Below are 72,089 nucleotides of genomic sequence, written 5' to 3' on the forward strand. Positions count from 1 at the left end.
CAAATAATTCATTATACTGTTTATCATCCAAAACTGGCTCCCACAGGATATATCGCTTGGGTGAGATCAAGCGATATCTACATTGCAGATATCAATACAATGAAATTGCATCACAATTCTTTGCATACGATTATGACGTCCTTGTTACATGATGTCACAATCAAATGACATCACTAATGGCTCTGCTACTACACTTAAGACACTGCTAATTACTGTCTACAAACTGAAAAAGTTGAATGATGTTTGATGATAAATAAAATCTCACCCTCGCGTCTTTTGATATCAAATATATCAACACTCATTGATATTTTTCATATCAAAAGCCACGAGGGTGAGGTTCTCTATTTATTACCGATAGGGTTAGAAGTAACCGAATTCCAAAACATCGTATGTGCCCTAGTGCTCGTATAATAATCTCTATTTACTTTCACTGCCGGCTAAAGCAGTTGTTATATAAGTGTAATACTGCCGGCGAAACGGTGACAAGTTGCACAGTGCAAACTAATTTCTCCAAAGCAAGGTTAAATGGTCAACTTTTCTATTGTTTGAAGCTACAGTAATTGCAAATGTGTTTCAGAATAATCTGACAATTTCCTCGAAACATATCTTCCAATACCATTTATTTCCGGTTCGTGTAAAGTAAATCGCCATTATATGTGACTCAGGCCGGCTATGCGTCTACACAGACAAAACCTCGTTAGTCCGTAACCTGTGCTTTCCGAATGGTTACCGTTAGGGATGTCTACAGATCATGTGTACGTGCCAATCAGTGCCAATGATTCGTTAATGCGAAACTTGTTAACCCAAACGCTTTCACTTGACACGGTAACGGAATAACGGAGTTGCACTGTACTTTGATAATAGTAGACTTGTCTTCGAGGACGTGCAAGTACCGAGACCCGTGAAGATCTGGGGTAGAATAGGTCTTCAGCAATCCATGCTTGCCGCGACAGGCGACTATGCTTGTCGTAAGAGGCGACTAACGGGATCGAGTGGCCAGGCTCGCTGATTTGGCTGATATATGTCATCGTATCCCAATTGCGAAGATCAATACTCATGGTATTAATAACTAGATTATCTGGCCCAGACTCGATTATCGACAGACCGCCGTAATATAGCTGGGATATTGCTGAGTGCGGCGTTAGACAAATAAACAAACAAACAAACAAAAGCAAGTACCGAGAAATTAGCTTTGCAACAAAATATTGATGAATTCGTCTTAACGGAACTAGTTTTACGGAGGTGAACTCAATATCTGCCATGACAAAGAGCTATTTTATAAACATAACACAACGTGACATGTGTCACCATGGATATACAACGTGACATGAGTACATGACCACACACTGCAAGATCTATCACGGTATCATAAAATCCATACACGCTTACAAGTGCCTATTCTTTATACTATAATGCATCTTTATCCCCAGGTCAGACAACCCCACAACTTTGTATTCACATCGGATCAAGATTAAAAGTGTCGATTAACCACTGTAATCGGCTTTGCTATGACTATGATTGCCATATTTGACAGAAACAATTTCTTCTCTCCTTGATTGATAAATAACTTGATGTTGATGTATATGTGAAAATAAATATGCATGACGACGACGAATGTCTTCACTGTTTCGTGGAGCAGATGGTCATGACTTAATGGACGAAATATGATACTTGGGAATACATCATCATATCCTTTTGCTATTTTTAAAGAATATCTTGAGTATATCTACTTGGCACTACACCATACTGTACCACATGCTTTCATTGTACACACTCAAGTAATTTAAAACACATCTGTGACGTCATTCTATTGTTTGAACGCTCCATTATTTTTCAGGAATGGAGAGTTGCTTGTCAACTATACATTATCTTGAAGCAGCCTTTGAATTTTTCAAATATTTTCAACTACAGAATATTTTGTCAAAGTGTAAAAGTAGGAATGAGTTTTAAGTAGGGGAATATCCTCGTAACTCTCCATTCCTTAAAAGTAATGGGTCTCGGCCCCTGCGGGGCCTCTGCTCCATTATTTTTAAGGAATGGAGAGTTACTCGGACATTCCCCTCTACGTAAATAGCTAGAATATTGATAACTGTGGCGTAATTCTGGGCCGAAACTGGGGGCCGAAATTTACATGTGTGTCCGTGCGTGCGTGCGTGCGTGCGTGCGTGCGTGCCTGCCTGCGTGCGTGTGTGTGTGTGTGTGTAAATATTCCACCCAACCCACTACCCCCTGCAATCCCCAACCCCCTGCAAAATTATCTTAGACCAGTTTAAATTAATATTTGAAATGAATAAAACTAGTTCAGTCCTTAATAGATTAAAAGTAACTACATAAAAATACATCGGAACTGGCCTAGAAGGTGGATAATATATATATTTTTTAGATGCATTTATCTTGTAACTTATGCGACGAACAATCCAGTATATGAAACTCCTCCCACCCGGGTCCGGGTAATTGTATTGGGAACCTCATAGGTCAGGGCGAAACGAAAATCATATACAACTCGGCATGTTTCCGACTCATATTGCTCACACGTATTTACCGTGTATCGGGCGTTGCCTCTCGTAGTGTCACGTTCTCCTGACGAGATATGAATGTTCTCACGTCGTATTGGACGACTCGGGACATGCTGTCTCTGGGAGTGTTGGGGAGTGTTCCTATCATTAAATAATGTAAACAGTTCGTTAGTGGGAAAGTATTTAGAATTGTTCATGTCTGGTCACTAAGTAGCCGCCCTCAGCTGACAAAATCACTTGGTTGGAGCTCGATTTCCAGGTCACCCCTCATTAGGACCCGTGTGTGTGTGTGTGTGTGTGTGTGTGTGTGTGTGTGTGTGTGTGTGTGTGTGTGTGTGTGTGTGTGTGTGTGTGTGTGTGTGTGTGTGTTGGGGGCGTGTGTGTATATGTATGGTGTGTATGTGTGTTCGTGCGTGTGTTGGGAGCGTGTGTGTGTATATATATGTATGTGTGTGTGTGTGTGCGTGCGTGTGCGTGCGTGTCTTGTGTGTGTTGGGTGCGTGCGTATATATGCATGGTGTATGTGTGTTTGTGTGCGTGCGTGCGTGTCCTGTGTGTGTGTGCTGTTGGGGATGTATTTATATATGTATGGTGCGTGTGTGTGTGTGTGTGTGAGCACGTGCGTGTGTTGTGTGTTTGTGTGTTTCTGACGAATATCGCCACTCCCCTAAAGCCTCTGTGACCCTGGGGATAACCCACAGAACATTTAGTAAATACTGCAAATTGGTCGTTATAGCAAAGAAATCCTGTTGTGATTTTAACAGCACATCGAGTAATGGTTTAACCACGCATGTCATAGACTTACGGTTGCAACCTTATTGGCGTAAGTGGACACAGCGGTTGTTTGTTTTGTGAAACGGGCGTATGAAACTTCAGACGAAGGTAACCTTAAACCTTATTGGTTAAAGTTAACTATAGCAAAGGTTCTTTTGTGTAATGTGGCCTTGGCTGTCTACAAATAGTTCATGTGCAATCATTCCAAGAATGGTTCATATTAGGGCTGGGACGGGTAACTCGGGTACTCGGGTCAGGTGGGTACTGAGAAGGACCCGGGTACTCACAGGACTACCTGGAGCCGTGGCTAGTCACGCGATTATATTGTTTAATGGCAAAAATTATCTAGAACTCTATGGTTACACTATACGTGACAAATGTTCACATTTCTTTTCGACTATGCACACATTCCTTCTGACTTTATATATTTGCATAAAGAAAACACTCCAGTCAACTTCAGTGTATGCATGACCAGATCATTTTATACGTGTATCTAAATACAATTTGACAGGAGAACGGTCAAACGTTTCTAAATCGGACATTTTGTACCTATCTCTTGAGACCTACAGCGGGTACCCGGGTAGGGTCGGGTAATAGTGGGGTGGGTACCCGGGTAGTAAATTTGAACTTGTCCCAGCCCTAGTTCATATGATGTACAAACAAAAAATAAAGCCGTTTTTCCTACTTCAGTCTGAAGTAGCCGATGTTCAAGAGTCTCCGCTAGTGTTACAAGAGTTATTTCCCTTCTACCATAGACCGCCACTGAAGTTAAGGAAACACTCATAAAATCTCAAGAAGGGCCCACAAAGTGGATACACGTATCATTAACACTCTGACCAAATATATAGTTATATTCCACGTATTGTCAATAGGTTAGGATAAGGGATGCTACAGAAACTCATTTTTACATGGGATATACCTAGCATTAGAATTAATTTGAAAAAAGAGGGAAATGCTGAAAACATCAATCTATTTAAACTGCCGTTCGGGCAAAAGAAAGCATAAACCCATGTTTGAAGGTATCTAAAAATGAAACAAACAAGAAATGAAATTCGATGGTGGTGTATTCGATACAGGTTCATAGTTGTGTTTTGGACCTTAAGTTTGCATTGTTTCGGCGACTGTTTTCAGCAAAGTAACGTGTTGATAACGTTTGTAATTTTGAGGTCACTTTCACTTTTGGTTTTACTTTTTTTTGCCCGGCAAAACCCAAATTCATGTTTATGTCACACAAGCTGCAAACCGATATGGGCCCGTGAAGATCCGGGGTAGAATAGGTCTTCAGCAACCATCCTTGCCGTACTAGGCGAATATGCTTGTCGAAGAGGCGACCTCCGGGATCGGGTGGTCAGGCTCGCTGACTTGGATGATGCATGTCATCGTATCCCAATTGCGTGGATCGATGCTCCTAATGTCAATCATGGGATTGTCTGGTCCAAACTCGATTACTTTCAGACCGCCGTCACATAGTTGGAATATTGCTGAGTGTGGTGTTAAACAACAAACAAACAAACAAACAAACCGAAATGCGGGGAAAGTATTGACAATGGTAGGAAATCTTGAGACTTAACCAAATATTACCTCGAGGCTTCTCCCAATGGCATGGCCCAATTAATGATATACATATGTATGTCAGGTCAGGGCACGGCTTCACTGACGTGCATTTTCGTCGTTTATGTAACAGTTTCCATTTTGCCTGTAGCCTGACAATAATTGAGAAGCATTTCAAGCATCATTAAAGCTAATAATTGTCTTCAGACCAAAACCTCCGTGATTCCATTGGCACAATAAGCTCTCATCTTGTTCGTTTTGTTTGTTTGTTGTTAAACGCAGCACTCAGCAATATTCCAGCTATATGGCGGCGGTCTGTGATTGGGATACGATGGCATACATCAACCAAGTCAGCGAACCTGACCATCCGATCCCGTTAGTCGCCTCTTACGACAAGCATAGTCGCCTTTTACGGCAAGCATGGGTTGCTGAAGACCTATTCTACCCCGGATCTTTCATCTTGATATAAGCGCATACCTTGTTATTATGAATGCATACCAATATGTTATTAGCGCATGCCATTTTGTTGATCCTCAGGAGGCAACATCGTGTGACTTAGCTGATAACTCATATTGAGACAGCACGTCGTTAAGGAAGGATTGGAAAACAAAACACAAAACTGAATATTTTGATTGTATTGATTCATTACATTTGATATGACAGTAAAACAGTAAAAATAACTGTCCATGAGACACTACACATTCATGAGAAACATTCCTGGAAAATTCTTGATGAAACAGAAATTTACACACTTTCAGTAAGGGTTTTATTGATTAGACAGACGAGGACTGACATTTGTATTGTAACATTATAATTAAACTTGAGAACTTTAATGAAAAGTAGTTGAAAATCGTTTGAAATAGACGTGTTTTAAAGCAACTTTTGCTGTGATTCTTGTCAAAGGATTTAAATCTAGACACTTCTTAATAAGCAACATTAGCTTTCTGTCCGGACTATGAACACCAGATACGTCAGGCTCACTGCGGTCTGGTCCTATAAAGTGTGGCGTCTTCCCCGTCAGAGTTTCATATACAGACGCTCCAAACCTCCATACATCAAATGACTTGATAATATCATCTTGAACATCCCCTGCCTCGTTCTGTGGATACATGCTGTTCTTGCCAAGCCTGGTCGCATCGCCAAAGTTTATAATTTTGACCTTTCCACTCTGTTCAATGAGAATATGGGATGGTGTTATGTCCTGATGGGCTACGTTATTTTGATGGAGATATTGAAGAACGTCCAGGACTTGTTTCATGATTTTCTTGATCGAACTTTGTCTCCGAGCCACACACCTCCTGTCCATGAATTCCGCCAAATTGCACCCGCCGACATACTCGAGTATCAAGACCTGGCGCCCATTGTGTTCAAAGAGGTCGTAGGCCTTGATGATGTTTTTGTGTTGGACCTGACTGAGTATGCTGTATTCATTGGTCCATACTTTTGAAGCTTCGCCCGGCTCGGTGTTTCTTGGGTGTGACACTTTCGCTGCAAACACCTTACCATCCTTGAACACACTGTACACAGTGGCTGAACCACCTGAGCTCATGACTCCCCTGAAGAAGTAGCCACGGATTGTAAGGCCGATGAACGGGTCGTGTGGGAGTGAGCGGAGAACCCCATTCCTTGATTGAAGCTCTAACCGCCAGTCTTCAAGGTGACTCTGGTGACAAGGGATAGACGGGACATCTACGGGAGATGGACTGGACACAGACTCCAGATGTCGCCCCATGAACAAATACTGTCGCCACAGCTCTGCTGCCGCGTTGTGGACATCGTCAGCTCGACGAGGATCTAAAGACAGAAATATTGTCATATTACCATTGTGTACAAAGTACATGGATTATTACATAAAGGTATATAGCAACTACGAAGATGCATGGAAACATAAGTATAAAATGTAAAAGGGAAAACAAAGTAGGAAAAAATTAGGAAAAGTATCAAATAAAGCGATTATAGTGTTAAAATATAACAATAGAATTATGCCGGCTGGCTTAAGACGTTCGGAGATCACGGCCAATAGGTAAGATTACAAAACCAACAAACTACACGTAGTCTTTATATTTGTATTTCGTCCAAAAAGCCTGATCTAATTTGTTTGTTAACAGGGTCGAATGTGAGATCGCAAAAAGGGAGTGTGTGTCACACATTTAATCATTAATTTAAGACTGACATGCACGACTAAGTTAGTTAAACCAAGTATAAGCCTTCTTTAAAAGGTCCCCGCCCAGATAATTCACTAAACATTTAAACCACGTCAGCATAAGTACATTGAGACAGGCAAGACAAAATGGGGTTACTTACCGAACTCCATGTTCAGCAAGGTAATGGAAACCGATGTCCAAAGCAACACTTGAACTTATATTTTGGATCAAATCTCTCCAAATACAGCCGTGAAGAGAAAACACGTGTCGTCTCTGTAAAGTGCAAGACTTTATGTGACGTTTCCTTTCTGTGACGTCACACGTTTATGACGTCATGTGTCTGTGATGTCAGAACAGAATAGCTCTACAAACTGGTTGCCGGCTCTCTCTGCGCGTCCTCAACTTGTATACTTTCTTTTGATCGGCATTTTACAATTTATAAATTGTAGATGACAAAAAAGACAGTTATGATTCTGACCGATGCTTGAATTGGGGTGAGTGAGTGGATTTCAATCTTGAACAGTATAAATATCACGACGTGTCAGCTGGATGTGGCAGGGCAGGTCTTGTCTTAGACACATGATTGAGTGGATATTACAACAGGACGACAGTGACACAGACGCCAGAACCAGTAGATATTACAACAGGACGACAGTAACACAGACGCCAGAACGAGTAGATATTACAACAGGACGACAGTAACACAGACGCCAGAACCAGTAGATATTACAACAGGACGACAGTAACACAGACGCCAGAACCAGTAGATATTACAACAGGACGACAGTAACACAGACGCCAGAACCAGTAGATATTACAACAGGACGACAGTAACACTGCCGCCAGAACCAGTAGATATAAAAACAGGACGACAGTAACACAGACGCCAGAATGAGTAGATATTACAACAGGACGACAGTAACACAGACGCCAGAAGGAGTAGATATTACAACAGGATGACAGTAACACAGCCTACGACAAGCATAGTCGCCTTTTACGGCAAGCATGGGTTGCTAAAGACCTATTCTACGCCGGATCTTTCATCTTGATATAAGCGCATACCTTGTTATTATGAATGCATACCAATATGTTATTAGTGCATGCCATTTTGTTGATCCTCAGGAGGCAACATCGTGTGACTTAGCTGATAACTCATATTGAGACAGCACGTCGTTAAGGAAGGATTGGAAAACAAAACACAAAACTGAATATTTTGATTGTATTGATTCATTACATTTGATATGACTGTAAAACAGTAAAAATAACTGTCCATGAGACACTACACATTCATGAGAAACATTCCTGGAAAATTCTTGATGAAACAGAAATTTACACACTTTCAGTAAGGGTTTTATTGATTACACAGACGAAGACTGACATTTGTATTGTAACATTATAGTTTAAAATTGAGAACTTTAATGAAAAGTAGTTGAAAATCGTTTGAAATAGTCGTGTTTTAAAGCAACTTTTGCTGTGATTCTTGTCAAAGGATTTAAATCTAGACACTTCCTAATAAGCGACATTAGCTTTCTGTCCGGACTATGAACACCAGATACGTCAGGCTCACTGCGGTCTGGTCCTATAAAGTGTGGCGTCTTCCCCGTCAGAGTTTCATATACAGACGCCCCAAACCTCCATACATCAAATGACTTGATAATATCATCTTGGACATCCCCTGCCTCGTTCTGTGGATACATGCTGTTCTTGCCAAGCCTGGTCGCATCGCCAAAGTTTATAATTTTGACCTTTCCACTCTGTTCAATGAGAATATGGGATGGTGTTATGTCCTGATGGGCTACGTTATTTTGATGGAGATATTGAAGAACGTCCAGGACTTGTTTCATGATTTTCTTGATCGAACTTTGTCTCCGAGCCACACACCTCCTGTCCATGAATTCCGCCAAATTGCACCCGCCGACATACTCGAGTATCAAGACCTGGCGCCCATTGTGTTCAAAGAGGTCGTAGGCCTTGATGATGTTTTTGTGTTGGACCTGACTGAGTATGCTGTATTCATTGGTCCATACTTTTGAAGCTTCGCCCGGCTCGGTGTTTCTTGGGTGTGACACTTTCGCTGCAAACACCTTACCATCCTTGAACACACTGTACACAGTGGCTGAACCACCTGAGCTCATGACTCCCCTGAAGAAGTAGCCACGGATTGTAAGGCCGATGAACGGGTCGTGTGGGAGTGAGCGGAGAACCCCATTCCTTGATTGAAGCTCTAACCGCCAGTCTTCAAGGTGACTCTGGTGACAAGGGATAGACGGGACATCTACGGGAGATTGACTGGTAACAGACTCCAGATGTCGCCCCATGAACAAATACTGTCGCCACAGCTCTGCTGCCGCGTTGTGGACATCTTCAGCTCGACGAGGATCTAAAGACAGAAATATTGTCATATTACCATTGTGTACAAAGTACATGGATTATTACATAAAGGTATATAGCAACTACGAAGATGCATGGAAACATAAGTCTAAAATGTAATAGGGAAAACAAAGTAGGAAAAATTTAGGAAAAGTATCAAATAAAGCGATTATAGTGTTAAAATATAACAATAGAATTATGCCGGCTGGCTTAAGACATCGGAGATCACGGCCAATAGGTAGATTACAAAACCAACAAACTACACGTAGTCTTTATATGTGTATTTCGTCCAAAAAGCCTGATCTAATTTGTTTGTTAACAGGGTCGAATGTGAGATCGCTAAAAGGGAGTCTGTGTCACACATTTAATCATTAATTTAAGACTGACGTGCACGACTAAGTTAGTTAAACCAAGTATAAGCCTTCTTTAAAAGGTCCCCGCCCAGATAATTCACTAAACATTTAAACCGCGTCAGCATGATAAGTACATTGAGACTGGCAAGACAAAATGGGGTTACTTACCGAACTCCATGTTCAGCAAGGAAATGGAAACCGATGTCCAAAGCAACACTTGAACTTATATTTTGGATCAAATCTCTCCAAATACAGCCGTGAAGAGAAAACACGTGTCGTCTCTGTAAAGCGCAAGACTTTATGTGACGTTTCCTTTCTGTGACGTCACACGTTTATGACGTCATGTGTCTGTGATGTCAGAACAGAATAGCTCTTTAGACTGGTTGCCGGCTCTCTCTGCGCATCCTCAACTTGTATACTTTCTTTTGATCGGCATTTTACAATTTATAAATTGTAGATGACAAAAAAGACAGTTATGATTCTGACCGATGCTTGAATTGGGGTGAGTGAGTGGATTTCAATCTTGAACAGTATAAATATCACGACGTGTCAGCTGGATGTGGCAGGGCAGGTCTTGTGTTAGACACAGGATTGAGTGGATATTACAACAGGACGACAGTGACACAGACGCCAGAACCAGTAGATATTACAACAGGACGACAGTAACACAGACGCCAGAGCCAGTAGATATTACAACAGGACGACAGTAACACAGACGCCAGAACCAGTTGATATTACAACAGGACGACAGTAACACAGACGCCAGAACCAGTAGATATTACAACAGGACGACAGTAACACAGACGCCAGAACCAGTAGATATTACAACAGGACGACAGTAACACTGCCGCCAGAACCAGTAGATATTACAACAGGACGACAGTAACACAGACGCCAGAATGAGTAGATATTACAACAGGACGACAGTAACACAGACGCCAGAGCGAGTAGATATTACAACAGGACGACAGTAACACAGCCTACGACAAGCATAGTCGCCTTTTACGGCAAGCATGGGTTGCTGAAGACCTATTCTACGCCGGATCTTTCATCTTGATATAAGCGCATACCTTCTTGTTATGAATGCATACCAATATGTTATTAGCGCATGCCATTTCGTTGATCCTCAGGAGGCAACATCGTGTGACTTAGCTGATAACTCATATTAAGACAGCACGTCGTTAAGGAAGGATTGGAAAACAAAACACAAAACTGAATATTTTGATTGTATTGATTCATTACATTTGATATGACTGTAAAACAGTAAAAATAACTGTCCATGAGACACTACACATTCATGAGAAACATTCCTGGAAAATTCTTGATGAAACAGAAATTTACACACTTTCAGTAAGGGTTTTATTGATTACACAGACGAAGACTGACATTTGTATTGTAACATTATAGTTTAAAATTGAGAACTTTAATGAAAAGTAGTTGAAAATCGTTTGAAATAGTCGTGTTTTAAAGCAACTTTTGCTGTGATTCTTGTCAAAGGATTTAAATCTAGACACTTCCTAATAAGCGACATTAGCTTTCTGTCCGGACTATGAACACCAGATACGTCAGGCTCACTGCGGTCTGGTCCTATAAAGTGTGGCGTCTTCCCCGTCAGAGTTTCATATACAGACGCCCCAAACCTCCATACATCAAATGACTTGATAATATCATCTTGGACATCCCCTGCCTCGTTCTGTGGATACATGCTGTTCTTGCCAAGCCTGGTCGCATCGCCAAAGTTTATAATTTTGACCTTTCCACTCTGTTCAATGAGAATATGGGATGGTGTTATGTCCTGATGGGCTACGTTATTTTGATGGAGATATTGAAGAACGTCCAGGACTTGTTTCATGATTTTCTTGATCGAACTTTGTCTCCGAGCCACACACCTCCTGTCCATGAATTCCGCCAAATTGCACCCGCCGACATACTCGAGTATCAAGACCTGGCGCCCATTGTGTTCAAAGAGGTCGTAGGCCTTGATGATGTTTTTGTGTTGGACCTGACTGAGTATGCTGTATTCATTGGTCCATACTTTTGAAGCTTCGCCCGGCTCGGTGTTTCTTGGGTGTGACACTTTCGCTGCAAACACCTTACCATCCTTGAACACGCTGTACACAGTGGCTGAACCACCTGAGCTCATGACTCCCCTGAAGAAGTAGCCACGGATTGTAAGGCCGATGAACGGGTCGTGTGGGAGTGAGCGGAGAACCCCATTCCTTGATTGAAGCTCTAACCGCCAGTCTTCAAGGTGACTCTGGTGACAAGGGATAGACGGGACATCTACGGGAGATTGACTGGTAACAGACTCCAGATGTCGCCCCATGAACAAATACTGTCGCCACAGCTCTGCTGCCGCGTTGTGGACATCTTCAGCTCGACGAGGATCTAAAGACAGAAATATTGTCATATTACCATTGTGTACAAAGTACATGGATTATTACATAAAGGTATATAGCAACTACGAAGATGCATGGAAACATAAGTCTAAAATGTAATAGGGAAAACAAAGTAGGAAAAATTTAGGAAAAGTATCAAATAAAGCGATTATAGTGTTAAAATATAACAATAGAATTATGCCGGCTGGCTTAAGACATCGGAGATCACGGCCAATAGGTAGATTACAAAACCAACAAACTACACGTAGTCTTTATATGTGTATTTCGTCCAAAAAGCCTGATCTAATTTGTTTGTTAACAGGGTCGAATGTGAGATCGCTAAACGGGAGTCTGTGTCACACATTTAATCATTAATCTAAGACTCACGTGCACGACTAAGTTAGTTAAACCAAGTATAAGCCTTCTTTAAAAGGTCCCCGCCCAGATAATTCACTAAACATTTAAACCGCGTCAGCATGATAAGTACATTGAGACTGGCAAGACAAAATGGGGTTACTTACCGAACTCCATGTTCAGCAAGGAAATGGAAACCGATGTCCAAAGCAACACTTGAACTTATATTTTGGATCAAATCTCTCCAAATACAGCCGTGAAGAGAAAACACGTGTCGTCTCTGTAAAGCGCAAGACTTTATGTGACGTTTCCTTTCTGTGACGTCACACGTTTATGACGTCATGTGTCTGTGATGTCAGAACAGAATAGCTCTTTAGACTGGTTGCCGGCTCTCTCTGCGCATCCTCAACTTGTATACTTTCTTTTGATCGGCATTTTACAATTTATAAATTGTAGATGACAAAAATGACAGTTATGATTCTGACCGATGCTTGAATTGGGGTGAGTGAGTGGATTTCAATCTTGAACAGTATAAATATCACGACGTGTCAGCTGGATGTGGCAGGGCAGGTCTTGTCTTAGACACATGAATGAGTGGATATTACAACAGGACGACAGTGACACAGACGCCAGAACCAGTAGATATTACAACAGGACGACAGTAACACAGACGCCAGAACGAGTAGATATTACAACAGGACGACAGTAACACAGACGCCAGAACCAGTAGATATTACAACAGGACGACAGTAACAAAGACGCCAGAATGAGTAGATATTAAAATAGGACAACATTTACATCGGAATGAGTAGATATTACAACAGGACGACAGTAACACAGGCGCCAGAACGAGTAGATATTACAACAGGACGACAGTAACACAGACGCCAGAGCCAGTAGATATTACAACAGGACGACAGTAACACAGACGCCAGAACCAGTAGATATTACAACAGGACGACAGTAACACAGACGCCAGAACGAGTAGATATTACAACAGGACGACAGTAACACAGACGCCAGAACGAGTAGATATTACAACAGGACGACAGTAACACAGACGCCAGAATGAGTAGATATTACAACAGGACGACAGTAACACAGACGCCAGAACCAGTAGATATTACAACAGGACGACAGTAACACTGCCGCCAGAACCAGTAGATATTACAACAGGACGACAGTAACACAGACGCCAGAATGAGTAGATATTACAACAGGACGACAGTAACACAGACGCCAGAGCGAGTAGATATTACAACAGGACGACAGTAACACAGCCTACGACAAGCATAGTCGCCTTTTACGGCAAGCATGGGTTGCTGAAGACCTATTCTACCCCGGATCTTTCATCTTGATATAAGCGCATACCTTCTTGTTATGAATGCATACCAATATGTTATTAGCGCATGCCATTTCGTTGATCCTCAGGAGGCAACATCGTGTGACTTAGCTGATAACTCATATTAAGACAGCACGTCGTTAAGGAAGGATTGGAAAACAAAACACAAAACTGAATATTTTGATTGTATTGATTCATTACATTTGATATGACAGTAAAACAGTAAAAATAACTGTCCATGAGACACTACACATTCATGAGAAACATTCCTGGAAAATTCTTGATGAAACAGAAATTTACACACTTTCAGTAAGGGTTTTATTGATTAGACAGACGAGGACTGACATTTGTATTGTAACATTATAATTTAAAATTGAGAACTTTAATGAAAAGTAGTTGCAAATCGTTTGAAATAGACGTGTTTTAAAGCAACTTTTGCTGTGATTCGTGTCAGAGGATTTAATTCTAGACACTTCTTAATAAGCGACATTAGCTTTCTGTCCGGACTATGAACACCAGATACGTCAGGCTCACTGCGGTCTGGTCCTATAAAGTGTGGCGTCTTCCCCGTCAGAGTTTCATATACAGACGCCCCAAACCTCCATACATCAAATGACTTGATAATATCATCGTGAACATCCCCTGCCTCGTTGTGTGGATACAAGATGTTCTTGCCAAGCCTGGTCGCATCGCCAAAGTTTATAATTTTGACCTTTCCACTCTGTTCAATGAGAATATGGGATGGTGTTATGTCCTGATGGGCTACGTTATTTTGATGGAGATATTGAAGAACGTCCAGGACTTGTTTCATGATTTTCTTGATCGAACTTTGTCTCCGAGCCACACACCTCCTGTCCATGAATTCCGCCAAATTGCACCCGCCGACATACTCGAGTATCAAGACCTGGCGCCCATGGTGTTCAAAGAGGTCGTAGACCTTGATGATGTTTTTGTGTTGGACCTGACTGAGTATGCTGTATTCATTGGTCCATACTTTTGAAGCTTCGTCCGGCTCGGTGTTTCTTGGGTGTGACACTTTCGCTGCAAACACCTTACCATCCTTGAACACACTGTACACAGTGGCTGAACCACCTGAGCTCATGACTCCCCTGAAGAAGTAGCCACGGATTGTAAGGCCGATGAACGGGTCGTGTGGGAGTGAGCGGAGAACCCCATTCCTTGATTGAAGCTCTAACCGCCAGTCTTCAAGGTGACAAGGGATAGACGGGACATCTACGGGAGATGGACCGGACACAGACTCCACCAGTCGCCCCATGAACAAATACTGTCGCCACAGCTCTGCTGCCGCGTTGTGGACATCTTCAGCTCGACGAGGATCTAAAGACAGAAATATTGTCATATTACCATTGTGTACAAAGTACATGGATTATTACATAAAGGTATATAGCAACTACGAAGATGCATGGAAACATAAGTGTAAAATGTAAAAGGGAAAACAAAGTAGGAAAAATTTAGGAAAAGTATCAAATAAAGCGATTATAGTGTTAAAATATAACAATAGAATTATGCCGGCTGGCTTAAGACATCGGAGATCACGGCCAATAGGTAGATTACAAAACCAACAAACTACACGTAGTCTTTATATGTGTATTTCGTCCAAAAAGCCTGATCTAATTTGTTTGTTAACAGGGTCGAATGTGAGATCGCTAAAAGGGAGTCTGTGTCACACATTTAATCATTAATTTAAGACTGACATGCACGACTAAGTTAGTTAAACCAAGTATAAGCCTTCTTTAAAAGGTCCCTGCCCAGATAATTCACTAAACATTTAAACCGCGTCAGCATGATAAGTACATTGAGACTGGCAAGACAAAATGGGGTTACTTACCGAACTCCATGTTCAGCAAGGTAATGGAAACCGATGTCCAAAGCAACACTTGAACTTATATTTTGGATCAAATCTCTCCAAATACAGCCGTGAAGAGAAAACACGTGTCGTCTCTGTAAAGCGCAAGACTTTATGTGACGTTTCCTTTCTGTGACGTCACACGTTTATGACGTCATGTGTCTGTGATGTCAGAACAGAATAGCTCTTTAGACTGGTTGCCGGCTCTCTCTGCGCATCCTCAACTTGTATACTTTCTTTTGATCGGCATTTTACAATTTATAAATTGTAGATGACAAAAAAGACAGTTATGATTCTGACCGATGCTTGAATTGGGGTGAGTGAGTGGATTTCAATCTTGAACAGTATAAATATCACGACGTGTCAGCTGGATGTGGCAGGGCAGGTCTTGTGTTAGACACAGGATTGAGTGGATATTACAACAGGACGACAGTGACACAGACGCCAGAACCAGTAGATATTACAACAGGACGACAGTAACACAGACGCCAGAACGAGTAGATATTACAACAGGACGACAGTAACACAGACGCCAGAACCAGTTGATATTACAACAGGACGACAGTAACACAGACGCCAGAATGAGTAGATATTAAAATAGGACAACATTTACATCGGAATGAGTAGATATTACAACAGGACGACAGTAACACAGGCGCCAGAACGAGTAGATATTACAACAGGACGACAGTAACACAGACGCCAGAGCCAGTAGATATTACAACAGGACGACAGTAACACAGACGCCAGAACCAGTAGATATTACAACCGGACGACAGTAACACAGACGCCAGAACGAGTAGATATTACAACAGGACGACAGTAACACAGGCGCTAGAACGAGTAGATATTACAACAGGACGACAGTAACACAGACGCCAGAACGAGTAGATATTACAACAGGACGACAGTAACACAGACGCCAGAACGAGTAGATATTACAACAGGACGACAGTAACACAGACGCCAGAACGAGTAGATATTACAACAGGACGACAGTAACACAGACGCCAGAACCAGTAGATATTACAACAGGACGACAGTAACACAGACGCCAGAATGAGTAGATATTAAAATAAGACAACATTTACATCGGAATGAGTAGACATTAAAATAGGACAACATTTACATCGGAATGAGTAGACATTAAAATAGGACAACAGTTGCATCGGAATGAGTAGATATTACAATAGGACAACAGTTACATTGGAAACAGTAGACATTAAAATAGAACAACAGTTACATAGGAAGGAGTAGACATTACAACAGGACAACAGTTACATCGGAAGGAGTAGATATTAAAATAGGACGACAATTACATTGGAAACAGTAGATATTAAAATAGGACAACAGTTACATCGGGAGGAGTAGACATTACAATAGGACAACAGTTACATTGGAAACAGTAGATATTAAAATAGGACAACAGTTACATCGGAATGAGTAGACATTACAATAGGACAACATTTACATCGGAAACAGTAGATATTAAAATAGGACAACAGTTACATCGGAATGAGTAGACATTACAATAGGACAACAGTTACATCGGAAGGAGTAGACATTACAATAGGACAACAGTTACATTGGAAACAGTAGATATTAAAATAGGAAAACAGTTACATCGGAAGGAGTAGACATTACAATAGGACGACAATTACATCGGAAGGAGCACATATTACAAAAGGACGACAGTTACATCGGAAATAGTAGACATTAAAATAGGACAACAGTTACATCGGAAGTAGATATTACAGTAGGACGACAGTTACACCAGTATGAGTAGACATTACAATAGGACAACAGTTACATCGGAAAGAGTAGATATTACAATGGGAAGACATTTACACAAGAATGAGTAGATATTAGAATAGAACAATAGAGCTTTGTCAGCTTCTATCCTTTGTTATTTTCCACCTTTTGTTATCTTATCAATTTTGTTGTCCTTACATGTACATATATTTGCTCTCTGCCTCATGGCATTCATTCACCTGATAAAGGAGTAAGCATATACTCCGAAACGTTGTGTTCCTCATAATAAAGCAGTTGACATCCATATATTCTCTTCCTTATGTGTATCACTTCTACATACAGGGGCAATTGAGTTCGGGCCCCTTCAACACCTCGGCTGATCGTGAGGTAACTCTACATGGCCCTTCAGTGTAATTGATGGCGCACCTCACATCACAGCCATTCTGTGCAATATTTTAGCATTCCTGTTGAAATAATTATTGGCCTCAAATACCGGCTCTTTGAAACGCTTTCGCTAAATGAGAGAGACGAGTTTCTAGAACGGTTGCCATAATTCCAAAATCATAATTACAAATAATCCCAATGTTCCATAACGAGAATTGTGCGTGCTAAAATTATCATTAAGTGAACTACTATGCTTAAATTCTATACTTTCGAACTCAAAAATTGGATTCGGTGTAATTACGAGAAATAAATTGTACATGATCCACTGGGTGCCTGTTGTCATGGCAATGCCGATGGCCACCGAAGACGATCTCCCATTCTTGCCTGAGTGGACATATAGTGCCAAATGGGACCAGTTAGAACGTGTAATTAAGTCAAAGGCAAATTATAGCCAAGTAAAATCACAATGAAGAGAATTTCAATTATATAAATTCAAATCCCTGGCATTTATTTAAAGTAATCAATTGTCTTTGATTCTCGGATTTGGTTTTATGTGCGTTCAAGTGTCGATTAATTACCAAAAATATTCCCAAGGACGTCTAAATGGTAATGGTGTGTCGACAATATTTTTATTCTTAATGTCCGTCTTCAATTCTTTGTATTTTCATTAAAAGCCGTAGTTAACGTTAATGGCTATTCGATAACGCAGGGTATAAATAAATCAGTCGATTGTTTGAGCCACGTGGTGTCTCATTGCCGAGTTGAAGCACGGCAAACCAACCAATCACAAGACAGCATGCGAAGCTAAGAGGGAAATTTGGTGCGGAGATGTCATTGCAAAAGCTTTGATGCAGACGATAGGAGGAGATATACGTCTGCCTTGCAGAGGAGACTGTCAGATCCCGCCAAATAGTCTCGTTCAGCTGGGATGTCGTGTAATCCTATCCAAGCCCAAGCAACAGGACCGCCATTACCTCCTTGTCGTGTGTCCACTCTGCTGGAGTCGTGCTGGGACGCCGACGTTGTGGAAAGACCAAGTTTGCCTCGTCACCTGACAATGGCGGCAGGAGTTATGATTTATATTCTGTAATATCGCTTGTAATACATCGGTTCTGCTTCATCTAGGGTAATTTTGTCTGTAAGAGGCGTAGGAAGTGGTGATTCCCATTTGGCGCTCGCCAACCTGCGTCCGAAGTTAGCTCAAACTATCCTTTTGATAAACAGACTTATTACTTGTCCGTTTGTTGATTAACAAGACACAGATTTGGTATTTTTAGGTTGCAAAGTAAGTTAGATGGTTAGTCACAAAAATAGTGAATGACACTCATCTTTGTTTTCATTATGATTGGTTAAATATAAACGGTAGAAATATTATTGTCCCTGATACTGCCCTCTCCATTATTGTCCATCACACTGCCCTGTTCATTATTGTCCACGACACTACACTATCCATGACACTGTTCTGTCCATTATTGTCCATGACACTGTTCTGTCCATTATTGTCCATGACACAGCCCTGTCCATTATTGTCAAAGACATTGCCCTGTCCATTAATGTCCATGACACTACCCTGTCATTTACCCTCAATGATATTGCCATGTCCATAACACTGCCCTCTCCATTATTGTCCATGATACTACCCTGTCTATCATTGACAATCACACTACCCTATTCATTATTTCCACGAAACTACCCTATCCATTATTGTTCATCACACTATACTGTCCATTATTGTCAATGACACTATAATGTCCATTATTGTCCATGACACTATACTATCCACTATTGTCCATGAAACTACCCTGTCTATCATTGACAATCATACTACCCTATCAATTATTGTCCATGACACTACCCTATCCTTTATTGCCCATGACATTTGCCTGTTCATTATTGTTCATGAAACTATCCTGTCTATCATTGACAATCACTCTACCCTATTCATTATTTCCACGAAACTACCCTATCCATTATTGTTCATCACACTATACTGTCCATTATTGTCAATGACACTATAATGTCCATTATTGTCCATGACACTATACTATCCACTATTGTCCATGAAACTACCCTGTCTATCATTGACAATCATACTACCCTATCAATTATTGTCCATGACACTACCCTATCCTTTATTGCCCATGACATTTGCCTGTTCATTATTGTTCATGAAACTATCCTGTCTATCATTGACAATCACTCTACCCTATTCATTATTTCCACGTAACTACCCTGTCCATTATTGTTCATGAAACTACCCTGTCCATTATTGTTCATGAAACTACCCTGTCCATTATTGTCCATGAAACTACCCTATCCATTATTGTCCATGACACTACCCTGTCCATTAATGTTCATGAAACTATCCTGTCTATCATTGACAATCACTCTACCCTATTCATTATTTCCACGTAACTACCCTGTCCATTATTGTTCATGAAACTACCCTGTTCATTATTTCCACGTAACTACCCTGTCCATTATTGTTCATGAAACTACCCTGTCCATTATTGTCCATGAAACTACCCTGTTCATTATTGTCCATGAAACTACCCTGTCCATTATTGTCCATCACACTAGCCTGTCCATTATTGTCCATCACACTAGCCTGTCCATTATTGTTCATGAAACTACCCTGTCCATTATTGTTCATGAAACTACCCTGTCCATTATTGTTCATGAAACTACCCTATCCATTATTGTCCATGACACTACCCTGTCCATTAATGTTCATGAAACTATCCTGTCTATCATTGACAATCACTCTACCCTATTCATTATTTCCATGTAACTACCCTGTCCATTATTGTTCATGAAACTACCCTGTTCATTATTTCCACGTAACTACCCTGTCCATTATTGTTCATGAAACTACCCTGTCCATTATTGTCCATGAAACTACCCTGTTCATTATTGTCCATGAAACTACCCTGTCCATGATTGTCCATCACACTAGCCTGTCCGCTATTGTCCATGACACTACCCTGTCCATTATCGTCAATGACACTGCCTTGTCCATTATGACCCATCACACTACCCTGTACATTATTGTCCATCAAGCTACCCTATCTATTATTGTTCATCACTCTACCATGTACATTAAAGTTTCCACACAGTTTGCCGTTGCTTCATGGAAATATAGTGTTGAAAAATGAACTGACGTTGAGGCCTATGCTTTGTTATAGCGTTGACTCCCCCGTGAAGATCCGGGTTAGTGAGTGAGTGAGTTGGGTTTAACACCGCTTCCGAAGTTTACCACTTCGTCACGAGTACGGATATGGTGCTGACAAACCTAGAAACATAATCGGGGCGAACCTGGATTCGAACCCATAATCATAGGTTTCTGGCGTGTCCAAGGGACGCAACTCTGCACAGCGAATCGCAGCGCCTTAGACCGGGCCACCCGTGCCCCCGAACATACGGGTTAGAATTGGTCGCCGCCACCCATGCTAGTTGTAAGAGGCGACTAACGGGTATATTTTTGTCAGGCTCGCTAACTTGTTTGATCCATGTCATCGTATCCCAATTGCGTAGATCGATGTTAAGGATGTCAATCATTGAACTGAGGCCGTCGGGGTACAATGACACGCAATCTTTTAGTTCACCTAGCTAACCATCCTATCTATATCGTTTGGGACGATTACACGAGAGGGACAAAATGCACGGATTTTACGACTGCTTCAACCAATTGAAACTGGCGATGGTGCATGTCCACAATGTTCAATGCGTGGCGCTTCGTACACGCAGTAGTGTTGTTAGAAATGTTAAGTATAATCTTCACTCGTACTTCGTAGTACTGTTATGTTAGGAGATGCTCATATACATCTGTATACACCCTGATAGTGTCACGATACACGTTTTCGGGCGGTCGGGTAGCCAAGTGGTTAAAACGTTCTCTCGTCACGCCCAAGACCAGGTCTCGACTCCCTTCATGGGTACGTTCTGCTTAGCATATTTCTGATTTCCCCCGACCTGATATTGCTAAAATATAGCGTTGTAAATTAATACTAACTCACTTACACGTTTTGAAGATACTTTAAAACTGCGAACATCGAACGACTATCATCATATCTTAAAGTATTTCTTATGACAAGAGTATCCAGGGTGATGAACGGCCTAACAGGAATCGCCATTCACGTGTAGCCCATATTACGTGTAGTAATAAATGCTTGTACAGGTGTCTGGTGAAATAAGGATCACAGATTTATAGAGATTTTTCAGTAAACTTGGTCAGCATCTATTTCTCTGTAACGCCCAAAGGTGTGTTCAGACGTAGACGTTTCCTTTATGTAAGGAAATTAGACATGACATGGCAGTTTGTCTCAGACATAATATGGACAGGTGCATATTCATTGTATTCATAAGAGATAAATACTTTTGTGTATTTAATGCATATTAAGTGTGACATATTCGCCGATAGTGGCATTATTCTGATTTATCAAGGATCAGAGTACTTTTCTTATGAATAGTATTACTTTCACCCGTTGTTTAAACCATGGAAAGTAGCAAATGCATGTTACACACGCTACGCCAAACAAGGATACGAACCCTTTATACCAACTGTGTTGTCTCGTGATGTTAAAGCCTCCGATGTACGACGTGACTAGATTATCTCCCTTATACTTCCAATGACTCGCCCAGAGCGACGCAATGATAGTCTTTCCAATCGTTCTGATGGGCTTTTTTCACGGCATGGTTTATGCAAGTTTTGCAAAACCGTTTGACGGAGGTCGAAATAAAAATAAAAACAAAATGATTAAAACAAGTTGAAAGGTGATTTCTGAAAAGAATTGTGGTGGTATAACATATTACTGAGATAGGGTGGTATAACATATTACTGAGATAGGGTGGTATAACATATTACTGAGATAGGGTGGTACAACATGTTACTGAGATAGGGTGGTATAACAAGTTACTGAAGTATGGTGGTATAACATGTTACTGAGATAGGGTGGTATAACATATCACTGAGATAGGGTGGTATAACATGTTACTGAGGTAGGGTGGTATAACAAGTTGCTGAAATAGGTTGGTATAACAAATTACTGAAATATAGTGGTATAACATATTACTGAGATAGTGTGGTATAACATGTTACTGAGGTTGGGTGGTATAACATATTACTGAGATAGTGTGGTATAACATGTTACTGAGGTTGGGTGGTATAACATGTTACTGAGGTAGGGTGGTATACCTTGTTACTGAGGTTGGGTGGTATAACATGTTACTGAGGTAGGGTGGTATACCTTGTTACTGAGGTTGGGTGGTATAACGTGTTACTGAGGTAGGGTGGTATACCTTGTTACTGAGGTTGGGTGGTATAACGTGTTACTGAGGTAGGGTGGTATACCTTGTTACTGAGGTTGGGTGGTATAACGTGTTACTGAGGTAGGGTGGTATACCTTGTTACTGAGGTTGGGTGGTATAACGTGTTACTGAGGTAGGGTGGTATACCTTGTTACTGAGGTTGGGTGGTATAACGTGTTACTGAGGTAGGGTGGTATACCTTGTTACTGAGGTTGGGTGGTATAACGTGTTACTGAGGTAGGGTGGTATACCTTGTTACTGAGGTTGGGTGGTATAACGTGTTACTGAGGTAGGGTGGTATACCTTGTTACTGAGGTTGGGTGGTATAACGTGTTACTGAGGTAGGGTGGTATACCTTGTTACTGAGGTGAGGTGATATAACATATTACTGAGATAGGGTGGTATAACAAGTTACTGAAATATAGAGGTATAACAAGTTACTGAAGTATGGTGGTATAACATGTTACTGAGATAGGGTGGTATAACATATCACTGAGATAGGGTGGTATAACATGTTACTGAGATAGGGTGGTATAACATATTACTGAGATAGGGTGGTATAACAAGTTACTGAAATATAGAGGTATAACAAGTTACTGAAGTATGGTGGTATAACATGTTACTGAGATAGGGTGGTATAACATATCACTGAGATAGGGTGGTATAACATGTTACTGAGGTAGGGTGGTATAACAAGTTGCTGAAATAGGTTGGTATAACAAATTACTGAAATATAGTGGTATAACATATTACTGAGATAGTGTGGTATAACATGTTACTGAGGTTGGGTGGTATAACATGTTACTGAGGTAGGGTGGTATAACATATTACTGAGGTAGTTGATATAACATGTTACTGAGGTAGGGTGGTATACCTTGTTACTGAGGTTGGGTGGTATAACGTGTTACTGAGGTAGGGTGGTATACCTTGTTACTGAGGTGAGGTGATATAACGTGTTGCTGAGGTAGGGTGGTATACCATTTTACTGAGGTAGGTGATATAACGTGTTACTGAGGTAGGTGGTATACCATGTTACTGAGGTAGGTGATATAACGTGTTACTGAGGTAGGGTGATATAACGTGTTACCGGGGTAGGTGATATAACGTGTTACTGAGGTAGGGTGATATACCATGTTACTGAGGTAGGTGATATAACGTGTTACTGAGGTAGGGTGGTATTCCATGTTACTGAGGTAGGTGATATAACGTGTTGCTGGGGTAGGGTGGTTTACCATTTTACTGAGGTAGGTGATATAACGTGTTACTGAGGTAGGTGGTATACCATGTTACTGAGGTAGGTGATATAACGTGTTGCTGAGGTAGGGTGGTATACCATTTTACTGAGGTAGGTGATATAACGTGTTACTGAGGTAGGGTGGTATACCATTTTACTGAGGTAGGTGATATAACGTGTTACTGAGGTAGGGTGGTATAACATGTTACTGAGGTAGGTGATATAACGTGTTACTGAGGTAGGGTGGTATACCGTGTTACTGAGGTGAGGTGATATAACGTGTTGCTGAGGTAGGGTGGTATACCATTTTACTGAGGTAGTTGATATAACGTGTTACTGAGGTAGGGTGGTATACCATGTTACTGAGGTAGGTGATATAACGTGTTACTGAGGTAGGGTGGTATACCGTGTTACTGAGGTAGGTGATATAACGTGTTGCTGAGGTAGGGTGGTATACCATTTTACTGAGGTAGGTGATATAACGTGTTACTGAGGTAGGGTGATATACCATGTTACTGAGGTAGGTGATATAACGTGTTACTGAGGTAGGTTGATATACCATGTTACTGAGGTAGGTGATATAACGTGTTACTGAGGTAGGGTGATATACCATGTTACTGAGGTAGGTGATATAACATGTTACTGAGGTAGGGTGATATACCATGTTACTGAGGTAGGGTGATATAACATGTTACTGAGGTAGGTGATATAACATGTTACTGGGGTAGGTGATATAACATGTTACTGAGGTAGGGTGGTATACCATGTTACTGAGGTAGGTGATATAACGTGTTACTGAGGTAGGGTGGTATACCATGTTACTGAGGTGAGGTGGTACAACATGTTACTGAAACAAGTGTCGGTGATCCAGGGAGATTGTCCTCACTGTTCACCTTTCTGTGTAATCTGTTCACCCTTATGTGTAACCTGTTCACCCTTATGTGTAACCTGTTAACCTTTCAGTGTAATATGTTCGCTTGTAACATGCACCGAGGCCTCCATTTTGTTTGGTTTAGCCGTTGGTCCCACCCCTGGCAATGTATATCCCGTGCTGGCGAGAACGCACTTCAATGGGGCCGCACAGGTAAATTGATGAGTATTTGCCTTTAACGCGTCAATCAGGGAAATTTGATGCCAATTACTTCTTTCCCCCAGCTCTAATGACTGAATGACTCCACGGGGGTCGTCTCAACATTATCTGGGCCATATATAACAGGAGTATTCGCAAATGCGTCAATGAGAAGGCGTAATTTGTTGCATAAGAATACATATTTTTTTAATTTTGTTTATCACAGTTTCATAAGTAATCCTTGTGTCATAGATACATAGATAAAAATATGCAGATGAATTATTCGGCCATTTCTATCTTCTTGTTCGGCAAATCTGCCGAGACTTCATTAAGAAGTGACTCCTTCAGGTCGTTTTTTATCCGGTGTATACCCTCACCCACTCCGACTTTTCTATAATCTAATCTTCAGAGACATCTTCAGAAATAAGCCAAGGCTCTGGAAACACGTGTTTAAAATAATTGAATTTGTAACCTAACACTGAAAGTAGATATTGTCTGTGTATGTATAAAAACCGGCGAAGAGCTAGCATTAATTCGCCCGTGTCAGGCTCGCTCTTTGAGGTGGGTTCTCTAGCAGAGAGGGCAGAGGTAGATTTGTAATTTGCTCGTTTACCCAGGGGCATAAACTGTTTGAAAGCAGGCCTGAAGATTGATTAGTGCAGATGCAGGCCTGAAGAAAATGATGACGAATTTGGGAAAGATGAAGCGGCTGGTGCACGAATGTTGAATCGCTCAGCATCCCCGACAGTACATCTCGTATCGGTCCAAGCTGTCATTTGTCAGTCCGAAGGGCCAGGTGCTAAAATCAGAACATTCAGACTAAATTGGTCTAAGATGAAATTGTTTTCATCTTAAAAGGGTAATTGGAAGGGCGTCCGAACAATTCGCCGATTGAAATTGTTTATTAAACATGCCATTCATTGCACACACACACATTCACAGGAGGTGCTCCATCTCGGTCCAGAGGAATTAATCGGGGTCGAAGTACTCGCCTTTTAGAAAATTAATAGCCATTAGATTTAAAAAGCAAAGGATAAATGTAGAGGAACCTGTTGTTGAAGTATCGTTTAATTTATGATACTTTACTGTTATATATGGGTGTTAGTTAGTTGATAAGTTCCAAGAAAGGGTATACATATTTCTTGTCCTTTATGTGGAGTGATTCAAATGCTAATGCTCACTTTAAAGTTTTATAGGGCCAGTCTGAGGTTATTTACAACAGGGTTACAGATTGCCGTGGGAAGTGGGTGTTGTGTATGAGGTTTTACTATGTAAGTGGGTGTTGTGTATGAGGTTTTACTATGTAAGTGGGTGTTGTGTATGAGGTTTTACTATGTAAGTGGGTGTTGTGTATGAGGTTTTACTATGTAAGTGGGTGTTGTGTTTCAAGTTTTACTGTGTAAGTGGGTGTTGTGTATGAGGTTTTACTATGTAAGTGGGTGTTGTGTATGAGGTTTTACTATGAAAGTGGGTGTTGTGTATGAGGTTTTACTGTGTAAGTGGGTGTTGTGTATGAGGTTTTACTGTGTAAGTGGGTGTTGTGTATGAGGTTTTACTGTGTAAGTGGATGTTGTGTATGAGGTTTTACTATGAAAGTGGGTGTTGTGTATGAGGTTTTACTGTGTAATTGGATGTAGTGTATGAGGTTTTACTATGTAAGTGGGTGTTGTGTATGAGGTTTTACTATGTAAGTGGGTGTCGTGTTTCAAGTTTTACTATGTAAGTGGATGTTGTGTATGAGGTTTTACTATGTAAGTGGGTGTTGTGTATGAGGTTTTACTATGTAGTTCAAGTATCAAGACACAAATTTCATACCAATGTAAATAGCGTTCTGGACAAACAGTGCTGTTTATATGTGTTCAATGATCCACACAAGACGTGGAAGCTGGGCTGGTGTTCCAGTGTATCGTGTGTTGGATTACAGTCACTGATACCAGTTTCGTGAACTTTTCATAGATTCTAAACGTTTCCGCTGGGGGATGCATACCCCCGACGCAGGGCAATACGCGACACGTTATAAAACCATTTAGACGTAGTCACGACGCTATGAATTCTCACGTCAGAATATGATAGCTTTTACGGGTAGAATGTGGTTGGTGATATGTTTGTTTGTTTCCAGCTATATGACGGTCGTAGGTGTTGTTTGTAGAGTGTGGTACCTATTACGGGTAAAATGTGGCAGCTGTTACGGTAGAATGTGGCAACTGTTAAATTGTGGTGACTGTGGCAGCTGTTGTAGGCTGATTGTTGGAGTTGTTTTCTGGAGAATGCGGCGGCTGTTGTAGGTGGAATGTTGTAGCAATTACGGGTAGATTTTGGCAGCCCTTATGGGTAGACTGGTCTAGCTGTTACGGGTAGATTTGGGCAGCTCTTGTGGGTAGACTGGTCTAGCTATTACGGGTAGATTTTGACATCTCTTGACGGTAGACTGGTCTAGCAATGACGGGTAGATTTTGGCAGTTAATCTTGGTAGAACGTGGCAGTTGTTATAGGTAGAATAAGGCAGTTAGAAGACGCGTAAGCAACTTTCAGCTACGTCGGTGGACGACAGATATGAAAAGGGGTGGGGCAGAGGGCTGCATGTAAGAATAAAGTATATATGTATAGTGTTTAGTAGGCACTCAGGCGTGTTGACATTGGATGAATTGTGGATTGATATCCCCGAGTAAATACAAGCCCTGAACTGATTGCTCAAATTATTTTTTCTGGTAGCAGACTGTTGTTTAAAGAAGAAAAAATGTTTGAAAAAAACCCCGCCTCTATATAGACATTAAATACAATAGAGAATCTCATAAAAGACTCCTTTGATTTTTGATATGCCAACATGACTCCACGCGTGTCAATTGAAGCAGAGAAGAGTTTTGTTAACTTCTATTTTGAGAGATATATTTGTTATCAAAAGACGCGAGAGTTTTTTTTCTTCAAAATCAGTCCTTATTATTTATTACAATAATGTTTTAAAATCATGGGTCTATTTGATATTTGAGACCATGCAAATCGTTTGCAGCGAATCAAAGCACATGACAATTTAATTCTTGGAAACTTTTGAATACTTTGAGTTCGAGGAACATGTTATGCTTGTGGCGGATTAAACCGGCTGAGCTAGAGTGATGACAATGCAGCAGCTTCACAATAAACTACGAAATAAATATTTTTGGAAAAAAGTTGTTTCCCCTTTGGAGCGGGGGATATTGGAACGGAGTTCGTCCGTTCGTCCGTCCGTCCGTCCATCCGCCCAGTTCTCAAAGGGGACACATTTTCTCAAAAACTTTTTAAGTCAGAGAAATGAAACTTTGCACTATGGTGTTACTGGTCATGATCTCAAATGAGTCCGAAAATTGACGTCGTAAATTTAATTTTTACATGGTTATGGCCCTTGCTCCGTGATATTCAACTTAGTGCATACTACGTGAAATGGGGACAAGCTTTCTCAGAAACTACTGGAGCTACAAGAATGCTTATCTATGAGATACTTGTCAAGACTTTGTTCGAAAATTGGTCCCGTCAATAATATTTTTTATTTTACAGAGTTATGGCCCTTGCCCCGTGTTTTTCAACTTAGGGCATAGTGTGTACAATGGGAACATGTTTTCTCAGAAACTACTGAAACTACAAGAATGATGAACGTTTGCACGCTTATCTTGGAGATTCTTGTCAAGGCTGAGTTCGAAAATTCGTCCCGTCAATTAATTGTTTACAGCGTTACGGCCTTCGACCCATGTTATTTGTGGAATTGGGCAAGTTTCCTCAGAAACAACTGAAGTTAGCTTATCTAAGAGATATTTTTCAAGACTGAATTATTTTATCCAGAGAAAGGGCCTTTTGTGTGTATTAATGTCACGCTATATATCTCTTCTTCAGGCTTATGTGGCTCTTTTGTATAGTTTATGTTCCCTATCATATGAACAAACTTCTAATGTGCCTCATGGCGGGGAATAGTGATAACGCTGCTTTCTTGTTTCGCATTAATATGGTGCGAACTCGCTTTTTTAGATGCTATTTTGCCTTAATAAAGAGTAAAATCGCTTTTTAAATTGCTATTTCGCCGTAATATGGAGTACAATCGCTTATTTTGAAGGATGAGACGAGATAAAGGTCGACATATTTTGTGAGATGTGCAAAAGTTCTGTAAATCGTGTTTATACAATGAGGATTTAATCATTTTTTCCATTCAACATTTAATTTATTACAACAAACGGTAAGACTAAAACGTGTTAAAAAATGTTTATAGGATTTTATTTTTTTATTAAAATATGAACATGAGTAAGTTTTTGACCTAGGCAATGATGTAAATTAACGAGCAAAAGAACGTTTACACCCATGTTTGATGGTGGCTGAAAAAGAAACAAACAGACATTGTTATTCGAGGAGGATGTATTTGATACGGGTATCATACATGTGTTTTGACTCTATAGTTTTGAAGGGTTTCGGCGACTGTTTTCAGCCCAGTAACGTTTTGATAGTTCTGTTTTGGTCAATTCCAATTTTTAAGTGTTTGTTTTGGTTTGCGTGGCAGTTTAGGTAAAGATAACACTAACTTGTGGTGAAACGTCCACTGACTTCGGATTAGTTCGATTTTCACTCATTTTACTTCTGTGCTTTATATTCATGGTAGATTAGAGCCCAACTCACCCAGCTTGTCATGAGACTAAAATGAGATCTTGTATTGTATCTAGTACAATATCAGATATGTCTGAGTAAACTCTCTGGAAATGGTTCTACAATACTCTGATATTGCAACATACTGATACCATTACACAAGAATAAGTGAGTGTGTTGGGTTTAACGCCTCTTTGAATAGTATTCCAGTTATATCACGGTGTGTCAGCTTAATGTGGGAGGAAAGCCCGAAGCGATGCAGGTCTCAGACGTTTACCACTTTGGTGAAACCGACGAGCACGGGAGACATGGTTGACTGTGTGTTTAGTTTCTTTTTCTGCTCACGACCAATTCGCCTTGAGCAGACCCGATTTACAGTCACTATAGTACAGTTGCAATGTTGGTCGCTGCGGCGCAAAACAACATTCTGCCAGCATGTCACGACACGTCGTCCGGTATGAGTGAGTGATCGAGTGAGTGAGTGGGTGAGTGAGTGTTCCTGTACGCCGCCGTTAGCAATATCCCCGTAATAACACAACATGGGATTCTAGAAATGGGCTTCACAAAATTTACCCAAGTAGGGAATCGAACCCGGGTCTTTCGGCGTGACGAGCTGACGCTTTAACCACTTGGCTACCCGACTGCCTCTTTATTAAGTTTGACATTTGGCACAGATTTATGTGTTAAACCTTTTGAGCTAATAAGTCAATAAAACTGAAAAATATTCCAGGATGTGCACGCTGTAGTGATAAATATATCATTGTTGAAAACAACTGTGATGCAGAGACCGTTACCCCTCATGGAAGAATGGATACTATGGAATCTTCATCTTGACTTTATAGACTCAGATGGGATACAGAGAAATTTTAAAGCTATGGAACCATTTACTTTGATATAAGCATCGAAGTTGTTACGCGTTTTATGTCATGATTAGCTTATTATGGTACTGAATGATATGACCAAGATCTATTTGATGATAACGAGGTTATTTTGTTATGATTTATATAAATATTATTCATCTTTCATTATTTAGTTCATTATCGGAATTACTGTGATGGGGAAATGATAGCAAAGAATGTGGCTATATGTAATCAAGGGATAAAAATATGTATGATGATATGGCATTATATCAGATGGTTAGTCTTTTCGAGTGTCCCAGTTTAAAATAAAAAGATTTTTGTTTAAAAGTTTGAAAATTTAAAGTCTACTATAGGATATAACATTTTGCACTCAGCATCACTTTGGTCCCCCTAGCATGGGGAGTTCGGATTAAAGAAGGTCCGTACCAGGCATTTGACTTGGTTGACTACATGTCATCGTTGCTTGTAATATCAATCACTTGATCGTCTGGTCCAGACTCGATTATGTGCAAAATGCCATCATATAGCTGGAATATTGCCGAGTGCGGCGTAAAACAACAACTAACCATCTCATTACGCATTCTTATTCCAAGTTTAAATTCATTACTTGCACATTGAGAGATTATAACGAGGCTTTGTTTTTGGGCATCGCGTCTTTAAAGTATTAATAAGTAGTCACTCTTGTGGAACAATGAGTGACACACCGTTACAATCTTATTTCGTTTACAGAGAACTATTATATGCAGTGACTTTAAACATTAAATGAATCTTTGCAGCTGTCCATGTTTTATCGTTGTTAAAATGATTTTGTTTAATCTAAGATTAAAGCGGCCCATTTCAAGCAAACTGTCAAATAAATAGCCCAGTTGATTTGTGTAATTATGTAAATCGTTTCAATGTAATTTGCCTAAGTGAAATCATCCATTTATTAGATTGCCTCCGGCCTCCGAGAAATAACCTCGTTCCACACAGCGACTCAAGCATATGCAGTACTGTGTTCAGGAAAAGCAAATAAATTTTTCAGTTTTGTTTCTTTTTAAATTTGGCACAGGCCCTTTTGGTAAGAACCTTCATGCATAACCCCCAGATCGTAAAAAAGTGGAATTAAGCCTCTGTTCTCCCCGCAGCAAATGGGTACCAGGTAGGATGCGATGGAAATGTGAATTCAAACGTTCTCGCTTCTCAACAAAACGGACAGCTTGTGTTGTATACATGTCATGGAGCTCCGAATGCAATGCTCACTGATCCATTTACCGTGTGAGACTGTCATGCTCTTGCGACTATTGTTGTTATTATTATTGCTGACGACTTTGATCAAACACAAACATGTTACTGAAAGACAGGTTTTATTGCAAATCTAGAAACATTAACATCTACTTTCACTTCAGTTTGTTTTACCATGACAGATGATCCTGCATCTTTCCAGCTGGTCTCTAGAGTCTAGTGTCTATTGTCTTGTGAGTAGTGTCTATGGTCTGGTGTCTACTGACTTTCTACACTGACCACCCCAATCCCCTATCCCCATGCGTGAACACTGTTGAGGAGAGGGTCCTCTGTCGGTCTAATTGAAAAAACGTCGTACAGAGTCTGTGTCTGTGCTTCCACCATCCTTTAGGCCTGGCTTACTACGTGACTTAAAGGTGTGCATCCGACGCAGACACCCAATCACCCTCAACTCACCCCCCTGACGATTCTCTGCCCCCAACCGCAAGCTCCATTTGTCAGACACCTCATGACACAACCTGCGTCAGTCCCTCTATCATGTACTCTTGTTATGATCAAATCTAAACTTGGACTGTGCCCTACTCCCTCCACACACACACGCACGCACGCACGATCGCACGCACGCACGCACGCACGCACGCACGCACGCACGCACGCACACACGCACACACACACACATACACACACACACTCCCCCTAGCCCATACCTGTTTTTCAAAAGTTCCGTCTCTAGAGACATATATAGTTTATAATTTAATGTAGATAGGGTTTTTGTGGAGTCTCGCAGGTATCAAACCAGTTTGTTATACTTGGATACGACTTCCGGTATCGGTCCAACTGATGCAACCTGGCGCAGATAGTGCACTCCCCCAAACCCCTCCCCCACACCCTGTACTGCGCGCGCCGCTTCAGGTACCCCAGGTATATTGCTGGGTTCTGTTCCAGGTATTTTAGATGCTTAGCCAGGTCACGTGGCGACCGGAAGTCGGCTGTGTTGAGAAACAAGTTTTTGGGGTAAATTTCGGCATAGTTCGCTTTGCCTCTCACAATAGGCACAATATTGTATGAAAACGTCTTAAATAATTTCTCTGTCACATAGTCTTGGCAAAACAAACTTTCGAAGGATAGGTAAAACCTATACCGGTCATAACATCGACTGAGTTGGTTTCCTCCATCGTCTTCCATACATATAGGCTTGCCACACCTTCCCACGATATCCACATGAATGTACTTCTGGAGTTCCTCCACGTAGTACTCCCGCCGACTCCCCGAGTGACAGTTACTCACGAACCACAACACAGAGTGGGTCTTCCTCTTCATGACGTCATCCCAGTTATACGCGACCACGTCCTTCGGTTTCTTCAAAGCCAGGTCTCCATACGAGGCAACGAAGTCCGAGTTGCGCTGGTAGGTCAATGTCCAGTTGAAGACGGTGTCCCAGTCGCCGCCGGGAAATCGGGACGCGTAGTTCGCCCATGGTTCTTTCGCGAAGAAGATCCACACCTGGTTCTGGCTAGTTCTGACTGGTTTTTCCTTGACTCTGTTCCTGGATAGAAGGAATGCATCCACAAGGATTGCGTCTGCTTCTGCGAGTCTGGTTTTATTGCTGCTTGTGATACACTGATATCCACCACATGATATCACCCTCGGAGGCCTGTGCTTACGGTAGCTAGGGATCATATGCCATACTATTAATTTGGGTTCGCTGTCCTTTTTCTCGAGGTAAAGTGAAGGATTTTGTTCTAGTTTTCGTAATTTAGGGCTGTTCTTCTGTACGCTTAGGCGGTCATGCTGAATACGTATGTTCTCTTTAATTCCAACCTCCGTGTCATTCTTCCTTTTCTCTTTGGCCCATATCTTGAGGAACTGTGGAGTGTTGTGAAGCTGTGGAGTTTGGATTGGTTTGGGGGCATAACTTCTGTCCTTGAACCCCGAGTGCAAGACTTTTGCTGGCGTTATTGGCGGAAGTTGTGGGTAGAACCACAGATAGCGGGACACAACCAACAGTGACAGCGATGCTACTGTTATCAGTAGTGCGGTCTTCACAAACCTGCAATAGATGGAGATAAGTTAATGTGTGAGTGAGTTAGTTTGGTTTAAGGCCGCTGTGAACAACATTTCAGATATATCACAGCGTGGTCTTGGTGAAATGCTCGAAGTGTTTCAGGTCTTAGACGTGTATCACTTTATTGAAAGGCCCCTGGGACGGCTATGGTGCAGACAAACCTAGAAACATAATCAGGGCGAATCTGGGATACAAACCCATGACCATTGGTTTCTGGCACAAGACCCCGCCCCTGGCGATACTTCAATTGGCAACCAATCAGTATATGTTAAACATATTATGAATAGTGATATCTGAACTCAATTTAACAAGACAATAATATTCCTCGAGTACCAGGCATAGGTTGCATGGAAATGATTATGATTCTGTGTCCACGTGGGACAAACAGGAAACTGTGCTGGAAGATCTTTGTTTCGTTTGTTTAACGTCGCACTTAGCAATATTGCAGCTATATGACGGCGGTTTTAGACAAGACAATCCAGTGACTGACATCATGATCCATACAATTGGGATATGATGACATGCATCAACCAAGTCAGCGAGCATGACCACCCGATTCCGTAGACGAACGGTATCAACCGCGTACAAGATAACTAGAAGTCGATACAGTATCAGGTTATCAGTGAAAGAATTAAGTTGTTTTCCACCACAGTTTTTTTTTGTCCAAGATGAAATCAAGTCATTCAGAAATATTGAAAAGAGAAGTTGAGGACACATTCTCACCTTGCCTAACCCCAGACAGACATGAGCAGAAATCTGAGTCATCGTTTTGTACCATAGCACAGATATAATATCTTTGTACATGTTTTGTATGTAGGAAATGTGTTCCCTTTCACGCCAGTATTTCTCGACTTGCGACAACGTAGGGAAGTGGGGGGTATTGGTTCATGCGAAGCGGGGGACACTATCTAATACATGGTGGGCGGATCCCTGGATCTCGCCTTCAATCACACAAGTAATAGAATGAACCATAAAACGACGACGCACGTCAGGATTGCGGGCAGATCAACAAGATTCGTTCTTGTTACACATCAAGGATCCAATTCATCTGTCGAAAACTGTTTGTGTCTTTTGGCGTGGTATATCCACAATGAACGAGAATGTGTCATATTTACAAACACATATATACCGGCTGGGTGTGTCTGTGTCTGTATCGACACAGTGTATTCACGCTTGGTGTGACAGATTGAAATTGAACATTTTGATAGCGTGAGCAGTGATTATGGACGGTAAATTAGACCAACTCTGTAATAAGACCCAACTTGCCCTTAGTCTAGTGACGGTGTATGTTCAAGGGTAAATTGATCTAATACGAAATTGTAATGCTTAATCATTCTATATGTATAATGAGATACAGTTAAAAACGGATTACGATTTCTAACATATCTACGTGTATTGATGAACAAATTAAATTATTACAACAAACTATTATTCAAAAGAGTTAGAGGACTAAAAGAAATATCGACTCTTGAGGATCTCTTATCACCAACCTGTTTCTGTATGGTCCAATAGTAATAGGGCATACTGTTGGAATATACATTATAAAACGTAGTAAGAAAAGAGAATTTCTTTTAAATCTATGACAAAGTTTGTATTTCTAAGCTGATCCCGATTTTAAAGGTGTACATTGTAAAGCTTCTGTGTTGGGTTCGACATTAGGAAACTCCCCAAATGCCCAGTGAAGATGGAGTTTGTTATCGCCTGTGTCCCTGACACTGATGGGGCCCCTCGGTTACATATGCTTAGACCCGTGAAGATTCCGGGGTAGAATAGCTCTTCAGCAACCCATGCTTGTCGTAAAAGGCGACTAACGGGATCGGGTGGTCAGGCTCGCGTGGATCGATGCTCATGATATCAATCACTGGATTGTCTGGTCCAGACTCGATTATTTCTCGCGTGGGTCGATGCTCATGATATCAATCACTGGATGTTCTGGTCCAGACTCGATTATTTACAGACCGCCGTCATATAGCTGTAATATTGCTGAGTGCGGCGTTAAACAACAAACCAACCAACCAAGCAACAACATATGATTAGTGTGCAACTTGCTCCGACACAATGGTTGAGTATATATTCCAGCTATATCACGGCGAGGCACACCAGAAATGGGATTCACACATTTTACCCATGTAGGGAATCGAACCGGAATCGACGAGCAAACACTTTAACCACTAGGCAACCCCACCGCCCCCAGACACAATGAAAAAAGGATGGGAAACAAATGTTGAATGTTAAGGAGGGGACGATAACTCCCAACACGTAAAATCATAAACAGGCGGATTGCGGAAGTTTCTAATTGTCACACGAGTGTAATTACCACATGTAATCTCCTTGAATGCACCATACGTAAATGGCAAACGCCAAAACAATCAAACCTGGTTCATTAATGATCATGAACTAACACTCAAAAATGTACACACACATTTAACTTTAATCACCACACAGATATTTTCGCTTGAGGGTTGAACATATTAAACATTGTGTTGTTTTGGCCACACTGAACGGAAATTCTATACTCCTGTGTTAAAACTGTTTCTTCTGCAGCGTTTGTTTTGGGGTCATTGCGTGGATATGGATACATTAGGAAACATTCCTGCCATACATCGAATGGCTATCTATATTAGCTCCAGGTTACAGGTTCGCGCCGTAGTCATATATACAGTATAGATAATCAAACCGAATCTTAGCCTGACAAGATAATGCATCAACTGATATATACTGCAGCGTTAGAAATTGGCACTAGTCCTGTAGTCCTTACCAAACTGCCCAATAGTAAAAGTATCCTAAGGACTAGTAGAAATTGGCCCACTTTAAGGGTTCCGCTATATGTTATCATTGTAAGGACTAGTGGACAAAAACTGTTAGTTTCTAACCCTGCTATTATAGGCTAGCCGACGAGGGCCCCTGTACAACCATCACTCGTTCCCGAGAGTTTTACTTTGATATTGCTTGATATTTGTTGAAAAACACAACGATTGTTTATTTGACTCTTGTTTACAGCTTAATAGACAATATGGGAAATATGTCACGTGATACTTGGAGGTTATCACGCGAGTGTGTTTGGGGAAGGTAACTATCTTGTATTAGGACTAAATATTGTATTTAGCGAGTCATGGTCAGCATAGTGTTTATTCCCAATACAGGATATTTACCATCTCCAAACACACAAGCGTGATAACCTCTTTATCATATAATGCCATTCTTCAATTCTGCGCTCGAAAACTCTCTTCCCATCTCCCACAAACATTATCTAAACGTTGCAAAGTTTCCTGGAATGTGCGCATTAATGTATATTACGTCAGAAGGTAAGTCAACAGTCAAGATAGTTCCATCTGAAACCTGTTTCTTATACAGTAGAGTAACTATATACAGGCAAAACAACAATTGCCTACACATTTGTTTCTACTTACCTTTCGCGGCAATCCATCGATCTGTCCGATAGAGTAACTGCCCTTTATCAAAGGGAAGCTACTCCCACCCTAGTCTATGAAACATCACGTTTGTTTAGAGTCTGCCTGTCCGGTCAAAACGTTACGAAGTGCAGTCAGATGTACACACGTACAGAAGGTAACAATTCGTACATATTTCGGCCAAATCCAACTTTTTTAATTTGGGTAAAGGTTCCAAGCCGCAGAGGTCTACAAGCAAAGATATGGAAACTGCTACTGGCGCTAGGCTAGACTTAGTGTCCTCGTTAATTTGTTTCGCAATTTATATCTACAAAGATGCCAAAACTTAAATGCCTTAGCTGCGTTACAGTTAGACACTGAGGTTCAGTATATCAGACTATTCTTTTGATAATGGCAGCAATTATCCGAGTAGTTTATCCAGATTCCCTATCGCCGATTGACAAGGGCCATGTTTGTTTGTAAACACCGAAAGTAGTCCCTACGTGACCTTTGATATTTGCACGTGACCCCAACAGATATCTTTTTTTATCCGTTGGCTATATCCTGCCGACTTACCGATTATATAATAAAAACGCTTTACCAGCTTTATGTACAAGGCAAGGCTTCACATCTAGGCCTAAAACATAGTTTGGGCGGTGGGGCAGCCTAGTAGTTAAAGCGTTAGCTTGTCACACCGAAGGCCCGGGTTCGATTCCCAAAATGGGTAAAATGTGTGAAGAACCTTTCTGGTGTCCCCCGACGTGATATTGCCGGGATATTGCGAAAAGCGGCGTAAAACCACTCACTCATAAGGCATAGTTCATATGTCACCACGTGACCTGGTGTTATGATGACACACAGTATACTTTTTCCTGTTTGACCCTGTTTTTCAATTCGGATATTGAAACAATGCAATGTGTTTAATTGTGATTCTGGGCCATTTAGTCGCACGCCATGCCACCCACAAAGCAAAATAGTGATAGAGTATGCGTCAAGAGCACTGACAGGAGCTGAAGAGAACTATTCCGCTACAGACAGAGAGTGTTTTGGCATTGTGTGGGCGCTGTACAAGTTTTTGTTTACCTTGAGGGGAACCAGTTTACAGTTATTCCAGTTTACATCGTTTGAGTTTACCGGCGACTTGAGTCTAAGCTGACATCAGTAAGGACAGTTTCGACAGATCATCATACAGGTAGCTAAGTCAATTATGTTATAAAAAACAGTCTGCTTTTATAGTGAAAATGATATGTCAGGGTGCATGAAAATAAGATACGTGGATGCATGGATCGCAATCGATGTGCATAAAAGATTCATTAAAAACTAATACAAGGCATTAAGATGTCTTTTTGGCCGTCTGTCTGACTGTCGTACTCTGTACAGTACGTGTTAAACGTGTTGGAGTGTTCAGGTTCCATTGTTATATCACAATGACTCTTATATATGACACGCCTATGACACACGGAGAAAGATCTAAAGTCAATATTTTACTTTAATTTAAATAAGATGGAAATACAGTGAATGAGTATGGTTTTACGCCGCATTTAGCAATATTCCAGCACTCTCACGGCGGGGGACACAAGAAATAGGCTTCACATATTGTATCCATGTTGGTACTCGAACCCGTGTCTTCGGCGTGACGAACGAACGCGTTAGCCACTAGGCTACCCCACCGCCCACATAGAAATTGAAGTATATGTGGCTAATGCAGACGCCAATATGTTTACCCGATTGACCTCAATTCACTCACTCCAACCTTATGACACATTGGTCTGGAAACTTACATGCTATTATTGAGAAACAAACGTGAGTGATTGGCTGGGGTTTAACGCTGATTTGAACATTTTTTCAGTTTTATCATGGCGTGTTAGTTTAATATTGGTTGAAAGCCACAGTTTATATATTTCCTTAACGTTTACCACTTTGGTGAAACCCATCAGTACTCACTCACTCACTCTCTCACTCACATACACTCTCTCTCTCTCCCTCACTCACACACGCACTCACTCACTCACTCTCCCACTCACTCTCCCACTCACCCACCACTCACTCACTCACTTTTCCAAACAAACTTCCATTATAGCTATAAACAGTTGAACACATTTCTACAATCTGTTGAAAACATTTGATCATATCGACCTTTAAAACCAACACACAGTTCACAGTCAACTGGTTGTGTTGATTCATGGGTCAAATTAAATCTTATCAACCAAGGACAACATGTTCGACTTTGACCGCTCATGTCCGGGGCAGTTGGTATAATTCCCGTTATGTAAGTGAATCTCCCAAGAATGCCCTATGTTTATAACGTGTGGAGTTAAATACTTAACCACACTAAACATGGCGGCAACGACCATACATAAAACTCGTTCGACAGTGCATAGCAGGAGCTATCAGAGCATGTTACGGCACGCCCAAACAAGACTTGCTGCCAGTCGTTTAACACAAAGGCAAAAGTTAACTCCTAATTAAAGTTTGTTACATACGCTTAACGTCGCTACAGTGACAGCACGAAGTTAATGCTAACACCAGTAGAAATATGCATGAAGTAGGACGATCGGAAACACTGACTGACTGCCACCCAAACTGTCACCCCCTTCAATATATCAATAATCGAACCGTTAAACTGATCAATAGCATTTGAAAAGATTAGTGTCAACAAGACACAACAAAATAGTTGTACAAGTTAGTACAATAGTCGTCAGTAAGGTTTTTAGTTTAAAAGAACTTACCGAAGCCCGTACATCCAGTAATTACATCTTCTCGCTTTGGCCATCACCCACACTCTCAGCATATCGGTTCCCCCTTTCACGCTAGGGTGTTTTCTTTAGGAAAAGCAGGTCACCCCAACATGTACGCGGAGGGGGGGGGACGATTTTGAACAGACCCACAGACAGGCCAAGTTGCTCCTGTATCGTGAATATATATTAGAATTAGTCCATTCTGCTCTATATCCGTGCTGTGTTGTTGCTGTATAGGGCATATTGTACTCGTGTCTATTGGTATATAAAAAGGGTCCCGTCAAAGTTATTGCAACGCTTGACTAACTTCCTCCTATGGGCTGACTGTATTGCCTTATATTGGGGCATAACCGATGCATATACCACCATACTATTACATTGTTCATTCGAGCATAACATCCCTTTAACACATAGGATATGTCTCAAAGAGACTGCATCATTATCATGGGCTTTTTTTGGCAGCATGTCAAACGGGAGTGACATTTATCATAACCACGTTGGGTTAATTTACACGTTAAGTTGTAAATTAATTTGTCGGAATTTTTTTTTGTTTAAATGAAACGAGGATATCCATGTAATATTTCTTAGGTTGGCTGACATGCACTTACACATGGACTAAACAAACTATTTGGATCTGGGGAAGGCAATTATGAGTTATGCCCCTTCGCCATACCAGGATAAACTGGTCGAGGTAGAATCTTTGTTTCGCTTCTATTATGCTCGTCGGTCCGTCTAAACGTGTACCTCATTTTAAAAACATTGTTCAAATTTGCATTTAACCCAACCCACTCACTCACACTGTAAAAATGTGTTAAGATTCTAAACACAAACCTAGGAGCGTACCCCGCCCAATCATTTAGGATGTTTAACAGTTAAACATGTTTAGGATGTAAATGTGGGAAAGACCCGTACCCGTACTCCACCAGCCACACACACACCCCTACCTACCCCCCCCCCCCTACTGTGCAACGCCTTCTCCGTTCAAATGTTTGTCCCACGGAAGCGACGGGCCGTAACTGTCGTTCGGAATACCTCGTGTAAGCGTTTTCGAGGTTGCATAATGAGAAAACACATTCCGACTGTCACTTTCATGACCTGGTAAGCGACGCTTTGATTGGTTGGATGAAAGGTCGTTCTGACGTGACCCGTAATGGGATGTCCTAAGATCTTTGTTTAGCGTCAACAAAGCGTTAAAGTAGAGTCAATTATACGATGCCGACAATATCAAAAGATCCAACATGTTCGTGACAGCATTGTCCCGAACTACACAACACTAACATCTCGAGTCAAGCAACATACTTAAAGGGAGACTAGACTCGGGCCACTTGGCAGTCCCAGCTAATTTGATCGCTCAAGACTCTAAATTGTCTGTTCACTCATATTTGTGGATGCATATCCACCTTGACGATACCATACCTACACACATACAATTACAGCTTATCCCCTAGCGTCGATCTTGCATCAAACGGGAGGCAAAGATTTAAGACTTTAAGATTATTTTGTTTGCTGATAACGAAATGCTATTCAGGTGGAGGCTACGTTGTGTTTTGAAATGTTATAATGACAGAAAAAATATGTCCGCACCAACATTATATAAGCATTTACCATTTAAGTAATAGTTACCAATAAACACACATATCTATAGACACATACCAACAGACACACATACATGTAGACCCATATAGCATATACTTATCTCGGTGGGACCTCCACCATTATTCCAAATTTCAAAATTTCAAAAAATCAATATAAGCAACCCCTAAAAGACCCCTCTTGGGTTGCACACACCACTTTCACCCTTCTCGGAATACACTAAATGGTCCGGCCAGGCCCGTGTGCGAAATACGCTGTAGTCGGAAAGCGCACGTTAAATCTTCTATATCAGTCAGTCATATACTTATATAGTACACTGATGAAACAGCGATAGTAAAAGAGAGGGATGAAAAACAGTGCATTAAAATGTAGTGGGTAATTTCATCATTATCCACTTACTTTCTGGTTAGTGTTTAATTTCAACAAAAAGAAAATTCGAACCACAGCTCAACAAACATAATGTAAAAAATTCAACAACAGTGTAACATAATATCAAAATACAACAATACTGTAATCGAATACTGAACATAACAGTACTGTAACATGGTACCAAAACATATAAGTACTTAGCATGATATCAAAACATGTCAGTACTTAATGTAATATAAAACATGTAAGTACTTTAAAATAATATGAAAACACATCAATGTTGTTACATAATATCCAAACACTTGTCTCACTTCCAAATGCTACCACTTGAAACTGAACATCGACACTTATGGGTTATCGTGGTTTTCAATCCAAGGTTATGATCCTTGGTTTACTATGGAAACAACCGGTACTACCGGTAGGGCAGTACATACTGAGCCTTTTCGCGACCACTTGGTGTCATCATTGAGTGAGTGAGTGTGTGAGTATGGTTTTACGCCGCTTTTAGCAATATTCCAGCAATATCACGGCGGGGGACACCAGAAATCGGCTTCACACAAAGTACCCATGTCGGGAATCGAACCCGGGTCTTCGGCGTGACGAGCGACCACTTTAACCACTAGGCTACCCGACCGGCCCTGGTGTCATCATTGATTTTCAGTAATCTAATCATATCATTTTCAGCACTATTTTGCCTTTTATGCCAAATGAAAGGCACCTATTCAATACGTTGACCTTTCGAAATATTAGAACAACCTCCGTTACCTATATACCGTTAACAACAATGATGTTTTAATTACGTCCCTTTGTGGTGCCAGGATTCACTTATCTTGGCTTCCAATCGAAGATTCTCCCGAATTATTTTAAAATCTATCCATGGAAAGTTTTTTAACTGGAAAAGACACTGGTAGTTATATATCTCAGAAAAAGTAGTGTACATTATGTCTGATATGAAAAGGTGTCGTGTACTGTGTATGTAGTAACGAATAGTCTTCGCACTGGAACGATAATCAGTTTTGCACATTGTTCTAGATTTTTTGTTATGCCCAAAATTGTTTGATAAAATTTGTTTTTATATACAACTTTGCATTCATGACTCACTCGTGTATATATGAACTTTTTCTTGTCGCTATATGGCTGAAATACGTTAATTGTTTACTCACTCCCTCACTCATTTATAAATTTTTGAATAAATGATGCCAGGAAGGCCAAAAACGCATAAATTGTGTTGATTTAAAAGCGAAATTTGCAAGATAGTTGTCGAAGAGGGGCGCTTCCTATATTTTTCGTTGAATATAATCGAAAGTAGGCTCACCATTGAAATATGTGCTGTTAAAAATACTTTATTTAATCAGTTTTGACCAAGGTTAATACATATCTTCTTCTTTCTGGATGACTACCACAATAATGTGCACGTGAAAGATATATGACACTAGGTTACACGCATGACGTGACAAAATGACGACGTTGTCTGTGACATCCATTCATACGTAATGTCAGCCCTTGCATGTATTTGCGACGGAAGTATATAACCCCACAACCGATCATGATCCATCAAGTGCACTGACAAGACACTCCTGTTGTGTCCTCGCCATCTGTCTCCCTGTGTGATGGCCGCATCCTACACCAGCACGTGCTCGCTCGTCTCCGGGGCAGGTCACGTGCAAACCGGAAGTGTACATGACCCGTCATCCATTAATCCAAATATCCGGTGTAGATGCGGGCGAACGGATGCATTTAAGAAAATATATCATTGAACTGAATATATCGCCAATTAACGGCTAATTAGAGATGTTATCAAATGCACGAATGGTAGTCGCAGGTATTGTCGGAACATTACCCGTGCTGTTGTGGTCTATTATCATGGAGACATATGTATCTCAATACCAAAAAATGAAACCAGTCATGAAATTCCTGTCATATCTTAATCAAAATACTATTCAAAGTGGCGTAGAACACAAATCACTCACTTAATGTACCATACAGATCACAGACAAACGCTTAGTCACTGAAAAGAAACAAACAACTCTATCTAAATAGAATGGCGTTTCAGTGATACGTTGTGATTGAACCTGTGGAAAATCTAATTTGCTTCATTTAGAGCTGTAGCATTTGGGTAAAGGCCGGGGGGAAGGGAAAATAATATGGTTCAGGGACTGTGAGAGACATGCAGGTCCCTGCTAGCCGAGGTGGTCGGTGTGTGTCATCACGTGCTGCCATGCATGGTCGTATTCACACATGACATCAATATATTGTAGACATGGCGTCACTTTGACATCTATATAACACTAATATGACATCACCATGGTATCTATATAACAGTGACGTGTCATTTTTATATAACTCTGACATGCCTCACATGGAATTTATATAACATCGACATTTAACCCCAATGACATATACATGACCTCATTATTACATACACGTGGACACGACAAGAACATGACATACACGTGAGGCCGAAAGGGCTTCTCGATATTTATGTTACTATGCCCGAGGAGGACCTTGAAATATATGTTACTGTACCCGAGGAGGACCTTGGTATTTATGTTACTGTGCCCGAGAAAGACCTTGATATTTATGTTACAGTGCCCGAGAAAGACCTTGCTATTTATGCTACACTGTCCGAGTAAGACCTTGATATTTATGTGACACTGCCCGAGAAAGACCTTGATATTTATGTTACAATGCCCGAGGTAGACCTTGATATTTATGTTACAGTGCCCTAGGAAGACCTTGATATTTATGTTACAGTGCCCGAGCAAGACCTTGATACTAATGCTACAGTGCCGAGACCTTGATATTTATGTTACAGAGTCCGAGTAAGACCTTGATATTTATGCTACAGTGCCCGAGGAAGACCTTGATATTTATGTTACAGTGCCCGAGCAAGACCTTGATACTAATGCTACAGTGCCCGAGTAAGACCTTGATATGTATGTTACAATGCCCGAGTAAGACCTTGATATTTATGTTACAGTGCCCGAGGAAGACCTTGCTATTTATGTTACAGTGCCCGAGTAAGACCTTGATATTTATGCCACAGTGTACGATTAAGACCTTGATATTAATGTTACAGTGCCCGAGAAAGACCTTGATATTTATGTTACAGTGCCCGAGAAAGACCTTGCTATTTATGCTACACTGCCCGAGTAAGACCTTGATATTTATGTTACAGTGCCCGAGAAAGACCTTGATATTTATGTTACAGTGCCCGAGAAAGACCTTGCTATTTATGCTACACTGCCCGAGTAAGACCTTGATGTTTATGTTACAATGCCCGAGGTAGACCTTGATATGTATGTTACAGTGCCCGAGAAAGACATTGATATTGATGTTACAGTGCCCGAGTAAGACCTTGATATTTATGCCACAGTGTACGATTAAGACCTTGATATTTATGTCACAGTGCTCGTGTAAGACCTTGATATTTATGTTACAGAGTCCGATTAAGACCTTGATATTTATGTCACAGTGCCCGAGGAAGACCTTGATATTTATGTCACCGTGCCCGAGGAAGACCTTGATATTTATGTTACAGTGCCCGATGAATGCCCTCGTCCTGTCTGTGGACGTTAGATTCATGCTGCGAGACTTCCTGCACACAGGGACAATAATGATATGCCTGGCCCACTTGTCGGGAAAATATCTCGGCATTTATTAAAAGCATATTTTAATGATCAGATTGTCAATGCATCTAAAGCTACAGGGGGTATAAGCTGAAATTCGAGAGCATTAAATTACTACAATTAATGAATTAGATCGCTCTGCTAATCTGATGTGCTGATTACAAAACCACAGTGCACTTGCTCATTGCTAATACTCTTCTCTGGATAAAAAAGACAGAAAGACTGAAGATAATTGAATCAAAGTGTAGTCGTTGCTGCGCCAAATGATGCTTCCTCGGCTTGAACACTACTGCTGGACGTATCGCCTAGTCCCAGACTTCATTTATTCATTACCGTGGCTCGTTGGGCTGTATAATTAATGATAATTATCGCGAAAGCCTCAGCTAATTGTTGCCAATATCCTTTTATTGGACTGTTTCTTCAAATCACTGGCTCTTTTGTTCATTGAAGCTTCCAGCGATTTTTCAATGCCACCACCATTTTAGTGGAAATCGATGTCCAGCCAGAGCCTCGTTTTCGTCCCCACAGGTTTTCCCTCTCCATTGCGCCACCGGCTGTTGTTCCTATGATGGCGCTGCACTCCCCAACCCTCGCGCTGCACTCTCCTCACACCGATCTTTGTTTCCAAACACCAATCCATACCTACGTGTGGACGGTGGGTCAAAAAGTGCACATATCTCAAGCAAGCCATTTCATCATGGCATCAAGTACACAGACTCATACAAGCATTGTTTTGCTTTCATGCTCAAAAGTTGATTATATTCAGGAGAATTAATGACTCTTCTAAAACCTATCAGTGTATTTGCTTGATTGACAAGACATCGACGTTTAGTCGGTTATTAGTAAACCAAGTGTCTGCGGCGGACGGTTTTTGTATAGACCAGCTGGGACCAATACAGGTTAGCTTTGTACAATAATAATACGGCCGTGATTGGACCCTGGATGGGAGGATTCCACCTGCATCCTTATATAGCATCTGAAGTACCTGCATCAAGGCCTCAGGGTAGTGGGGTCTTTTATTTGCGAGGTAAACTCCTGGGCTCTGTCTTCACGCCATTACTGACGATGTCGATGTTAACCATTGTAGTTACGATCGTCTTAGTGCCAAGATCGCTTTGTAAAACGGGATATGAAAGATAGGAAACTAAGTTTGTTTCGGTCAATTCTTGTCTGCAGTGTCCATGACTGTCTGAGACCTAACTGTATTCAGCATGGACAGAGAACAGCATAACATGGGCAGACCGTAGCAAAGCAATCACATGTCCGCCGGAGATATATACGACTAGGTAGCTTGGTGGTAAAGGTGTTACCTCGTCACTCCTTAGACCCGGGTTCGATTCCCTTCACATGTACAATCTGTGAAACCTATTTCTGGTGTCCCCTTGGTGATACGGCTCGAATAGTCTTAGAAGCGTTGTACAACCATACTCACTCATTCGTCACGCCTAAGGCTCAAATTCGGTATGATGCGAGAAGCCCATTTCTGGTGTCCAATTGTCATTTAGGAGGAGATCCGGGGTAGAATAGGTCTTCAGTAACCCATGCTTGCCGTAAAAGGCGACTATGCTTGTCGTAAGAGGCGACCCACGGGATCGGGTGGTCAGACTCGCTGACTTGGTTGATGCATGTCATCGTATCCAAACTCCGTAGATCGATGCTCATGATGACAATCACTGGATTATCGGTATACTCGATTATTTACAGACTGCCGTCATATAGCTGGAATATTGTTGAGTGCGGCATAAAACAACAAACGATCAAAGATGGTGGAGATGCCAAAATGTCATATGTTGTTTGTAAGTTACAGTTGTTCAATATAGCTGGAATATTGCTGAGTGCGGCGTTAAACAACAAATAAACACTCAAACAAACAAACATTAAGTAGGATATTTCTAAAAGCGGCATAACATTCTATTCACTCTTTCATTCGTCGGAGATGGACGACTGATTTGCTGTTGCGGGTCGTTTTGAAATGAACAATGTCTACTGAAATGCCGTTAAATCATCGTGGTTCGGTTCTCAACACCGACATGTCAGGCCTGTTTTTATATGGTAAAACCCTGCATGCAGGCCTTGAGTTCAGCATCAAGGTAACCTTCAGGAGAACTGATACGGCAATTTCGACTCATGATCATAACCTTTCGGCACTGCTAGTATACAGCCTACAGTCAATGTGTAAAATGTGATTCAAATTTTACAAATTGACTGATTTCACACATGTACTATATGTATATAATTGCCTACTTCACAAACATGTTAATTCAACATCTGTCTATATATTTTTGTCATTCCGTGGCGTGTAAAGCCTTTTTCCAGTCAATATATCTGTAGTAAATCTAACAGGGATGAGTCGCATGACTAGAGCAATGTGATATCTTGATGTAACCTTGTGACTGAACCGAACATAGTTGCATCCTGTAACAGTGCCATTATCCTCTGGACCTGTGTTCGAATCCCACATTTCCGCTGATTATGATCTTTGGTTGGTCAGCACCATGCCCTCCCTCGTGGGCTTCTATGCCCTGTCACATGACAAGTCACGATATAACAGAAATAGTATTCAAAACGATGTTAATTTCAGTTTCATTTTAAACATCATCATGAAAAAGTATCATCTCTAAGACTCTTCTGTTAAACATTAGTATCAAAATATCAATTGTGGAGTTGTAAATAAATTAAAAAAGTGTAGAAGAAAAAATCTTAACGATATAATTTGTTTGACATCAGTAGGATTTTAAAACAAGACGTAACACTCAATTCTTTTATTCTTTAATCTCAATGTTACTGCCCCGTGAAGATCCGGGGTAGAATAGGTCTTCAGCAACCCATGCTTGTCGTAAGAGGCGACTAACGCTGACTAGGTTGATGCATGTCATCGTATCCCAATTGCGTGGATCGATGTTCATGATGTCAATCACTGGATTATCTGTTCCAGACTCGATTATTTACAGACCGCCGTCATATAGCTGCAATATTGCTGAGCGCGGCGTTAAACAACAAATAAACAAACAAACTCAAAGTTACATTTACGTTCCAATCAATAAAACATGTTGATATGTTCCCGTTATGTATGCTAAACATCTCTGATGCTAGCTATATTATTTTCAAAAAGATATACAGAACACAAACGCTTTGACTGCTGAATGAACACGTGTAATGAATTTACATTCAATTATAACAAATGTTATATTTGGGATATTCATACATTGTGTATTCACACATTCAATTAGTTATATAAGGAGTATTAATCAACCAAATTAGTATATCTACTCTCGTGAGATGGAAAGGGAAATATATATTTTAATCTCCGATTGATATCTTATTCGCGCATGCGCGAGTACCCAAGGTGTATCATAAGAAATCAAAACATTTCAACAAAACGAAATACATTTGACAAAGGATATTGAACCAGTTCCGCGAGATTATTCATGGAACAACATATTATCCGACCTTACACGGTTCCCATCAGCTCGTTCCCCAAGGTTCCTTGCCGTATTTGCAAATATAAATAATTCAGAAGATTTTAATATGACGTTATTTGCTTGAGTCTGACTGGTGCACGTCGAGCCTTGAGTCGCGGGCCAGTCGGTGTGTATTCATTACTGTGATAGCCTGAGTGTGTCGCGGCCATAGCCAACGCGCAATCAGTTAGGCCTCTCCATTCATTGCCTCAAATACAAATCAGTACAGTCAGGAAAGGGGTTTAGAATGTTAATGAAAGCTACGCTATTCATTCCCTACTTTTCCTCAATGCGACGTGTGCAAATCCCTTAGGAAATGGCGATCAAAAGCCGGAGTGCAAATCTATCGACATCAAGGCATTCACTTTTAATCCTCTGGATTATTCATATAAAATTTCGAGGAAATGTCATAAATGTTTTATACTTCGCGCATGTGTAAATTGTGTTTTATGATGATTATCAAAGCTGTAATGACAGCGGTTCCGACTTGCATCCGACATTGGTCAATTGGCGCGTATATGCACGTGTCTCCTAACGACCTAGAGAGAAAACGCCAAAGCTGACCTTTAACCGCAGTTGGATTTAGACCAAGGGAGATAATGCGCGACCATATGACAGCCAGTTTCTCTACTGGGAAGGCCGGCTGTGCAGTTAACGTTGTGCTCAACTAAATACGACGTTATGTTTATTTCAGTCATGTTTCAAATGGCCACATGTGATGGTGAGTTCTATTCTATCGGATGCGAAAAGACGGCCTAGCTTGTTCTATAGGGGTATGTCCAGGGTTCAGAGACTAGCTCCCTCAAGTTTACATCTTGTGCTTGCCAGATGAAGCTGAAGGAACCTCATAGGGCCATGGGAGATTGCTTTCATCCCATCTGTTGTTTATCTTAAAAAAAAGGTTTGCGAAGAAGGACTTCGTTGAGTTCCGGCTTAAGTGTAGTTTGTCACACAGACCCTGAAACAAATATATCCAATACAGCCCATGCAAGTCTGGAATGTTTGGCAAGTCAAGATTACTGTAGTATCTGGAAATGAATGAAGTCTCTGGGCTTTTTTTATTATATTTTATAATTATAATTTTAAAACTGCTTTTTTTTCTGTAAAATATGTTCATTTCAGAGACTAGATGTAAGTCTAGCTTAAGTGTTACGTTTTTTCTAATATGGAGGGTTAACCAGTGTGTCCAGAACCAGAGCACTAAAACTGTTGTTTTGAATTTTTTAATTAAAAAAAAGTTCATAATATGGATATTTTTTGTAAATGTATATGTTGTAGGACAAGAATCACAGATGAGGGACTACTGCTGTGTGGGTTAGACGTAGTAGACGTCGCTGGTGGATGCGCTGTCACTGCAGGCCATGGCGGTGACGTGGACAATCGACAAGAAATGGTTCCCACACCAAGAGATTCACAAGAATAAACGGCCCATGTGACCGTCATGACATTCCTGTCACCTGCTTGACGAGCTATATATTAGCCAAGTCAGCATTAAATTTAAGTTATTTTTTTCTATAAAAAAATAGTAAGTGAATTTCATGAAATCGATAGGCTATAGCAATCCGTGACATGTCAACTTGAAGCAAGAGTTGTAGGTGTGAGAAATGATGGGAATAAAAAATCTGACAAACAAATAAGTAATTACAGTTTGCTATCCCATTCAAACTGAGATGCGCCAAAATTCTAGAAGCTTTCCGAAGAATGTTGAAAGCATGCCTCGTCTTAGAAACACACCAGTGTAAATTCAACAACGCTCAACTTAAAACTTCTTGCAGGTTGACAAGCGCGAACTAACCGGGACCTCCAAGCACGATGGTTTCGGAGCTCCTGAAGATTGGGTTCTTAATTTTTTATTTAAACTAAGGGGAAAAACACTACACCACTCGGTTGATTTTATCATATGTTTGACTTTCAATTGAAAATATCTAAAATCAGCGATATTATATCCAAAAAGTGAACTGTACGCGCACTCAGTCAGCACTCAAAGAATACTTCTACGTGGCTTGAATTTTTAAAATATAAATTGATTTAAAACTTTTTAAAATAAAAAAATCACGTAATACATAACTGCTGATGGGTATCTTAGCCATGGTATCTTTGAAAATCAATAAATATTTTTTTTATGGGCACAAATTTACAGTTAAAACATAGTAGGGGTCATGTGGTTGCAATTAATTTCTTACCCCTGTCTTCATTGAACCGATTAAATTTTACGCAGAATTACCCAGCCGCGGATTACTTTTCAAAAACTGTTGCAGGAATGAGTGTTGGTTAAATATCATATAACAACACTTCTTTCAATTATCGGTATCGTTTGGTTTGTCCCTCATTTTGTGTGTGTGTTTTTTGCATACAACTGTATCTATATTTTATCAAAACTGTACATAAATAAACGAACTATATATAGTAATAGTGCAAGGCCAGGCATAAAGTAATCAATCGACCCTATTCTTTGTTGTTTTAGGGATAAGGCGCTAATCGACTATATTCTTTGTTGTTTTAGGGATAAGGCGCTATTCGACCATATTCTTTGTTGTTTTAGGGATAAGCCGCTATTCGACCATATTCTTTGTTGTTTTAGGGATAAGGCGCTAATCAACCCTATTCTTTGTTGTTTTAGTGATAAGGCGCTTATTGACCATATTCTTTGTTGTTTTAGGGATAGGGCGCTAAATGACCATATTCTTTGTTGTTTTAGGGATAAGGCGCTATTCGACCATATTCTCTGTTGTTTTAGGGCTAAGGCGCTATTCGACCATATTCTCTGTTGTTTTAGGGATAAGGCGCTAAATGACCATATTCTTTGTTGTTTTAGGGATAAGGCGCTAAATGACCATATTCTTTGTTGTTTTAGGGATAAGACGCTATTCGACCATATTCTTTGTTGTTTTAGGGATAAGGCGCTAAATGACCATATTCTTTGTTGTTTTAGGGATAAGGCGCTATTCGACCATATTCTTTGTTGTTTTAGGGATAAGGCGCTATTCGACCATATTCTTTGATGTTTTAGGGATAAGGCGCTAAATGACTATATTGTTTGTTGTTTTAGGAATAAGGCGCTAATTGACCATATTCGTTGTTGTTTTAGGGATAAGGCGCTAATCGACCATATTCAATGTTGTTTTAGGGATGAGGCGCTGAAAGGCAATATTCTTTGTTGTTTTAGGGATAAGGCGCTAATCGACCATATTCTTAGTCGTTTTAGGGATAAGGGGCTAAATGACTATATTCTTTGTTGTTTTAGGGCTAAGGCGCTATTCGACCATATTCTTTGTTGTTTTAGGGATAAGGCGCTAAATGACCATATTCTTTGTTGTTTTAGGGATAAGGCGCTAATCGACCATATTCGATGTTGTTTTAGGGATAAGGCGCTAATCGACCATATTCGATGTTGTTTTAGAGATAAGGCGCTAAATGACCATATTCTTTGTTGTTTTAGGGATAAGACGCTATTCGACCATATTCTTTGTTGTTTTAGGGATAAGGCGCTAAATGACCATATTCTTTGTTGTTTTAGGGATAAGGCGCTATTCGACCATATTCTTTGTTGTTTTAGGGATAAGGCGCTATTCGACCATATTCTTTGATGTTTTAGGGATAAGGCGCTAAATGACTATATTGTTTGTTGTTTTAGGGATAAGGCGCTAATCGACCATATTCGATGTTGTTTTAGGGATAAGGCGCTAATCGACCATATTCTTTGTCGTTTTAGAGATAAGGCGCTAAATGACCATATTCTTTGTTGTTTTAGGGATAAGACGCTATTCGACCATATTCTTTGTTGTTTTAGGGATAAGGCGCTAAATGACCATATTCTTTGTTGTTTTAGGGATAAGGCGCTATTCGACCATATTCTTTGTTGTTTTAGAGATAAGGCGCTAAATGACCATATTCTTTGATGTTTTAGGGATAAGGCGCTAAATGACTTTATTGTTTGTTGTTTTAGGAATAAGGCGCTAATTGACCATATTCGTTGTTGTTTTAGGGATAAGGCGCTAATCGACCATATTCAATGTTGTTTTAGGGATGAGGCGCTGAAAGGCAATATTCTTTGTTGTTTTAGGGATAAGGCGCTAATCGACCATATTCTTAGTCGTTTTAGGGATAAGGGGCTAAATGACTATATTCTTTGTTGTTTTAGGGCTAAGGCGCTATTCGACCATATTCTTTGTTGTTTTAGGGATAAGGCGCTAAATGACCATATTCTTTGTTGTTTTAGGGATAAGGCGCTAATCGACCATATTCGATGTTGTTTTAGGGATAAGGCGCTAATCGACCATATTCGATGTTGTTTTAGGGATAAGGCGCTAATCGACCATATTCAATGTTGTTTTAGGGATGAGGCGCTGAAAGGCAATATTCTTTGTTGTTTTAGGGATAAGGCGCTAATCGACCATATTCTTAGTCGTTTTAGGGATAAGGGGCTAAATGACTATATTCTTTGTTGTTTTAGGGCTAAGGCGCTATTCGACCATATTCTTTGTTGTTTTAGGGATAAGGCGCTAAATGACCATATTCTTTGTTGTTTTAGGGATAAGGCGCTAATCGACCATATTCGATGTTGTTTTAGGGATAAGGCGCTAATCGACCATATTCGATGTTGTTTTAGGGATAAGGCGCTAATCGACCATATTCTTTGTCGTTTTAGAGATAAGGCGCTAAATGACTATATTCTTTGTTGTTTTAGGGCTAAGGCGCTAAATGACCATATTCGTTGTTGTTTTAGGGATAGGGCGCTAAATGACATTATCCTTATTTATGATAATGTAAATAATCGGAAATATATAGTTCATTAAAGGGGTATGAGAAATGAGGCATATGGGTTATGGGTCATATATACCTACAGTCGAGTTATTCGTAGTTCGACTCAAGCAGGGAACCGATATTGGCCCTATATTCGAAACAAGCGGAGAACTGCTGTTGGTCCAACATCGAGACAAGCGAGAAGCTTATAAGGATTATTTTCATGATCTAAACGAAATATCGGGTCAATGAATTTCATGTAATGTATTCACAGATGATAATACAGTTGCACACATTTAGAGAATATAGATAAACATCTGTTATATTCAATCGATCTAATATTCTGGAGTTGGTACGAAGTACGCACTTAACATTTATTCGAGTAAAATTCATTCCTTTTATTTCTTTCATACTGTAGATCGCTAAATTTATCTGCAAATGATCTATTTTATCGCTCGATTTCTTCATCCCATACATATAACAGGACATAAAATTCTAATTAATTTTTCCTTTCAATTTGCCAAATGTAATTTGCAGTTTCAAAGCGAGTCTTTTGGTATGCATGACTTCCTTGCTGTGGCAAATTACGTGGTGTGGGGAAGGAACGCCGTCTAATCTCCATAACGACTATGTACGCAATATTTATTACATTGAAAATAAAACATTCTGATTATTATCTTTTCAATAGCGTTTATACATCTTCTCGCTGTTTCATTAGCATCGGCGGGTGAAGAAGAGACGATACATTACGGCGGCGTTATAAAGGGGTTAGTATGATTCTATCACCGCCACATCAAGTCACAAATTTCAAATCATTAGGCACACTGAATCCTGATTATGATAATGTCTGCGTTGTTGTACTGTCGAGTTGAAGTTTAGGCCCATTGGGCATTAGCGTCGGCAATAGAAACATGCGGATATTTTTTTGCACTTAAAAACGGCATAAGTGAAAGCAATTCTTTGTTCACTGGGTACTGCCTCGCACTATAGACTTGACATCTATATACGCAGGTTAATGGCTGGATAGGCATGATGTATGTATTCGAGGGCTGAAACTGCTTGGGATTCCAATTTGATGTAAGAATTAGGTTCGTGTAGTTTTAAAAATTCTTTTCGTTGTTGATATACCCCTACCCGAATATTACTTCTAAAGTACCACACCAAACCCTACCCCCCCCCCCCCCCCCCCCTCCCCCCCCCCCCCGGCACACACACACACACGCACGCACGCACGCACGTACGCTCGCACGCACGCGCTTGCTTGCACAAATCCCCTTCCTCTCTTCACCTCACCTCCCTCGCTATACCACACACACACACACACACACACACACACACACACACACACACACACACACACACACACTACGTTGCCCGCTCCATGACCCTCTCCCCTCGACCATTGCTCCCCATCCCCAATGGTATGGACCCTCTGCCCACGATCATGGATCCCCACGCTCCACAACCATCACCCCACAAATCACAGCCTACACACCAATCTAACCCTACCACACACAACGACTCACGACCCCTCGAAAATAGGATCCACACACCTAAAGGATGTAAATATCGGGATTTGACAGCGTTAGGATCAGGAGTACTTGAGTGAACGCTCGATTAGCAGTCTGATTCGGCAAGAAGATGGTGCCTTTGTCTGGATAGTCTCTCCCGTATAACACTACAGTCGTGTGACCATCTCCCGGGAGTTACGGTGCGTTAATCACAATACAAATAGTACGTGTGAGAGAACGTCACTCGTTACGCTACATCCTTCAACCAGTATGCACCCAGAAAAGCACCCTGGAGCCCAAATGTTGTGTCCCCCGCCGTTATATGATTGCGAACTTACAAAAAAAACCCCATAAAACTCTTCACAAACCACCACAGTACCAATCTGATATAACGTCTCTATTGGCACGACGTCCCACGTAACGTTGAATATAAAGACCGATGATAACGTCGATTACAACGAAAGCGTCACAACGTAACGTTTGATGCTAAATCATCGAGAAAATCCAATATATGTATTTTGGATCGTGGAAAGATTGGTCTTTTTTATAGTCTTTACTCTCACAACCTATCAATGATATTTAGGGTTGGGGGGTATTAATGGCTTCATTATTTTCTAATTACGATGTTAATGTGTGTTGGCATAGTCGGAATGCGGCCATTAAACAGTGGCTTGGCGTTCATGGCCATCAATAGTTAATCTTATGGGTATCCTATAGGCATTTCTCTTGTTTAAATAATACGATTGGCTGGAAGTCGGAGTTGTCACGATACGCCAGTCCGTGACTTGCTGGCATTAGCAAAACGAACGGGGACAACCATGCTTAATCCGAGGCGATGTATTGCATTATAGACCAATCACATGTCACCAGGTTGTGGATTAGAGGGCTGTGCTGGAGGCTGTTTTCGGCGACTCTTCGTGACTAATTACCAATCCTTTACCAGAGTCAAGAACACTGAAGTCTGTAGACTTGGATTCGTTCTTAAGTGAATGCGAAAGTCTAGGTGAAAGTTTGAAACGGGACTGGGGTTTGTAATGCGATTTGACTATAAATCAAAGGTCTATGTGTTTGTACCTGCTTGTGTGTGTGTGACCAATTGCGTCCCCCTTCTCGTGGGGGATCACGGGCCCACTGCCCCACGACTTAATTAACGCGGGCTATGGTACTGTGTCCCTAGTGACGACATACCCAGTGCGTGCTGGGATTATCTAGGACTTTTAAATCAAAGTGCCTTTTAATTACTATCGTCCTGGGTCCGCGAGGATGCAAGGGAGTTTCGTCCCCGCCCCGGAATAGAGCAACTCTTGTAATGGTAGATCGATCGCAAGTTGAGTCTGCTTTAGTGCTTTAGTGTACAGTCATGATCTATGCATATGTTTACATATTCAATTTATGCATGTTCTACGGCTCGGGAGTATCACAAATGGAGTTGCCTCCCTTCCACTGACGGATCGAATAATCTCATATCAAACCTCAAGCGGGGCCGTGAGAAAAGCTATGGAATGAAATATCTTTATCAGTTTCTTCGCTCAGAGACAATGCTGCAGCGGGCCACTTATGTTTTAAACAGAGAAAGATGTTGACATCAACGTGCCTGTGTTTACGACTCCGTCACAACGACCATGGGGATAAATCGTGTCGTTCCTGCATCGTCCACGATAACAGGGCAGTAAAACATATACTTACACAAAACATTTAATACACGTCAATCACTTACTGAACACACTGACATACTCAAACATGACATAATCACGTCTTATTTTCGTATTAAAACATCAGATCAAAGTGTGACGTGTCTAAATGTCAAGTTGGCGTCGCTGCTATGATAAATAAACCCCATTGTATGGCGCTGGCATACAAGGTTCATCATATAACCATATGCAGGTTAAATATTAGGATAGAACATACTTAAATGAAAAGAACATACCAAGTGGGATGTTTAAAAAATAGTGAGTTGGTTTTAACGCCGCTTTTAACAGTATTACAGTTATATCAGCTTAATGTGGGAGGAAAGCCCGAAGTGATGCAGGTCTTAGACGTTTACCACTTCGGTGAAACCCATGAGCACGGGTATGGTGCTGACACACCTAGAAACATAATCGGGGTGAACCGGGATTCGAACCCCCAATCATAGGTTTCTGGCGTGCTCAAGGGACGCAACTCTGCACAGCGAATCGCGGCGACTGGGCCACCTGTGCCCCCACTTAATGAGTGAGTGTGGTTTTACGTCGGTTCAAGCAATATTTCAGCAATGTCACGACAAGGGACACCAGAAATGGGCTTCACACATTATGTCCATGTGGGAAAGTGACATTGGTTCAGTTAAACTTGGGTATATATGTTACAATCAAAGTGTAAAATGACACATTCTGTTAGGACATTTACAAAACACCAAAATATTGGCAATCATTACACACTTATTTTCCGTCATTAAAGCTGAAGTGAGGCCGACAGTATCCAAACCATGCCGTGTTCCAACCAAGGCAAAATATCTGATGGGTCACTCGCCTCTCGCCATCTGATGCCTCGCCACCAAGACTAGTACCGGCTCTACAGCAGATACATGCGTCACGACTTATGGGTACGTTGAGTCTGCCAAGACTTAGAATCCCTCATTATGCAAAGCGGTGAGCAGTAATAGATCCTAATGGCGCATTATATAAGAAGTCCTGGTTCGAATCCCAAACGAATACAATTTGTTAGGCTCATTCTTCGCATCCTGGTTGTGACAGATTACAAAGTTGTCAAACGCGGCGAAAATCCCTATTCATTCACTCACTCATCACAAGACATGTTTTTCAAAGGGTCATTCTCCATAAAAAATATTGAATGACGGAGTTTACGCATGCGTGTTTGAATAGGACTACAACGACACCTGGTGGTAGTTTTCTCCGTGATTCCCGCTCCCATCGGAATAGTTTCTGCAGGGCTGTGACAATCATCACCACTGGCACTACAGAACGAGATGGGGCTTTGTTCTAACATCAATAATACACAAACACCGTAGTAACTGAATACTCTCACAAAAGAGGCAATGTTGCAGAAACTTATAAAATGTTTATAGCCAACAGTTTATGACAACATTAATCGCATGAATAGACCGCAGTTTGCGGAAAATATCAATATTTCATTATTTCTTGGTTGAAATACAAATCAGGCCGGAAATATTTTAAATAACTGTTCTCGTGATATCAATTTATTTCCTGTCGCTCGTGGGATGAACGAACGAAGGGAGCACTGGGGATTTGCACAATAATGACTGGTCTTGCTCAGCTGCCGAATCTCTATACATATACACATGCGTCACAAGTAATTATACATCACAACACAAATCACCTCAGTTCAAGGCTAAACCCAGGCTATCATTACGTTGTTGATGTGTCGATTCCATTGATTTCTTTTACATTCTAATAAGTTTATTACGTGACATTTAGGCCTTTGGCACCGGGATTTAGGAATCTGTGCCTATATACCTTAACTGTTGATTAAGCCTGCCTGTCTCCCGGGTAACGTGGCATTGACAGCAAACTGTTAAAAATGACAAACCGTGTCACGTTGAATGACACACGCCACATAAATGTCATCTTGCCTGCATTACCGTATTACTGTGTATGACAACTTGTCTTGTTATTACCGTACACATGTATGCACCGTCATGTGACCGTATTGCCGTATATTTATACCGCCTTCTTTGCCGTGTTACAGTACGCAATCAGTTTTCAATGGACCAGGTGAACGCAGTGTTGACTATCAGACGAACGCAGTTTTGAGAAGATGAGCACAGAATTGACAGTAGGTGAACGCAGTGTTGACGATTAGACGAACACAGTGCTGACTAGTACATCAGCATAGTGTTGGCTAGTAGATGAGCACAGTGGTGACTAGTAGATGAGCACAGTGGTGACTAGTAGATGAGCACAGTGTTGGCTAGTAGATGAGCACAGTGTTGGCTAGTAGATGAGCACAGTGTTGGCTAGTAGATGAGCACAGTGTTGGCTAGTAGATGAGCACAGTGTTGGCTAGTAGGTGAGCACAGTGTTGGCTAGTAGATGAGCACAATGTTGGCTAGTAGATGAGCACAGTGTTGGCTAGTAGATGAGCACAATGCTGGTTAGTAGATGAGCACAGTGTTGGCTAGTAGATGAGCACAGTGTTGGCTAGTCAATGAGCACAGTGTTGGCTAGTAGATGAGCACAGTGTTGGCTAGTAGATGAGCACAATGTTGGCTAGTAGATCAGCACAGTGTTGGCTAGTAGATCAGCAGAGTGGTGACTAGTAGATCAGCACAGTGTTGGCTAGTAGATGAGCACATTGTTGGCTAGCAGATAAGCACAATGTTGGCTAGTAGATGAGCACAGTGTTGGCTAGTAGATGAGCACAGTGTTGGCTAGTAGATCAGCACAGTGTTGGCTAGTAGATGAGCACATTGTTGGCTAGCAGATGAGCACAATGCTGGTTAGTAGATGAGCACAGTGTTGGCTAGTAGATGAGCACAGTGTTGGCTAGTAGATGAGCACAGTGTTGGCTAGTAGATCAGCACAGTGTTGGCTAGTAGATGAGCACAATGTTGGCTAGTAGATCAGCACAGTGTTGGCTAGTAGATGAGCACAGTGTTGGCTAGTAGATGAGCACAGTGTTGGCTAGTAGATGAGCACAGTGTTGGCTAGTAGATGAGCACAATGTTGGCTAGTAGATCAGCACAGTGTTGGCTAGTAGATAAGCACAGTGTTGGCTAGTAGATGTGCACAGTGTTGGCTAGTAGATGAAAACAATGTTGGCTAGCAGATCAGCACAGTGTTGGCTAGTAGATGAGCACAGTGTTGGCTAGTAGATGTGCACAGTGTTGGCTAGTAGATGAAAACAATGTTGGCTAGCAGATCAGCACAGTGTTGGCTAGTAGATGAGCACAGTGTTGGCTGGTAGATGAGCACAGTGTTGGCTAGTAGATGAGCACAGTGTTGGCTAGTAGATCAGCCCAGTGTTGGCTAGTAGATCAGCACAGTGTTGGCTAGTAGATCAGCACAGCGTTGGCTAGTAGATGAGCACAGTGTTGGCTAGTAGATGAGCACAGTGTTGGCTAGTCAATGAGCACAGCATTGGCTAGTAGATCAGCACAGTGTTGGCTAGTAGATCAGCACAGTGTTGGCTAGTAGATCAGCACAGTGTTGGCTAGTCAATGAGCACAGTGTTGGCTAGTAGATGAGCACAGCGTTGGCTAGTAGATGAGCACAGTGTTGGCTAGTAGATCAGCACAGTGTTGGCTAGTCAATGAGCACAGCGTTGGCTAGTAGATCAGAACAGAGTTGGCTAGTAGATCAGCACAGTGTTGGCTAGTAGATCAGCACAGCGTTGGCTAGATCAGCACAGTGTTAGTTAGCAGATGAACACAGCGTTGGCTAGTAGATCAGCACAGTGTTGGCTAGTAGATCAGCACAACGTTGGCTAGTAGATCAGCTAGGAGATCAGCACATTGTTGGCTAGTAGATCAGCACAGTGTTGGCTAGTAGATCAGCACATTGTTGGCTAGTAGATCAGCACAGTGTTGGCTAGTCAATGAGCACAGCGTTGGCCAGTAGATGAACACAGTGTTGGCTTGAAGGTTAAAGAAGGGTTGACTCACTAGTGAACACAGCTTTGAGTAGCAGGTAAACGCGTATTGACTAGTAAGTAAATACAGGAGCCAGTTAGGTGAACGCAGTGTGACCTTTTAGGGTAACACAAATTCGACTAGTTGATGCAAATAGTGTTTAGTAGCAGGTATCCAAGGTTGTATATTCTAACTTGTATGTCAACACACTGGCTAACGCAGTGTGGCCAGCTGACGGCCAACACAGGTGTGCTAGATGTTCAAAGGGAAGTTAAAGTAGGTAGTTGTGTCACAAGTTACCTGGCTATCACGTTACTTACGTTTTATGTGGAAGTATTGTCCCTTTATCTGACTTGAGTGGAAAACTTCAAAGGATGTCACATATGCTGACTGTTTTCTATGATTATAACATTCCGCAAATGTTGAGATTATAGGTTAAGTTACGAGCTTCTCATCAAACTGTCGTTATGCCGTCATTCGCCCGAGTGACAAACACGTTGCACAAGCAGTAAACCAGATTGTTTTAAGAATTCCTTTGAATTCAGAAAAAAGCAAATATCCCTTTTATTTATCATATGTAAACGGTGATAAATGAGAGGTATGATAGGGACCATACGACCACGATCCAGCCATTAAAAGAAATTCGTGACGGATACTTTTCCGTTACGCCGATATCAAGGGGCACGTATTGTACGCGGGGCCCCCGTGCCCTGTGCCGTCAATTCTGTGTTGCACCCCAGGGCAGTTGAGTATCGCATGATTTGGGGGTCGGGTACCGAGTCGGGGCAACCCTGACGCCTCATGTGATGTACACGGCTATCGTTGCCGATCTGACGAGGTTCAATTGCTGACATAGCAGGGTCCTAATGTGTTTTTTGAAATATTGGTTTGTTTGACACTTGTGGCCAATTATTTAAAAGTTTGTTATGAAATTTCCCCGGAGTTTGACATCTGTCAAAGACCGCATGCTGTGACACATATAAACCAAGAGCTTTGTATGCGCAGCGTTTCTAAACCAACAGCCAAGAAGCGGCCATCCACTGGGTAGTACGTTTGGTTGCCTCCCACATCTTGAATGCCCGCCCCACTCAATGGGATTTATTCTTCCCCTATACTCTCGAATACAGCATTACCCATCTCCGTGTCAGCGATGTTTCCACCGGAACAGCAACACATCCCATCTCGGAACAGCAACACACCCCATCTCGGAACAGCAGCATACTCTATCACAGAACAGTAGAAAGAACCATCCTGAAACGGCAACAGACCTGATCTTGGAACAGCAACCAAACCCGCTTCGGAACAGCAACAATCCCCGTCTTGGGGAAGTATCAAACCCCCACTCGGCACAGCAGGAATTCCCACCTCCGAACTGCAGCGAGTCCCATCTTGGAACAGCAACAATCCCCATCTTGGAACAGTAACAATCCCCACCGTGGAACAGCAACAATTCCAATCTTGAAATAGCAAAAATCTTGGAACAGCAACGATCCCCACTGTGGAACAGCAACAATCCTCATCTTGGAACAGCAACAATCCCCATCTTTGAACAGCAACAATCCCCACAGTGGAACAGCAGCAATCCCCATCTTGGATAAGCAACAATCCCAATCTTGGAACAATAACACTTCCCATCTTGGATCACCAACAATCCCTATCTTGGATCACCAACAATTCCCATCTTGGATCAGCAACAATCCCTATCTTGGAACAGCAACAATCCCAATTTTGGAACAATAACAATTCCCATCTTGGATCACCAACAATCCCCATCTTGGAACAGCAACAATGCCCATCTTGGAACAGCAACAATCCCTATCTTGGAACAGCAACAATCCCCATCTTGGAACAGCAACAATCCCCATCTTAAAACAATAACAATTCCCATCTTGGATCACCAACAATCCCTATCTTGGAACAGCAACAATCCCCATCTTGGAACAGCAACAATCCCTATCTTGGAACAGCAACAATCCCCATCTTGGAACAGCAACAATCCCTATCTTAAAACAATAACAATCCCCATCTTGGAACAGCAACAGTCCCTATCTTGGAACAGCAAAAAGAACCATCTTGGAACAGCAATAATCCCATCTTGGAACAGCAACAACCCCATCCTGAAACGGCAATGCAACCCATAAGCTAGGCGTTACTTTCAACTCACCCCGTTCTCTCTCTCCTCTCTTCTCACTCACTTTCACGAACTCTCTTCTCTCTCATCCCCAGCCCCCTTACACACACACACACACACACACACACACACACACACACACACACACACACACACACACACACACACACACACACACACACACTACCTGAAGAGATACCCCTTGAGTGACGGTATACCTTTTCTTAGTACTGCATCATAATTATTCGCACCAATACAGCATTCCTGCAGCATCAAACAATACCTTAAGACAGCTTCCCAACAGCAACAGCCTGGTGAGAACGCTCCAAGATCGGTGTTTACAAGAAGACAGGAGGTGTACAGCTATACGTGTCGTGTGTCTTCGGTCGTGGTGCCACGTCTACCAGCAACATTCATATATGCAATGGATCCAGACACTGTGATGATCTCTCCAGCAGCCACTTTGTAATCTGCTGCTCGCGACATCAACTGAGCACTATATTTAATGACATATGCAAAAAGATTGCTTTCAAATTTAACGACGCATCATTTCCCTGATACGAATGAGACATGTAAACATTGCAATAGAATGCTTTTAACCTTGAAAAACAGTACCGTTAGCATACAAATAGCCTTTATTTAGGTATTTTTATCATGTCCTTGAGCAGTTTATGGAGACTTGCTGTTTGTGAAGATCAAACAGTACGTTGGAGGCCAATACACTTAAACCTAGTCTATTGGGTACCCGTTCACTGCTCGGCAAGCACTGGATTTACTTCAAGTGCATCTGCTAGCAGAAATAAAGATACCCATAAATTTCTTCAGAATCAGTTTTGAGATTCACCAAACACACGGCAAACACAAGTTCGCTGGCGTTTAACAATCCAATATCTTTTATAGAAGGAACTTCAAAAGGTATGGTGTTCTTTGTGTGTGTGATCAAAGAAAATGGACTTATTATTTAATATGCACCAAATGCTACTGGTGTAGCAAATAATAAGTTTTGAGAAGTAATGTGTGTCGTACTTGTAAGATTACCGGAGTCATTGGGTGTATTTGTAAGATTAACGGAGCCATTGGGTGTACTTGTAAGATTAATGGGGCCATTGGGTGTACTGGTAAGATTAACGGAGCCATTGGGTGTACTTGTAAGATTAACGGAGTCATTTGGTGTACTTGTAAGATTAACGGAGTCATTCGGTGTACTGGTAAGATTAACGGAGTCATTGGGTGTACCAGTAAGATTAACGGAGCCATCGGGTGTATCAGTAAGATTAACAGAGCCATCAGGTGTACCAATAAGATTAACGGAGTCATTGGGTGGACTAGTAAGATTAACAGACCCACTGGGTGGACTTGTAAGATTAACGGAGCTATTTGTTGTGCTTGTAACATTAGCTAAGACATACGTTTACTTGTAATTGTAATGGTAGTGTCTCCATTTGTTATAATTCTAACGGTAGTGGCTCCATTTGTTATAATTCTAACGGTAGTGGCTCCATTGGTTATAATTCTAATGGTAGTGGCTCCATTGGTTATAATTCTAATGGTAGTGTCTCCATTGGTTATAATTCTAACGGTAGTGGCTCCATTGGTTATAATTCTAACGATAGTGGCTCCATTGGTTATAATTCTAATGGTAGTGGCTCCATTGGTTATGATTCTAACGGTAGTGGCTCCATTGGTTATAATTCTAATGGTAGTGGCTCCATTGGTTATAATTCTAATGGTAGTGTCTCCATTGGTTATGATTCTAACGGTAGTGGCTCCATTTGTTATAATTCTAATGGTAGTGGCTCCATTTGTTATTATTCTAATGGTAGTGGCTCCATTGGTTATGATTCTAACGGTAGTGGCTCCATTTGTTATAATTCTAATGGTAGTGGCTCCATTGGTTATAATTCTAATGTAGTGGAGCTATGAGTTGTATTTCTAATGGTAGTGGGGTTATTGGGTAATATTTCCAACACTAGTGGAATCGTGGGTTGTAATTGTAATAGTTTTTGGGCTATGGGCTCAATAATGTGTGAAGTAATTAATAGTCGCCAACTTCCTCCAGAAATACTTCATTGCTACAACATGTGACTTTGAAAACTAAAATGGATCACTCAGTACGTACACATGCACACAGTATGCATACATTAACCACATACGTGGACCCATGCATACGTTCGAGAACAGGATGATGCATGATTATGTAGATTCAGCTGGAACAACGATGATATAGTCCAGTGGTTAACGAGTTCGCTCGACATGCCATATATCTGGGTTCGAGTCCACGGTTTTTGTGAAAGTGCTGCATTAGTGCTGGTATAGTCCAGTGGTTAACGAGTTCGCTGGACATGCCGTATATCTGGGTTCAAGTCCACGGTTTTTGTGAAAGTGCTGCATTAGTGCTGGTATAGTCCAGTGGTTAACGAGTTCGCTGGACATGCCGTATATCTGGGTTCGAGTCCACGGTTTTTGTGAAAGTGCTGCATTAGTGCTGGTATAGTCCAGTGGTTAACGAGTTCGCTCGACATGCCGTATATCTGGGTTCGAGTCCACGGTTTTTGTGAAAGTGCTGCATTAGTGCTGGTATAGTCCAGTGGTTAACGAGTTCGCTCGACATGCCGTATATCTGGGTTCGAGTCCACGGTTTTTGTGAAAGTGCTGCATTAGTGCTGGTATAGTCCAGTGGTTAACGAGTTCGCTCGACATGCCGTATATCTGGGTTCGAGTCCACGGTTTTTGTGAAAGTGCTGCATTAGTGTTGGTATATGGTTTAAAAAAAAGTAGCACCCATGGACCTTTTTCATTCAAATAGACATGTTAACCCCGATGGACCTTTTTCAAAATCTGTGAATCCCATTGCTTCTAACACCAGCTGTCACGGCAAGATATATATCAAGGGTATCACTGTCGACATCATCATCACCTGTCATCGGCCACGGAATGACACATGCTGTACTCGCTAGGATCCATTGCAACTAGTAAGGTCAAGGTTAATAATTAGTTAATGCTATCAAGACATGTCTTTTCGTATCAAGGAATCAACAGGTAGGGATTCCGGGGCCAAATAGCTTCCTAGTTTGCACTATTATACACATTGTGAGGGGCAGGTACTACCAGTCCTGAGCACCCGGTGTCATCCCTGATTTTGAGTGATCCATTCATATAATTTTCATCACTATCAATGAAATCTGGCAATGTCGTTTGGAAATAAATAACCATCAAATGTGTAACCTGCTTGATATTGTACTCGTACCATCATCGTGTCTTCCCCCCCCCCCCAAACCCCCCCCGAACCCTCAGCGACCTTTGAGCGCCCATTCAAAATGATGATGCTTGGAATGTAAAATCAACATTCTAAAACGATTCGGTTTCATTTCTGTACCGCTTCGTGTCTAAAATGTCAATGTTAGTAAAATATAACCGTAACAGCTACACACTCGATAGTACTCCATCGTAGGTTCCCAAGTCGCTCAGAAACGACAGCTTGTATACGATATATTCCACAACAACTATTACTTTTTTAATCGGAATTGCTATATAAGTAAACTACGGTTATAACAAACACGCGTATAACGAACTTACCGATATAACGAACTTATTTTTAGTCCCGTCCATTTGTTGTATATATGCTGTATATATGCTTATAACGAACTACGGTTATAACGAACTAAAATTAGTGGTCCCTTTGAGTTCCTTATAACCGTAGTTTACTGTATATTCGTTTTCGAGAAATTAGATATACTTGTCTGAATGCTTCGCTTATTCGAGAATTTGGAAGCCTGGACACTTATTTTCTAATTGGAAAGTTTACCCAGAGCTATATCGTATCGGAGTAAAAAATCTTGTTATTTTCCAGCCGGTTTTGATACGCTTGCAACGTAAAACAACATTTACACGCTCAGACATTCCCTGGTACTCACACTATCGATCATCGGGATGCCTGCTCCAGACCTAGATACACTTCGTCAGGGTAATGGAGCTAGATTATTACCGACAACTGATTAAACATCTAATTCTCTTATTTTTTCACTTAATTAATCAGCCGAGTACAAACAATTATTTGTGAGATCAATACCAGCGCTCCTTACATTAACGCAAACGCAGAGAGTTGCCCCACCTCAGGCACGTTATAAGCGCAACCTACAACGACACCCCCACCCCGACCCTACCCCATCTCCCATTAGTGTCTGCGTTGACCCCGGTGTGGTGAGTGAGTGAGTGAGTACGTTATCCCTTTGAGCAGTATTTCAGTTGCAAGCCGTGTCATATTATATAGGAGGACTAACAGCGCGACATAATGGAGGTGCTAACACTTGAGTGTACAGGTTTTCATGTTTGGAAATCTAGAATCAGAATCAGGAATTTAGGTTTGCACGCACGATCATCGGATCCTGGAACGGTTGAGGGACGTAACTCCTCATAGAATACGTCGGCGACTTTATCGACTCGGTGACGACGATGACAACTACAATCTGACAACAGCCCGTCATGACAGTCGGTGACGACGATTACAACTACACTCTAACATCATCCAGCCATGATAGTCGGTGACGACGATGACAACTACAATCTGACTACATCATCCCTCCATGACTGTCGGTGACGACGATGACAACTACACTCTGACATCATCCAGCCATGATAGTCGGTGACGACGATGACAACTACAATCTGACTACATCATCCCTCCATGACTGTCGGTGACGACGATGACAACTACACTCTGACATCATCCAGCCATGATAGTCGGTGACGACGATGACAACTACAATCTGACTACATCATCCCTCCATGACTGTCGGTGACGACGATGACAACTACACTCTGACATCATCCAGCCATGATAGTCGGTGACGACAATGACAACTACAATCTGACTACATCATCCCTCCATGACTCTCGGTGACGACGATGACAACTACAATCTGACTACATCATCCCGCCATGACTGTCGGTGACGACGATGACAACTACAATCTGACTACATCATCCCTCCATGACTGTCGGTGACGACGATGACAACTACACTCTGACATCATCCAGCCATGATAGTCGGTGACGACAATGACAACTACAATCTGACTACATCATCCCTCCATGACTGTCGGTGACGACGATGACAACTACAATCTGACAACTTCCCATTATGGAGGTCCCTAACGAATCTCGTGTAGCTAAAGGCGACCCACTGATGCACGTGCATGCGTGTGTAAAGGTTGCCCTGCACGAGCGTCGAGTTTCAGTACCCGGCACTGATATGAAACACACAGCTCATTTCTTTGACAATATGAAGCCAGCTAACGCAGGCGGGTTGACATTTTAATGGATCCGATTTTACTTGCGCATTGTCTGTACGCCCGTGAAGGCATAGACGACGAGCGGTTGTCACAGAACGATTGTTTTGGGTCGAGTAAATGGATTTCCTTAAAGATACTGCGAATTGTTTGTTATGTCTAATTACACGTTCACAATGGCCGGGATGGAGGTACTTCAGAGTCGCACTGGAATAATTAAGTGTTACGAAGTCTGCATTGTCTTTGCGTGCAAGACATAAGAAGACAAACGTGCACCGACTGAGGCGTTCATGCATGGAAGATAGAGACTACTGATATTATTTTATCGATCTTTTTTCCCACATAAATTCAATCGATCAACCAACCAGTCAATTACATGTTTGATTTTCAGGTACTTTCGTTCGGTTCAAATATATTTTAAAATTGACAAAATAATAAATTTCAAGGTGGTCTTGGTGCAAATGCATTTCCACAAATGAAAAACGGTTATTCCTAATGGGGATATTTACAAATCGACAAACAAGTTTTTAATGAGTATATAAGGCGTATTTTGTCCGAATATTCGTTGAATGTATAATATCTGATGGAAAAAGACATTTGTGGAAACATGTTCGATGTTTCTATTGATGTTTAGCTATCAAATGCGGTGTTACCAGAGGCAGTTACCAATCAACTTTAATCCCCCCTTCCACGGTCATCAAATGTGATCACCGGAAGTATAGTACTTCCTCCTGAACTACCTTTGATCATGTATCCCTACGCTGGTTATAGATGGTTCACAAATGAAAACTGGCAGGAGCTGACCTACCAGGGGAGATAATTACTAGCTCAAGGCAAACCCCTGATGCATGGTCATCTGAAGTTCCAGGAGTCGGTTAGGGTATCCTGTTAATGTACGAGTCAGTTCAGAACACCGGAGGGGAGCAAGACGTTTTATTTGGATGGAAATTATGTGAAGATTTACTCGCTATTTACGATGGTTATTTGCATGCGGGGTGAAGATTGATTGAAGAGGGTAACGAGGACACTAGGCTGTTGACAGATGGTTTCTGTTCTGCCTCGGGGCGGGAGATGTTTTTGCCTCTAGCTTATTGGTTTAGGCTTGTAATTATTGCTGAATGAGTATTTTTTATTATCTTTATAGGTTTTCCTTGACCCCGACGCTCCTGAGTGACCCGGAACGAAAGTGCAATATTACCACCTCTCTGAAGCCGGGAACATGATGCTTAAGCGCTGGATCATGCTAATCGCCAACACCTTGTAATGTTTCCGTGTTATTTTTTCATTAGTACTGTAGTAGGGGAAATCATCACAAGATGAATATTCAGTAAGCAGTAACGCAGACGATTGTTACTTATTGATCTGTAAGTATGAAAGCTCTACAAAAATCTTGCTTTCATCAAAGGTTCCACGTTGTTGAATCTGTGAGTTTTTTGCGATAACGGTTTTCTTTTTTTTGGTGAAAATACACGACAGTGGTGGTATGAAGATCGAATATATAAAACGTCAATACTGGAAACTGGGCGTAAAAGGCAATACAATGGTGGAAGTTATTTGAACGGATCACTGAAAATTAGTTAGGACACCAGGCGTTCACACAACCAAATTGTGATACACAGTAATAGTCTCTATGTTGTACACAGCTACACGCTTTGGTAAAAACACAGAAGGACTGGTCTCTATGTTGTACACATCCACACTGACACACACAGAAGCACTAGTCTCTATATTGTACACATCCACACTGTGACACACACAGAAGCACTGGTCTCAATGTTATACACATCCACACTGTGACACACACAGAAGCACTGGTCTCTATGTTGTACACATCCACACTGTGACACACACAGAAGCACTGGCCTCAATGTTGTACACATCCACACTGTGACACACAGAGAAGCAATGGTCTCTATGTTGTACATATCCACACTGTGACACACACAGAAGCGCTGGTCTCTATGTTGTACACATCCACACTGTGTCACACACAGAAACAATGGTCTCAATGTTGTACACATCCACAATGTGACACACACAGACGCGCTGGTCTCTATGTTGTACACATACACACTGTGACACACACAGAAACACTGGTCTCAATGTTGTACACATCCACACTGTGACACACACAGAAGCACTGGTCTCAATGTTGTACACATCCACACTGTGACACACACAGAAGCACTGGTCTCTATGTTGTACACTTCCACACTGTGACACACACAGAAGCAATGGTCTCTATGTTGTACACATCCACAGTGTGACACACACAGAAGCAATGGTCTCTAAGTTGTACACATCCACACTGTGACACACACAGAAGCAATGGTCTCTATGTTGTACACATCCACACTGTGTCACACACAGAAGCAATGGTCTCTATGTTGTACACATCCACACTGTGTCACACACAGAAGCAATGGTCTCAATGTTGTACACATCCACTCTGTGACACACACAGAAGCACTGGTCTCAATGTTGTACACATCCACACTGTGTCACACACAGAAGCACTGGTCTCTATGTTGTACACATCCACACTGTGACACACACAGAAGCACTGGTCTCTATGTTGTACACATCCACAGTGTGACACACACAGAAGCAATGGTCTCTAAGTTGTACACATCCACACTGTGACACACACAGAAGCAATGGTCTCTATGTTGTACACATCCACACTGTGTCACACACAGAAGCAATGGTCTCTATGTTGTACACATCCACACTGTGTCACACACAGAAGCAATGGTCTCAATGTTGTACACATCCACTCTGTGACACACACAGAAGCACTGGTCTCAATGTTGTACACATCCACACTGTGTCACACACAGAAGCACTGGTCTCTATGTTGTACACATCCACACTGTGACACACACAGAAGCACTGGTCTCAATGTTGTACACATCCACACTGTGTCACATGTGGATATCATTTTGTGACGTGTCTGTAAATCAGGGCCATCAAGTTCAAGAAAAAGGGACTGTTTGATGTCTCAATGTGTCGATTGCCTCTGTGGTCTAGTGGTAGAACGTCCGTCAGGAGAGCAGAAGGTCTGGGGTTCGATTCCCGGCCGAGTCATACCAACTGACCTTAAAGCATGGTACCTGTTTTTACCCTGTCTGGCGCTCGGCATTAAATAGCGAAAACAAGGACTGGCCGGCTCGGAGTATATTGTGTCTGAGTGGGGTATTCATGTTTTAACTGCGGCATGGTATCTCAGTGAGGTGGCACTATAAATCGGCATCAGTCCGGACTAGTACAAGCAGACGCACGCACGCACAAACGTCGCTATATAAGTGCAATAATCTTGGAAGCGACGTTAAACCCAATTTCACCTCACCTCTTAATGTGTCAATATGAATACACAATGCCATTAAGAAAGTGATCAAATGTAACAAATGTTATACTTGGGATTTCTCAGTATCTCAGTAAAGTGCAAATTCTAGTACTTTTGGGATTGCGTCCGACCCGGGATTCGAACCCACACTCTCAGAGTGA

At 41.4% G+C, this 72,089-nt stretch overlaps 6 protein-coding genes across 6 annotated transcripts in view; 1 reads left to right on the forward strand and 5 right to left on the reverse strand.

Moving 5' to 3' along the window:
* LOC139468957 (toll-like receptor 4) overlaps positions 1-1,546 on the forward strand; it is an 11,049-nt gene extending 9,503 nt beyond the window's left edge. The window contains exon 2 of the mRNA XM_071251099.1: positions 1-1,546. This exon is cut by the window's left edge and continues 2,951 nt beyond it. The gene's annotated coding sequence lies outside the window, so the exon portion shown is untranslated.
* Positions 1,547-5,670: 4,124 nt separating this feature from the next.
* LOC139467559 (cyclin-dependent kinase 2 homolog) lies at positions 5,671-6,657 on the reverse strand. Its single transcript, XM_071249093.1, has one exon. The coding sequence runs from the start codon at positions 6,655-6,657 to the stop codon at positions 5,671-5,673; it is 987 nt and encodes a 328-aa protein (XP_071105194.1).
* A 1,743-nt stretch (positions 6,658-8,400) lies between these two features.
* Positions 8,401-9,387, reverse strand: LOC139467560 (cyclin-dependent kinase 2 homolog). Its single transcript, XM_071249094.1, has one exon. The coding sequence runs from the start codon at positions 9,385-9,387 to the stop codon at positions 8,401-8,403; it is 987 nt and encodes a 328-aa protein (XP_071105195.1).
* Positions 9,388-11,131: 1,744 nt separating this feature from the next.
* LOC139467561 (cyclin-dependent kinase 2 homolog) lies at positions 11,132-12,118 on the reverse strand. Its single transcript, XM_071249095.1, has one exon. It carries the CDS (start codon positions 12,116-12,118, stop codon positions 11,132-11,134), a length of 987 nt encoding a protein of 328 aa, XP_071105196.1.
* A 2,046-nt stretch (positions 12,119-14,164) lies between these two features.
* LOC139467562 (cyclin-dependent kinase 2 homolog) lies at positions 14,165-15,142 on the reverse strand. Its single transcript, XM_071249096.1, has one exon. The coding sequence runs from the start codon at positions 15,140-15,142 to the stop codon at positions 14,165-14,167; it is 978 nt and encodes a 325-aa protein (XP_071105197.1).
* Positions 15,143-32,203: 17,061 nt separating this feature from the next.
* LOC139468959 (3-galactosyl-N-acetylglucosaminide 4-alpha-L-fucosyltransferase FUT3-like) lies at positions 32,204-40,519 on the reverse strand. The gene is made up of 2 exons (XM_071251102.1): positions 40,262-40,519; positions 32,204-34,128 (listed from the first exon to the last, which is right to left on the reverse strand). Exons 1-2 carry the CDS (start codon positions 40,321-40,323, stop codon positions 32,832-32,834), a joined length of 1,359 nt encoding a protein of 452 aa, XP_071107203.1. The 5' UTR covers positions 40,324-40,519; the 3' UTR covers positions 32,204-32,831.
* Positions 40,520-72,089: the final 31,570 nt, after the last annotated feature.

The sequence above is a fragment of the Haliotis cracherodii genome, unplaced genomic scaffold (genome assembly GCF_022045235.1).
Source record: "Haliotis cracherodii isolate W230 unplaced genomic scaffold, xgHalCrac1.p SCAF_2, whole genome shotgun sequence".
NCBI classification, from domain to species: Eukaryota; Metazoa; Mollusca; class Gastropoda; order Lepetellida; family Haliotidae; genus Haliotis; species Haliotis cracherodii.

Excerpts from the sequence above, each read along its gene's own strand:
- LOC139467559 (XM_071249093.1), bottom strand. The coding sequence starts at position 6,657 with ATGACAATATTTCTGTCTTTAGATCCTCGTCGAGCTGACGATGTCCAC.
- LOC139467560 (XM_071249094.1), bottom strand. The coding sequence starts at position 9,387 with ATGACAATATTTCTGTCTTTAGATCCTCGTCGAGCTGAAGATGTCCAC.
- LOC139467561 (XM_071249095.1), bottom strand. The coding sequence starts at position 12,118 with ATGACAATATTTCTGTCTTTAGATCCTCGTCGAGCTGAAGATGTCCAC.
- LOC139467562 (XM_071249096.1), bottom strand. The coding sequence starts at position 15,142 with ATGACAATATTTCTGTCTTTAGATCCTCGTCGAGCTGAAGATGTCCAC.
- LOC139468959 (XM_071251102.1), bottom strand. The coding sequence starts at position 40,323 with ATGCTGAGAGTGTGGGTGATGGCCAAAGCGAGAAGATGTAATTACTGG. Across the intron at positions 34,129-40,261 it reads TACTGGATGTACGGGCTTCG|GTTTGTGAAGACCGCACTAC; the intron begins GTAAGTTCTTTT and ends CATCTATTGCAG.